The sequence below is a fragment of the Salmo salar genome, chromosome ssa10 (assembly GCF_905237065.1).
Source record: "Salmo salar chromosome ssa10, Ssal_v3.1, whole genome shotgun sequence".
NCBI classification, from domain to species: Eukaryota; Metazoa; Chordata; class Actinopteri; order Salmoniformes; family Salmonidae; genus Salmo; species Salmo salar.
This window is the reverse complement of record NC_059451.1, coordinates 73,748,284-73,820,372: the sequence shown is the minus strand read 5'-3', so window position 1 is coordinate 73,820,372 and position 72,089 is coordinate 73,748,284. Positions and strand designations below refer to the sequence as shown.

General features: G+C 43.2%; 1 protein-coding gene and 1 long non-coding RNA gene across 4 annotated transcripts in view; both read left to right on the top strand.

The window, feature by feature from the left end:
• Positions 1–21,196: 21,196 nt before the first annotated feature.
• LOC106561089 (uncharacterized) lies at positions 21,197–49,226 on the top strand. Of its 3 annotated transcripts, none has more exons than XR_001318721.2 (6): positions 21,197–21,385; positions 30,204–30,387; positions 35,875–35,980; positions 41,552–41,702; positions 43,284–43,376; positions 48,311–49,226. It is a non-coding gene; the product is annotated as an uncharacterized lncRNA (long non-coding RNA). The 3 variants fall into 3 exon arrangements; XR_001318716.2 differs by having other exon boundaries at positions 41,552–41,706; XR_001318719.2 differs by lacking the exon at positions 21,197–21,385 and adding an exon at positions 24,287–24,468 and having other exon boundaries at positions 41,552–41,706.
• Positions 49,227–50,535: 1,309 nt separating this feature from the next.
• The window catches only part of hsd17b12a (hydroxysteroid (17-beta) dehydrogenase 12a), a 26,196-nt gene continuing 4,642 nt past the window's right edge, over positions 50,536–72,089 (top strand). The window contains exons 1-8 of the mRNA XM_014124714.2: positions 50,536–50,830; positions 64,997–65,043; positions 65,659–65,734; positions 67,501–67,608; positions 68,829–68,893; positions 69,218–69,262; positions 70,007–70,041; positions 70,860–70,941. Coding sequence (XP_013980189.1) covers positions 50,653–50,830; positions 64,997–65,043; positions 65,659–65,734; positions 67,501–67,608; positions 68,829–68,893; positions 69,218–69,262; positions 70,007–70,041; positions 70,860–70,941 — 636 coding nt within the window. The 5' untranslated portion in view covers positions 50,536–50,652. The remainder of the gene's footprint in view (positions 50,831–64,996; positions 65,044–65,658; positions 65,735–67,500; positions 67,609–68,828; positions 68,894–69,217; positions 69,263–70,006; positions 70,042–70,859; positions 70,942–72,089) is intronic.

The following is a 72,089-nucleotide window of genomic DNA, read 5'->3' as shown; positions in this document are numbered from 1 at the left end:
TAATCATATTGCATAGGCTATATTACATGGACGTGTACACCTAAATGTAGGACTACAATATGCAATTTTACAATCACATGCTTGGTCACGTGTGTTATGTCTCGAGGATGAGCGTTACAAAGTGCATGGTAGTATTATAAGTTGCACTCCCATCATCCTACAGATGGCAGTATTGTAGTTATTTTTGAAAGAGTTTTATCGCAAATCGAATCGACAGTCTGAATGGTGGAAGACACTTGGCTGTATTCGTATCGGATGGTGAATTACTTCGTTGACAAAGTCATCTAACTCTGATCCTTTTCTGTAGGTTACTATAGGAACTCTAATCAACAATATAGCCATTCATTCACATCAGATAGTGTCCTCATTATGTTATAACCTGCTAATGCATATGGGACTTTTGTATGGTACACCTCAATGGACCCCCTTAATTTCATATGTTGCCTCGGCTTCCAGGCCGGGGAGGCGAAAGCATGGTGGAGACTACCCATAGGGTGATTCAAGTCAACCGCTTACATTTTTATTTAACTAGGCAAGTAAAGAACAAATTCTTATTTACAATGACGGCCTAGCGACAGTGCCTTGTTCACGGGCAGAGCGACAGATTTTTTGTAAGATTTTTTTTTACCTTGTCAGTTCGGGGATTCGATCTAGCAACCTTGCAGTTACTGACCCAACACTCTAACCACTAGGCTACCTGCCACCCCCCTGCCTTAGCAGTGTGCGCCACCTAGAATGATAATGGTAGCCCACATTACTGCTATTTGACTAATCCATAAGGTTCTGGGTTAAAAAATGTTTTGTAATGTTGTACGATTATCTTGCATGTTAAGACCTCATTCATATTTTTTCCATAAAACCACATGGATGTGAGTGAAACGGACACAAAATTGTGGGATTTTGTCATATATGCGAAAAACTTAAATGTCTAACGTTTGTAGTAGCTAGTAGCCAAGGCAGGTGTCTCATGACATGCGGCACTTTGGGGTGGACACCCACCTGTCTCAATGAGAGAAGACTTGAAAAAGACAAGATGGCGGTGTACACATTGAGCAAGAAAGGTATTTATTTTAATAAAGGAGCATTTTCTAAATTGAAATGGACCTTCTGCAACTGGACACAGGCATTTTATGAGACTATATTTTTCCACGAATCGAGGACGACAGTATCGCTAAGGTTAGTCTAAGATTCTGTGTTACACCAAACAGTACCTAACCTGGAACGCCCAGTAATGGATACCAAAAATCAATGGTTAAATCCCATCTGGTGTAACAATCTGTAGCTAACCTCCAAGTTCCTGGTATTTGCACCATTTTGGGAAAACATGGTGTTTGGTATGTACTGTTGTAAAATGTAGCAAAACATTTTTTTTCAACCAACTGAACAAACCCCTTATTTTCTTTTCTTCTGATGAGCTTCACTTGCTAGGATTCGTTTAGTGAATGAGTGAACCAAATGACTTTGCTGGCAAATGAGGATGAGGGTATCATGACCACTGTTTGCTGTAGATCTGAGAAGATTGAACAGATATTACTTGTTTTTAATTTTTTTTACTTTGACCCCTATTTTGCCCCAATTTTGTGATATATCCAATTGGTAGTTAGTCTTGTCCCATCACTGCAGCTCCGCTACGGACTCGGGAGAGGGGAAGGTCTAGAGCCATGCGTCCTCTGAAACACGACCCTGCCAAGCCACACTGCTCGCTTAACCCAGGAAGCCAGTCGCACCAATGTGTCGGAGGAAACACTGTCCAGCTGGCGGCCGAAGTCAGCTTGCAGGCGCCCAGTCTGCTACAAGGCGTTGTTAGAGCTCGATGAGACAAGAAATCCCGGCCGGCCAAACCCTTCCCTAACCCGGACGACACTGGGCCAATTGTGCGACGCCTCATGGGTTTCCTGTTCACAGCTGGCTGTGACACAGCCTGGGACCAAACCCGTGTCTGTAGTGATGCCTCAAGCACTGCGATTCAGTGCCTTAGACCGCTGCGCCACTCCGGAGCGAATAGACATTAACATTATGGTGATTCTTCATCCTGCCTTCGAATTCGCTGTGTGGAAATATTGCTTCCACCTAACCAATCCTCTCAGGTCTACAGCAAACAGTGGAATTCAGCAGTTATGAGGTGAAATTGTCCCTTACATCATCATAGCACCATGGCGAGGAATGGGTATACGTATAGTTTATATACAGAGATTAATAGTATTGTTCAGTTACATTCATTTAATTTCCTAGCTAAAATGCACTACATGACCAAAAATATGTGAACACCTGCTCGTCGAATATCTCCTTTTAAAATCATGTGCATTAATATGGAGTTGGTCCCCCCTTTGCTGCTACAATAGCCTCCACTCTTCTGGGATGCTTTCCACTAGATGTTGGAACAATGAGGCGGGGACTTGCTTCCATTCAGCCACAAGAGCATTAGTGAGGTTGGGCTCGCAGTCGGCTTTCCAATTCATCCCAAAGATGATTGATGGAGTTGAGGTCAGGGCTCTGTGCAGGCCAGTCAAGTTCTTCCACTCCGATAAACCATTTCTGTACCCAGACGCTTTGTCATGCTGAAACAAGAAAGGGCCTTCCCCAAACTGTTGCCACAAAGTTGGAAGGGCAGAATCATCTAGAATGTAATTGTATGCTGTAGCATTAAGATTTTCCTTCACTGGAACTAAGGGGTCTAGCCCGAACCATGAAAAACAGCCCCAGGCTGTTATTCCTCCTCCACCAAACTTTACAGTTGGCACTATGCATTCAGGCAGGTAGCGTTCTCCTGGCATCCGTCAAACCCAGATTTGTCCATCGGACTCCCAGATGGTGAAGCGTGATTTATCACTCTAGAAAACGCGTTTCCACTGCTCCAGTCCAATGACGGTAAGCTTTACACCACTACAGCCGTGCGCTTGACATTGCGCATGGCAATCTTAGGCTCGTGTGTGACTGCTCGGCCAAGGAAACCAATTTCATGAAGCTCCCGACTAACAGTTATTGTGCTGACGTTGCTTCCAGAGACTGTTTGGAACTGTTGCAACCGAGGACAAACGATTTTTACACGCTTCAGCACTCGGTGGTCCCGTTCTGTGAGCTTGTGTGGCCTGCCACTTCGCGGCTGAGCTGTTGTTGCTCCTAGACGTTTCCACTTCACAATAACAACACTTACAGTTGACCGGGGCAGCTTTAGCAGGGCAGAAATTTGACGAACTGACTTGTTGCAAAGGTGGTATCCTATGCTGGTACCATATTGAAAGTCCCTGAGCTCTTAAGTAATTTCGAGAATTTCAATAAGCATTTCTCTACGGCTAGACATGCTTTCCTCCTGGCTACCCCAACCCTGGCCAACAGCTCCGCACCCCCCGCAGCTACTTGTCCAAGCCTCCCCAGCTTCTCCTTCACCCAAATCCAGATAGCAGATGTTCTGAAAGAACTGCAAAACCTGGACCCGTACAAATCAGCTGGGCTAGACAATCTGGACCCTCTCTTTCTAAAATTATCCGCCTCCATTTTGCAATCCCTATTACTAGTCTGTGGTGATCGATGGTATCAAAAACATTCTTTTGGAGAGATTGGAAACCCAAATTGGTCTACACGGACAAGTTCTGGCCTGGTTTAGATCTTATCTGTCGGAAAGATATGTTTGTCTCTGTGGATGGTTTGTTCTCTGACAAATCAACTTTACATTTCGGTGTTCCTCAAGGCTCTATTTTTAGGACCACTATAGTTTTCACTGTATATTTTACCTGTTGGTAAAGCCAAGACCTCAGCCAAGACCTCAGAAAAAAAATTGTAGACCTCCACATGTCTGGTTCACCCTTGGGAGCAATTTCCAAATGCCTGAAGGTACCACGTTCATCTGTACAAACAATAGTACGCAAGTATAAACTCCATGGGACCACACAGCCATCATACCGCTTAGGAAGGAGACGCGTTCTGTCTCCTAGAGATGAACGTACTTTGGTTCCAAAAAGTGCAAATCAATCCCAGAACAACAGCAAAGGACCTTGTGAAGATGCTGGAGGAAACGGGTACAAAAGTATCTATATCCACAGTAAAACGAGTCCTATATCAACGTAGCCCGAAAGGCCGCTCAGCAAGCAAGAAGCCACTGCTCCAAAACCGCCATCAAAAAAGCCAGACTACAGTTTGCAACTGCACATGGGGACAAAGATTGTACTTTTTGGAGAAATATCCTCTGGTCTGATGAAACAAAAATAGAACTGTTTGGCCGTAATGACCATCGTTATGTTTGGAGGAAAAAGGGGGAGGCTTGCAAGCCAAAGAACACCATCCCAACTGTGAAGCACGGGGGATGGCAGCATCATGTTGTGGGGGTGCTTTGCTGCAGGAGGGACTGGTGCACTTCACAAAATAGATGGCATCATGAGGGTGGAAAATGATGTGGATATATTGAACCAACATCTCAAGACATCAGCCAGGAAGTTAAAGCTTAGTCGCAAATGGGTCTTCCAAATGGACAATGACCCCAAGCATACTTCCAAAGTTGTGGCAAAATGGCTTAAGGACAACAAAGTGAAGGTATTGGAGTGGCCATCACAAAGCCCTGACCTCAATCCTATAGAAAATTTGTGGGCAGAACTGAAAAAGTGTGTGCGAGCAAGGAGGCCTAAAAACCTGACTCAGTTACACCAGTTCTGTCAGGAGGAATGGGCCAAAATTCACCCAATTTATTGTGGGAAGCTTGTGGAAGGCTACCTGAAACGTTTGACCAAAGTTAAACAATTTAAAGGCAATGCTACCAAATACTAATTGAGTGTATGTACATTTCTGACCCACTGGGAATGTGGTGAAAGAAATCAAAGTTGAAATAAATCATTCCCTCTACTATTATTCTGACATTTCACATTCTTAAAATAAAGTGGTGATCCTAACTGACCTAAGACAGGGCATTTTTACTAGGATTAAATGTCAGGAATTGTGAAAAACTGAGTTTAAATGTAATTGGCTAAGGTGTATGTGAACTTCCGACTTCAACTGTACCTACACGTACGCTACGGTCTCAAGACGCAGGCCTCCATACTGTCCCTATAATTTCTAAGCAAACAGCTGGAGGCAGGGCTTCCTCCTATAGAGCTCAATTTTTATGGAATGGTCTGCCTATCCATGTGAGAGACGTAGACTTGGTCTCGACCTTTAGGTCTTTGTTGAAGACTCATCTCTTCAGTAGGTCCTATGATTGAGTGTAGTCTGGCCCAGGAGTGTGACGGTGAACAGAAAAGCACTGGAGCGACAAACTACCCTTGCTGTCTCTGCCTGGTCGGTTCCCCTCTCTCCACTGAGATTCTCTGCCTCTAACCCTATTACAGGGGCTGAGTCACTGGCTTACTGGAGCTCTTCCATGCCGTCACTAGGAGGGGTGTGTCACTTGAGTGGGTTTAGTCACTGACGTGATCTTCCTGTCCGGAATGTCACCCCCGCTTGGGTTGTGCTGTGGCGGAGATCTTTGTGGGCTATACTCGGCCTTGTCTCAGGATGGTAAGTTGGTGGTTGAAGATTTCCCTCACTGGTGTGGGGGCTGTGCTTTGGCAAAGTGGGAGGGGTTATATCCTGCCTGTTAGGCCCTGTCTGGGGGTATCGTCAGACTGGGCCACAGTGTCTCCCGACCCTTCCTGTCTCAGCCTCCAGTATTTATGCTGCAGTAGTTTATGTGTCGGGTGGCTGTTATATCTGGAGTATTTCTCCTGTCTTATCTGGTGTCCTGTGTTAATTTAAGTATGCACTCTCTAATTCTCTCTCTCTTTCTCTCTTTTCTCTCTTTCTTTCTCTTTCTCTCTTTCTTTCTCTCTCTCGGAGGACCTGAGTCCTAGGACCATGCCTCAGCACTACCTGGCCTGATGACTTCTTGCTGTCCCCAGTCCACCTGGCTGTGCTGCTGTTCCTGTTTCAACTGTTCTGCCTGCGCCTATGGAACCCTGACCTGTTCACCGGATGTGCTACCTGTCCCAGACCTGCTGTTTTCAACTCTCGCTGTTTTCAAGTCTCTAGAGTCAGCAGGAGCGGTAGAGATACTCTGAATGATCAGCTATGAAAAGCCTACAGACATTTACTCCTGAGGTGCTGACCTGTTGCACCCTGGACAACCACTGTGATTATTATTATTTGACCCTGCTGGTCATCTATGAACATTTGAACATCTTGGCCATGTTCTGTTATGATCTCCACCTGGCACAGCCAGAAGAGGACTGGCCACCCCTCATAGCCTGGTTCCTCTCTATGTTTCTTCCTAGGTTCTGGCCTTTCTAGGGAGTTTTTCTTAGCCACCGTGATTCTACACCTGTATTGCTTGCTGTTTGGGGTTTTAGGCTGGGTTTCTGTACAGCACTTTGTGACATCAGCTGATATAAGAAGGGCTTTATAAATACATTTAATTGATTCAACCTCTCTTTCGTGTCGTCCGAGATTACTAAGGATTGGAAAGCTGCCGTGGTCATCCCCCTCTTTGAAGGGGGTGACACTCTAGACCCAAACTGTTACAGACCTACATCCATCCTGCCCTGCCTCTCTAAAGTCTTCGAAAGCGAAGTTAACAAACAGATCACTGACCATTTAGAATCCCACTGTACCTTCTCCACTGTGCAATCCGGTTTCCGAGCTGGTCACGGGTGCACCTCAGCCACGTTCAAGGTACTAAACGATATCATAACCGCCATCGATAAAAGACAGTACTGTGCAGCCATCTTCATCGGCCTGGCCAAGGCTTTCGACTCTGTCAATCACCGTATTCTTATCGGCAGACTCAACAGCCTTTGTTTCTCAAATGAATACCTCACCTGGTTCACCAACTACTTCTCAGATCTCTATGGGGGTGCCACAGGGTTCAATTCTCGGGCTGACTCTTTTCTCTGTATATATCAATGATGATTCATCACTCCGGAAAACGTGTGTCTTGCTGCGGGTGATTCCTTGATCCACCTCTACGCAGACAACACTCCTGCCGTGGCCTCCAACTGCTCTTAAACGCTAGTAAAACTAAATGCATGCTCTTCAACCGATTGCTGCCCGCACCCACCTGCCCGACTAGCATCACTACTCTGAACGGTTCTGAATTAGAATATGTGGACAATTACAAATACCTAGGTGTCTGGCTAGACTGTAAACTCTCCTTCCAGACTGATATTAAACATCTCCAGTCCAAAATGAAATCTAGAATCGGCTTCCTATTTCGCTACAAAGCCTCCTTCCCTCACGCTGCCAAACATACCCTCGTAAAACTGACTATCCTACCGATCCTCGACTTTGGCGTTGTCATTTACAAAATAGCCTCCAACACTCTAATCAGCAAACTAGATGCAGTCTATCACAGTGCCATCCATTTTGTCACTCTAAAGCTCCATATACTACCCACCACTGCGACCTGTATGCTCTTGTTGGCTGGCCCTCGCTTCATATTCGTCGGCAGACTCACTGGCTCCAGGTCATCTATAAGTCTTTGCTATGTAAAGCCCCGCCTTATCTCTGCTCACTGGTCACCATAACAACACCAACCCGTAGCACGCGCTCCAGCAGGTACATCTCACTGGTCATCCCCAAAGCCAACTCCTCCTTTGGCCGCCTTCCCTTCCAATTCTCTGCTGCCAATGACTGGAACGAATTGCAAAAATCGCTGAAGTTGGAAACATATATCTCCCTCACTAACTTTAAGCATCAGCTATCTGAGCAGTTTACCGATCGCTGCAGATGTACACAGCTCGTCTATAAATAGCCCATCCAACTACCTACCTCGTCCCCATATGGTTTTTATTTACTTTTTTTTTCTTCTCTTTTGCACACCAGTATTTCTACTTGCACATCATCTGCACATCTATCACTCCAGTGTTCATTTGCTAAATTGTAATTACTTCGCTATTATGGGCTATTTATTGCCTTGCCTCCTTACTCCATTTGCACAAATTGTATATAGATTTTTCTATTTCGTTATTGACTGTACTTTTGTTTATCCCACGTGTAACTCAGTGTTGTTGTTTATTGTCGCAATGCTTTGCTTTATCTTGGCCAGGTCGCAGTTGTAAATGAGAACTTGTTCTCAACTGGCCTACATGGTTAAATAAAGGTGAAATAAAAAAAGTCCATTCTACTGCCAATGTATGTCTATGGAGATTGCATGGCTGTGTGCCCGATTTTATACACCTGTCGTCACCGGGTGTGGCTTAAATAGACAAATTCACTACTAAGAAGGGGTGTCCACTTACTTTTGTGCATATATAGTGTATTACTGTGACCCCTATTTAAAGGTGGAACAAACATTGTGCTTAGATTGCTGGTAATCGTGAAGACCTCAGCCTCACAAGCAGCCTTTAATCCTTATCTTCAGCACCTTGGACACTGGCTAGGAGGGAACGGACACTTGCGGAGGGCGAGATGAAACGGCTGTTGACAAGGACTCAACCGAACCACACCACATGGCAGGGCCTCTCCGAGGACTTGTTGAGTAGAGTGAACAGAATCATATGGTGTCACACACACTGGCAGAATGCATTACAGTTCAGTATTCAATGCCATGTCTTGTCCCACAGCGTGGGTGTTTCTAAACACAGGCAGGCAAGACTGCTAGATCGTAACTAAATGTATGCGTTTCGGTGTGTGGTTGGACAGAGAAATGTCTGTGTAAGATGTCTTTTGGAAACCCTAGGTGATTGAAGGACAAGTGGAAAAAGACCGCATAGACACCTGTGTGCTCCCGTCCTCGACACTCCCCCATCTCCCTCTCTGTCTGTCCCCTCCTCCCCTTTTCACCTTTACTAATTTCCTCTCCCTGTCACCCCCTCTTCTCTCTTTTCCCCTTACCTGCTGAGTCTGCTCCCAGGTTTGCTTGGACGCTCTTCTGTTTTTTTTCTTCTCCCTCCTCTTTGGGTGCCTCCCAAATGGCACCCTATTCCCTATATAGTGCACTACTTTGGACCAGAGCACTACTGGCCCATTCCTGTATCGCCCCTGCCTTAGGAACCCCTCCCATTCCTTCTCTCTCTCTTTCCCTCTTTTCTCCCTCCCTCCTTCCCTCCAGCTCCCCCAGCGTTAGGACTGGGGGTTGGGGGGGCTGCTTTGAAGTAGGGAGTGAAGAATCGGCACTCAATAATTGAAGGAGATAAAAATAGCACCTGCCTTGTTTAGAAAGCTTTTTATTTTACACCCAGATGGAGCACCAACTCACTCTCTCCCTCACTCACGCATCGCACACATGCTGGCTTGGCTCAACACACACACACACACACACACACACAGAGGCTCACAGTGGGAGCTACAGGTCTGCATGTAGGGACGTGTGTGTGTGTGTGTGTGTGTGTGTGTGTGTGTGTGTGTGTGTGTGTGTGAGAGAGAGAGGGTGGCGGCGGTTCTTGCTCTCCGTCTGTATCTGAATCGGATGGTAGTTTCACTTCACCTCTTTATATTAATAGATTGTTTGTTTTTCAGTGAAGAAAAAGACTGCTTGCGGAGGGCAAGCAGTATCATTAATAGTCTCCTGAATGAGACTATTAATGAAGAATTTAAGTTTTGGGCACAAGTACGAGTATAAGATGAGTAAACTACATTATTTAGGCATGAGTTAACAGAATATGAACTTTTAAAAGTGAGATTTTAGCTGGACAGTTTAAGCGTTTGGAATTTCTAGTCTGCGATTATTTCTTAGTGAGGAATCTTTAATAGCGAGACGAGACTGTGTCCCAAATTGCATCTTATTCCCTATTTAGTGCACTACTTTTGAGTAGATAATTGCACTATAAAGGGAATAGGGTGCCATTTGGGATGCTGGGGTGCAGCAAAGAACATCCTTTAAGCAATAAGGCATGAAGGGGTGTGGTATATGGCCAATATAACTGTTCTTATGCGCAACGCAGAGTGCCTGGATACAGACCTTAGCTGTGGTATATTGCCCATATACCACAAACCCTGAGGTGCCTTATTGCTATTATAAACTGGTTGCCAATGTAATTAGAATAGTAAATAGTATTTTTTATCTTATACCCACGGAATATGGTCTGATATACCATGGCTGTCAGCCAATCAGCATTCAGGGCTCAAACCACCCAGTTTATAATTGAGTTTGAACAATTGGGACGATATTCATAAAGCATCTGAAAGTAGGAGTGCTGATCCAGGATCAGGTCCCCCCTTATTATATCCATTATGACCTAAAATGACAAACTGAACCTATATCAGTACTACAGTACAAACTAGTCATTTAAGCTTCATGATGTCTTTCTGTTTCTCTTTGCGTTGCAGAACAGATTCCATCCCACTCTAGGACCGCTGTGATCTGGTAAAGAGAAGCTTTGAAACTCGGGCGCGTTCAGTTCGTGAAAAGTTTTGCTACATTTCGTAACAGTGTCAATTGAACAACACGTTTCCCCCCAAGCTGCGTACACTGTTCTCCAACACTGCTCCCATTTTGTGGGTGTAGCTGGGTGTGAACTGATCCATATCAGTGTGGCCATTTCAAATCCCAAAACGTGTGCAGCAGCTCACACAAGCAGTGCAATACACTGCACACAATCACCCTCTGAGCCACCATCATCACAACGCTCTTCAACTGGTCGTTCAGAACAACCCGATTAAATGTTGCGCAACGTTGTGCCCTGTTGAACACGGCCCTGGTAGTCTGGTAGAGAGAATCCCTGTTCGTCATGACCTTCTTGGCTGACATTGTCATGCATTGGTGTAGGTGTCAGTAAATGCAGATCTATGGCGGGGGAGACTCATCCTGAAGATTCACTTAAGGGCAATATGACTATGTCATGACATGGGTTGGACCAATACAAAGAAGAGTTATCTGATTGGATGTGTTCACTTAGTCTATTCGCCTCGGGCCGTTTGAGTTGCACCAGTTACCGCTGCCATACTCTTGGCAATACTGAGTTCACTAAATAGGGAATAGGGTGCTACTTTGGATGCAACCATTGTCTCCCAGATTCTCTTGTCTTACAAGCCTCTTTGACTTCATGGATTGTTTATGTGCCAAAGATTTAAGTGCCTTTGAACTGTATATGGTAGTAGGTGCCAGGTGCACCGGTTTGTGTCAAGAACTGCGACGCTGGTGAGTTTTTCATGCTTGTATCATAAATGGTCCACCCCGCAAAGGACGTCCAGCCAACTTGACACAACTTTGGGAAGCATTGGAGTCATCATGGGCCAGCATCTTGTGGAGTCCCTAACCCAACGAACTGAAGCTGTTCTGAGGGGGAAAAAAGGGGGTGTTTTGTATGTTGTGTGTGTCAGTGGAGGCTGCTGAGGGGGAGGACGGCTCATTATAATGGCTGGAACGGAGTGAATGGAATGGCACCAAACACCTGGAAACCATGGAAACCATGTGTCTGATGTATTTGACACCATTCCACTGATTCCCTTCCAGTCATTTAGCACGAGCCCGTCCTCCCCAATTAATAAGGAGCCACCAACCTCCTGCGATGTGTTTGCGTTGATGTACTGTATGCATCGACAAACTACCGTCTGTGTATGCATGCAATTCTCTTTTCTAGGCAGTAGGGGGAGACATGCTCTTAGCTAAACCTCCCCCTGATTGATCGTGACCAGGTATTTCCCAAATCAGCAATCCGGAGCCTGGTGCGCGCACGCGCACAAACACACAACCGAAAATAACCAGGAGGTGGGGAAGGAGTGGGTGGCAGCAACACCAGGAGTGGAAGACAAAAGCAGAGGATGAGAAAGACTGATACGGCTTCTCAGTAAGTAGTCAGCACGAGGAGAGAGCAGGAGAACCAGGTGAGTTCTAAAAACGTAGGGAAACTCAATGAGCATTCTCAAACGGTGACATGTATCTGGCCTCTATTGGTGGACTTGCCTGTATTGATGGCGGTAGACTATATGACGTAGAACCCCAATAGAGCTCAATTGCTCCCCAAAAACTCTATGTCGCGTATCTGGGGCCGTATGTATCCAGCGTCTCAGAGTAGGAGTGCTGATCTATGATCGGTTTTGTCTTTTAGATCACAATGAATACGATTAAATGGACAATGTGGATCTGATCCTAGATCAGCAGTCCTACTCTGGTAGGTTTTTATGGAAACGGCCCTGGAGTACCAACAGTACCTCCCTGCCTCTAAAGCCTCAGATCATAAAGGCATTCAATCCCAAAACGCAACTTCTTATCGATTCCCAGTCTTTATCCTTAGATGACCCGTGTGCAGCAAGGGTACCTCGAATATCCTTATGTTTGTAGGCTGCGTGACCTGTCCAGATAAATGCATTGTTTAGCAAGATCTCGCCATAGTTTTACAAGTTCTGAGAGGGGGCCTTGTACAGTTCACCACCATGGACAGATTCTAGTGATTGATGCGGAAGTGATTAACGTATCTCTGCAGCAGTTTGCAATGCAGACGAGACTCCAGGGCAGGGATGTACCAACACGCAGAAATAAATGCATCAATTGTGAACAAAAACTTTTTTTATTCTTCCCTTTCATAAAAGAACACTGCCCGCCCCCTCATGTACAATGCTGGGAATAGTAACAGCGCCGCGAGGCATGCTAAATATAGCAGCCAGTGAGTGTTAGCATGTCAACTTCCGCAGGAGTGCTGCTGCACGTGCGACTGTAGTGAATATACACAGCTCGCTATAAATATCAACCTCGCCATACATTGAACAAGATTCGTGGTTATCACCCCGTAGATATCCCATCGCATGTGAAAACATAAATGTTCTAATTATAACCGAGATTGAGCTCAAAACAAAAACACGCAACATTGCGTAAATACTGCGACCATATGGATTTATTCTATTTATGTTAAATATTTCTGACAAAGGTCTCGGTTAAATCATCAATGTTTTGTTGTAGTGTTGATGCTCTAGCTGATCAACGATGGATATAGGCTACTCTATGATATATATATATATATATACATATATACACATATATACACATATATACACATGTGTATATATGTGTATATGTATGTATGTATGTATGTATGTATGTATGTATGTATGTATGTATGTATGTATGTATGTATGTATGTATGTATGTGTATGTATATATATCTCACACAAAGGATTTGTGTTTGAAAGCTCTGTGGGGGTTCTAGTATATTTTTATTACCTGCCACATTGCAGAAATACAAAGTCAATAAAAATAGACTTCAGTTCTCAATCGAAGACGCTTGTGCAGTAAACCGTGACTTTATTTGTGATGGGAGGGAGACTTAAAGCCTCGTTATGTAATATAGCATGTGAACGGCGAGAGACGGAAACCGGTTGGAGGGGGTTAGGGGGAGTGATAAGAGAAGAAGCACCATGCTATGTGGTCTATGCATGAAGGGCTCCAAACACTCATAACGAGGGAACACTGTGTACTTTGTGTCCTCAAAGATTCGAGTGTCTGATTTTTTATTTAAACAGCGGTATACTGCAAATAATACTCACCAGAAGAACAAGTGCATTCCCAAATTCATTCATCTATTCATTCGGGGAACTCGGGGGGGAAATTCTGTGAATGACTGGGTGAAGGGATGAATGAATTAACCCAATGTGAGAGTGTGTGTGCATTCCCTGTCAATGAGTGCGAGTTGCAGGCAGCTAGCTAGCTACACGTTTGCGGGGGCGATATTGCACATAAAGGTTTCGGGTAAATGAAGAAAGAAGACACCCACCCACTCGCAAAAACACCCACGCACTTACAAAAAAAACAAAAAAAAACGGGTGTTGCGCAGCGGGTAAATGTGACAATGGCAGGGCACCCGTCCGTTGATAAATATCCACCGCCTCTATTCATGCAGACTCTTCTCTTGAGGTGGTTATTGTGCAGCAGCTCTGAACCATGTGATGTCGAGGGGGTGGGTGGGTGGGGGGAATTCTATAAATAGCTCCTATAGCTCAGCTTCCATTGACATCATTTAGGCAGGAGAGATGGAAAAATAAACAGGCAGGAATCGGGGAGGGGAGGAAAGGGATCCTTAATCTGAGCTTGAAATTCAAACAACCCCCCCCCCCCCCACATAGTAAAAAAAAAAACATTGTCCGTTTCCTAGAACGACTATGCGTCTCCCAATACGAGATGGAATGGAAACCCGAAGGCAGATGGGAGGGACAGCAAACAAATTAAAAGCAGCCGTGTATATACACAGTCACATGTGGGAGACGCGGGGGCCACCCATAAGGCAAATGTTTTGGATAGCTTTTTTTTTAATAATGGCAATGGAAACCATGTATTATTGACATACTTCAAAATCCAACCGTTTTTAGATGGCGGCCGTATTTAAATGTCTTTATCAAGTCATGCTTTTCCGTTATGATGGAGAGCGAGTTTAAACAGGAGGTGAGGTGACTGGTTTGTTTATGTTTTCATAGAGGAGGACGGCACTCTGTTTCCATGGTCGGTGGTTCTTAGTCACCTCCTGAATCGTTCTCTCCAGCCAGCCTTGGCTCTGAATCCTGAGTGCTGCTGCTGCTGCTTGGCTCCTGATGGTTCCCGATGACGTCTTATGATCCATCTCTGCTCGTTGGCCCCCTATCACACATCAAGTCTTCCCTCGAGCTCTGGAAAGGCAAGGATGACGACACATTTGCTTTACGCCAAAACACTCATATAGGCCTGTCACCCTTGGTCATTTGGTCGTAGATTTCATGATTATAGACCTATGCAAGTAAATAAAAACACTGCGTATCATATCTGAAATGTGTTGTTATTACATAATGTAATTCTCCATGTTTGACTGTTGACAGTCTATAGGCCTTGGCTATATAGCCTATTAGTTCGTCGTTTAATTGACAATGTCATGCAAGGAATCATTTGCTTTAGGCTAAGGAAAATCTCATTCACCCCAATGATTTCATCTCAACAAGTTAGTTCCACACACAAGTCTTTAAATCACGGAGCTATCATATTCCATTGAAATAGGCCAAGTCTACTCTACCCCTTAACGTTTCAGCACCGGACCGCGTCGCTCATAGCCTTTCCCCCAGACATACAGTAATGGGTAACCCATAGGCTATATCGAGACTTTTGAATATGCCGCACGATTCTCTTAGCAACTCTACGAAATATGATCCTGTAGGTCACGTCTAAAGGTTGATGTGAAACATTCTGCGGGATCTGAAATGTGTTTCTCTCAACTCCCTGCTGGCAGAGGATGAAATGATAAAAGAACGAAATAGGTGACACTTGGCGGGTACCTCACACTCCTGAGGTGAGGCGTATGATGACTATGTCACAATAGCATCATATTCCCTACGTAGTGCATTAGGTTTGACCTGGGCCCATAGGGCTCTGCTTAAAAGTAGTCCTCTGTAGAGGGAATAGGATGCCTTTTGGGACGTACAATGTGACTTTCCAATGTTCATATTTCGCTAATATCAGCCAATTTGTAGTTTGGTTAGATCATAATTATTTAGAGGTTGTTGTGTAGGGTATGGGTATAGTAACTGTACCCGATCCTGTAGGTTCATGCTCTACAACATTCGCAGAGTACGACCCTGCCTCACACAGGAAGCGGCGCAGGTCCTAATCCAGGCACTTGTCATCTCCCGTCTGGATTACTGCAACTCGCTGTTGGCTGGGCTCCCTGCCTGTGCCATTAAACCCCTACAACTCATCCAGAACGCCGCAGCCCGTCTGGTGTTCAACCTTCCCAAGTTCTCTCACGTCACCCCGCTCCTCCGCTCTCTCCACTGGCTTCCAGTTGAAGCTCGCATCCGCTACAAGACCATGGTGATTGCCTACGGAGCTGTGAAGGGAACGGCACCTCCATATCTTCAGGCTCTGATCAGGCCCTACACCCAAACAAGGGCACTGCGTTCATCCACCACTGGCCTACTGGCCCCCCTACCTCTGAGGAAGCACAGTTCCCGCTCAGCCCAGTCAAAACTGTTCGCTGCTCTGGCACCCCAATGGTGGAACAAGCTCCCTCACGACGCCAGGACAGCGGAGTCAATCACCACCTTCCGGAGACACCTGAAACCCCACCTCTTTAAGGAATACCTAGGATAGGATAAAGTAATCCTTCTAACCCCCCTATTGTAAAGTGGTTGTTCCACTGGATATCATAAGGTGAATGCACCATTTTGTAAGTCGCTCTGGATAAGAGCGTCTGCTAAATGACTTAAATGTAATGTAATGTAAATGTATGCTCATGTGGCGAATGGTTACGTATTAAAGTGATACTACAGTAGCCTTACTGGGGCCGGGATTTACCGTTTGTCTCAACACCCACCCGTTGGACAGCGCCACCTCGCCTTTCTAGGGCGCCACATCAATATCGACGTCTGTAACAAAACTGTTTAATAACAACATACTAATGGTGCTGTTTGGAAGATTCCTTGGAACTTGTCTGAATTTTGCAACCCTAGGGCAAACTAAGTCAGCATCGATGGCAGGTAGGGGGGGCTGGGGCTTCCAGGTTTGAGCTGCAGTCTAGATGAGATTAAGAACCCTGCCTCCCCCACACGATCTGAGAGAGAATCACACAATGACGCCAAATTAGTGAATGAATTGCAGCCAAGTAATATCTATAATGTATATATATGGCATATAAGCTCAATGAAAAGCTATATGTGAATGGATTTTGTAGTTTGTTTTTAGATTATACACCCCATCAACAACGGCTCCCCTACTTTATATACAGATGTGACGGCCCAGCTCAGCTCTCACAAAGGCAGCAGCAACCTGTAGTACGTCAGTCTTTGAAGCTACTTGTTCTTGTGTGTAGGCTGTAGTCCGGCTGGCTATACCGCATGCCCGCAGGCCTGCCTGCCTACCTGCCTACCTACCTGCCTGCCTACCTGCCTACCTACCTGCCTGGCTACCTGTCTCCTGGGTCTGAGTTGCCTTGCAGCACGAAGGGTTAAATGGGGAAACGTAGACCATCCTTTCTCTCCCCTTCACCCCTTGCCCCCCATTTCGCCCCTCTCCCCTTGCCAGCTGAATTCATTTGATACTTTTTTGTTGAAAGTCAGTCTTTTTCAGGGATATGCCTACCTAATGACGCAATGACGTCAATGCAGGTCAATAGCGCACTGGTGAAGCGGACTGGCGGGCTGAGGCTACGGTGTGGCTGTGGCTGCGCGTGAACTCATTTAGTTTGTCTCCGCGGTAAATCCGTTAGTTTGCCCATGGTACAGCCATTATAAGACAGATCACCTATTGATAGGCTATCATTCCCATCACACTAAACTTCGTTATTTGACTCAGTTGCTGTGAGAGCTGGTTGGACCTGGTCGTCTAACACTGTGAATGGAGCGGGAGAGATAAGTGATCCGCATCACTATATCACATGTTGCACGGATCATTCATACTTCCCTGCTCCCTCGTCATTCACATTTATCGCGGTGCGCATCGCATAGCGTATGATGATGATTTAAATTACCCGATTTTGGCGGGCTTCTTTCATCAGTTGGTTTTCGAGCATAACGCGGTGTTCTCGCCCGCGTTCTGTTCCTGAATAAGAACAACACCAAATATGTTCGCCCCAGGTAGAGAACTGAAACGACGCGCACGGCGTGACCCCCTTTCGCCGTCCTGCTTTGACTCCGACCTAGAACTCTTTCCCTTTTTCTCAAAAAGCATCACATTCAGACGAAGCCCTTTGTAGACTACTCGAGCGCAACCAGACAAGACTTCTCACACAGGTAAGTGCTTTCTTATGTACCGGAGGGAATCGTGACTACCCCAGAGGTGCGGAAAGTTGTCTCTTTTAACCCTGGCAACCAGGGCAGCCTACTAACACTCAGTTATGATGAGACTTTAGTTCAGCATAATCTTGAAGCATGCTATTTTATGTAGCCTTTGCACTGATATCCTACATGGGCAGATGTTTTAGCCTAGGCTACATAGCCTTATCTGAACACATGCATGTGCAAAAACGTTATTGTTCTCGTTTAGACTATGATAACTAACACTGCAGCTATATGGACAGTGGATATGTTGTTCAGAGTTACTGTGAGTTCTGCACTTTGGAAGAGATCCGCAATAAACACTCTGAGTCGTAGACAGTGCGGGCTGAGCTAACGCGTAGGCGTATTCACGTGCCGGGGTTCCTCCGTTTAGCCCGCTACTCTGCTGGGATGCCTAGTAACAGAGAGCATGGCACATAGCCTATAGCTGTCCGTGGCAGCTCCGCACACGGCGCGTAATAGACAAAGCTTTAAAGTTGATTCAGGAGGTAAGAGGTATAAACTTTTTGTAGTCTACGCTACTACACTTTGATAATACATTCAGAGGGCACTTGCGTCAGTGAGCACTTGTTGTATATCCCGCTGCTGCAAGTCATCCGAATTACATAGACGGAGTTATTTGACCGTTTAGCTCACTTTAGTAGTTGCGTAGGTCGGTCACAGATTATTTTGGTGACCCCCTTTGCCTTGTAGCGTGTGAAAGAAAAGTATTCGAGCAATTATTTCGCTAGACTGTATGCGTGTCCTAAAGGCAAATGAAAAGGACCTATATGTCTTGTTATGATGACAAAGAAACAACTAACTTGCAATTGGTCAATATAGGCTATCGATCTACTCGCTTATATGGACAAGCATGAGATAATGAGAAAGACATACGCAGTAAACTATATGGTGCAGGAGCTCCGTTCAACGCAAAGCCTTTGTGCGCCCCGGTTAACTTTTCAGAACCAGGTAAGAGGTAAGTGCTGTGCCGCCATTCTCACATCGGTTTTGATAAAGTGCTTTGTTTGCGCCGTTTTACCTTTTCAGGACCATGGACAGCGCCACGGTGCACGAAGTGCTGCCCCCTTAGCTTTTCAGCACCATGGACAGCGTCACCGTGCTAAGGGAGGTGAATTGAAATAGCTTATAAAACTCGTATAGGAACACAAATTGGAAAGTTGAACAACTTGTTAACTAGGCGTCACGTGGCTCCAACTGAAATGTACATTGAGTGTAGATAACTTCAGGAAGATGGCAGATAAAAAAAGGCCATATGAAATGTCTGGGATAACAATTTTCATAGGGCGTTTCCAAGATTTGAAGAAGAATAGCTAGGCTACTTGTCAACACACAAAAAATCTGAGCTTCCGCTATTTTAGGCAAACGTTTGGCTATACACCTGGGCTGGCGCATTGATAAGATCCTGTAAAAATAGATTTCTATGCAGTATACATAAATCAAATAGTACAGTTCCTTAAGGGAGGAGCTAGCCTTCCTTCAGGGCTTTGTACCATAACTTTGGTGTCAATTGTGTGAGGAGTAGGGGTGGGAGACTGTATTCTTACAGCTGTCTCAGGTAAGAAAAATGCCTGTGTGTGTGTGTGTGTGTGTGTGTGCTGTGGTCCGTCGTCAGCTGGTTGGTTTGGATAACCAACAAGCAGCACACGTCACGCTGTGTGTTTGGAGGGAGGTGCCCCCACCGTGCATTGTCTGGCATTTGGCGGGTGGCCGGGTCGGGCACTGCTCAGAGTCAGGGAAACACTGGTTCTTCAAAAACAAATTCTCCAGCTGACATTTTCATTAAACCGAGAGAAAGGTCCATTGAAACTAGCAGAAGTCCATTCTCCGGGGGAGGGAGGGGGGGGAGAATTGGAAGGAGAGGTCTCGGGCTGAGTGTGGCGACATCGTGCGGCGAACTCAGTGCGCTTCACTGATAGACCCGCTCATTGATATTTGTTGCTGGTTCACTGATTGAAAGATTGCAGCTGCAGCAAAGACGGCTGAAAGACAGACAGATGGAGGGATGGAAGAGATGAGGCAAGTGGGCAAGGGGGAAACTTCAAACAACATTATAGATGGCAATAGAGTACTGTTCAACAGTTTAGAGAACAAATGAGAACTGTAAGAGTCGTTTATGATCATAAGGTTTCTAGTTAGGAATTGCATTTCTACAGCTATCCAAAAGCCCCATCTCACCTCACCCCTCGCCCTTAGTGTCAGGGGCTGCCCTAACTTGCACTCCACATCGGGGTGAAACCTGCAGCAGCAAGCGGACATACAGTATTGGCTTGTATTATAATAATATTATAATAATACAAGCCAATAAGCGATATAAATAGCATCTACCGCTGCGACAGGCGCAACCTTTTTTTTCATCTGAGATGACTTTTCGAGGATAACCGCCAATCTCTGGGCAGACGCACACACACACACACACACACACACACACACACACACACACACTGGTCTCGTGACTTTCCACGCGGGATGCTGGCAGGACGTCAGGATGAACCCGGGAGAGGAGAGTAAGGGAAGGAATTATAGGGGATGTAGATTGTAGAGAGAGGTGGTGGGGGGGGGTGTAAGGATACGAGAGAGACTATTTAGAGCGAGAGTGACTATTTATGTCTAGGGTGTGTGTATAGGTTGTATCCATCGTATTGGTGTGCTTGTGCTTGCGCTGACAATGCAGTGGGTGAGCGAGTCTGGCGCGTGGGTACGGGCAGCGGCGAACAGAGGAGCCAGTTCACGTAGAGATCGCATTGTTATTCTCACTAGCTCGGCTAGAATGTTTGCCTAGAAAATACACGGATGGGAACCAAGCCTCAAGACTACAGTTCATACCAATCCAGTAGACGAGAAAAGCGCATGAGAAACAGTGGAGGGGGAGGTGGAGAGAAGGAGATTCCAGAATTGTTCATTCATACTAAGGAGCTATATGAGACGCATAGGCTGTTTCCCCTACCATTTTATTCTCCAAACCAAAAGCAGCGTCTTTAATCAGGCGCTGTAGGCCATATCTGTAAAGTGGGGAGAATCTAAACGTGACGTCAATGCCTAGTAACTGACGCAGCCCCTCACAAAAAATACGGCTTTTATTCTCTTTGGTCAGCAAGCTTTTAATTATTCGTTTATTGTTTTAATTCTTTTTTTTAAATCGAAAACCCCTGGGATAACGTGGGGTTATCCCTATTATGTGAAGGGACCTATTCCATTTCGTATGTAGGCTATTTTGTGAATTGCAAACCAACCAACAGCTGCGTAGTGAATTCTTCAGCGAAAGTTGCATGGAGACACACACGAGCGAGAAGGCTTCGAAGAGCTGCGCGAGAGCACGGCGCAGTCAAATGTCGATGATAAGAATATATGAAAAGAAGGAGTGAGAGGGATATTAGTGGAGTAAAGTACTGTGCTTTGAGATACGGGGAGGGGGGCTCTTGTGCAGAGTTGGAGAGGCAAAATAATGTACATTACATGCACTACACGTAACGTCCCTGAGCGATGCCTTTGTGAGTGTTTTTCCCCCTTACTGCCACCTAAAAATAGCAGCAGGGTTTGATCGTGCGCCAGAAATAGACGGAGGGTATCACTTGTATAAAAAGGAAGGCGACCCTGAGAAAACTTGGACGTGCCATGATTTAGGCTATATTAACCATGGACTGAATATTTGTTCATATCCAATTTAATTTGCCTCTGTTTCTGTAAAACATGTTCGTGTATAAATTCTAAATGCATTTGATTTCTCTTTCCCTCGTTTCAGCAAGTGGTCCCTGCTACGGTAAGTGATACTTTGCACGTGCAATGTTATTTTTTTAAAATTCAATGTAGTTTCTCTGTGTGTCATTTTTGCATGTTCCGGTGCGTGTCTACTGTCGTGTCTTGTCGTGCTTCCCATCATATTTAGCTCACAGTGTAGTAACAGAAAAATACCAGCATTCTTGTTCTTGACTTGGATACATCGGCATGTTTTTATAGTTTTTGACAACATTCAAATTAAACCATGCACCTTTCTCTAAAGAAAGGGAATCACCGCAATAGTAAATAAGTGAAAACTCCTTTGTCTGTTGGCGCTGTTGTCTCTTTTCACATCTCATTCCTCCCGCAAAAACCATACGCTTGCAAGGGAGAACCCTTCTCTAATGAGCGCTAAATGGACACTAATTTGTCCTTATTTTTTATTTTTTTTAAAAGAGGAGGCATAAAGACAGGAATGGAGAAGCAGGAGGAAGAGGGGGGGGAGGGGGGGGTTGAAGAGGAAGAGGAAGAAAACAAGCACATAGGAAAGGGGGAGCAGTATCCCGAAACGTTGCACGTACTTGGGGGAAACCCGGTAGCTGTCCAACAGTAATGGTGCTGAAAATACATCGAGTGGCACTGGGGAGCGTTCCGTGATTCACCAAACCATGGGCAAGCGCGTTTACAGAGCGAACCAATGTCATTTCAATGAATGATAGCCTGAAAACGTTTGCTCTTTCACGGAGCGTTTATCGGAGGCTGAGTCCTTTACTTCAGGGGTAATACCTGAAACTACCGATTTCCCGCCTGCGTCGTTTGAACAGTTTTACCAGATGATGTACAGGCAGAGACAGGGAGGCTATAGGCAGATAGACTTGGATTACCCTTCTGCCCACGTCATCCATTTCTATCGTCAGTGTATTTGGCTATACCGTATGCTATGATCGATTGTATTTATTTCAATGTAAAACCATCATCTGCATCATCCCCATTCATTTTGTTCCTTTGCATAAGCAATGTGAAAGTTTTCATACGGCTTAACTAACTACTGCAGGTCAAACCGCCAGTCACCATACGCGTTGCATTGCTGCTTTTGAATCGGATACGGATGACTTCTCTGCGTGTACAAAACATTAGGAACACCTTCCTAATATTGAGTGGCACCCCCTTTTGACCTCAGAACATCCTAAATTCGTCGGGGCATGGACTCTACAAGGTGTAGAAAGAGTTCCACAGGGATGCTGGCCCATGTCAACTACAATGTTTCCCACAGTTGTGTCAAGTTGGCTGGATGTCCTTTGGGTGGTTGACCATTCTTGATACACACGGGAAACTGTTCAGCGTGAAAAACCCAGCAGCGTTGCAATTCTTTGCACACTCAAATCAGCGCGCCTGGTACCTACTACCATACTCCTTTTAAAGGCACTTACATATTTTGTCTTGCCCATTCACCCTCTAAATGACACACATACACAATCCATGTCTCAGTTGTCTCAACGCTTAAAAAACATTATTTAACCTGTCTCCTCCCCTTCATCTACACTGATTGAAGTGGATTTAACAAGTGACATCAATAAGGGATCATAGCGTTCACCTGGATTCACCTGGTCAGACGGTCATGGAAAGAGCACGTGTCCTTATGTTTTGTACACTCAGTGTACTTAGTACGATTCCAGTGGTCATGGGCCATTGCCCATCCCGTCTAATTTCTATTTTGGTCGGATTTCTTTCCAGAGTAACTTTGCGTTGTACTGTATATGTGGTGGTGGGGGGGGGCTGCCAAATGGGCAAGGAATCACCTATTCAATTACTATAGTGTCATCCCTCTGAGCACAGACACCAGTTCAACGTCTAGTTTTGATTTACATTTGGTTGAGTTGTCAACTAACGTGAATTCAATGTCAAATCAACAAACAATTTCATCATGACATTGGATTTAGGTTAAAAGTTGGGTGAAAAAATACGAAATGCCCTTACATTGACGATTTATTGAAAATCCAATTCGTTTTCCACGTTAATTAAACGTCATCACATAGATTGTCTGGGTTGAAATGACATGGAATCAACGTTGATTCAACCAGTTTTTGCCCAGTGGGATGTCGAGGCAATCACAGCCAACTTAGTTATAATGTATGAAATAAAGTAAGCGACGACTCGCATGTCAAAATGTCGAATCGAATTCAAACAACGCTTGTATCTGCCTGCAGTTTCGTTCACGCCACACAAGAATCATGCTCACTCACTCATAGCTACAGTCTTCGCACGACTTTTGTCCACAAGCCTATATATAGCATTCTTTTCGCCGCGGGAGAAGAGTTGCAGTACACGACATCCACGTTGTCATGAAAAATAAATCTTCAATGGCTGGCTCGTGTTGTGATAGAGTGTGGAACCATTCACCTGCTATATTACCTCCACCTTTCAAAAACCTCCGCCTTTAGCCTTCCTTTTGCCAAACGAAGCAGCAGATAGGGCCAGATCTCCTTCCTTCAATAATTAAATGCCGGGCCGTGTAATTTCAGTGGAAACAACACGGATTCTTGAGTCGTGACTGCTAAAGTGAGTAATGCGCGCGTTGGCTGCGTCAGGAGAGGCAGTCACTGTGCAGACTGAAGGAGGGGAGGAGGGGGGGGGGGGGGTCGTGACTGACTGTAGAGACGGTCGCAAATGAAAAGACCACCCAATAAAAATCCACAACAGGGCGACAAAATGGGGATTGGGAAACGTTTATGGTACATTTGCATTGCTGTCCCCCTGAATACTACTTCGTTCCCTTACCTTGCTTTACTGATCCTGGCACCGCACCAACTTGAATGCAGGAGAAGAGTTACAAGGATAGGAGAAGGAGGAAGAGGAGAAGGAGGGAAAGAGGGGGGGGGGGGATTGGTTTGGGATAAAACGTGGAAGGAGGAAGAGGAGAAGGAGGGAAAGAGGGGGGGGATTGGTTTGGGATAAAACGAGACACATATTAAGGAGGGAGGATCCAGATATAGATCGTGAACCCGACCTCCTACTCGGTAGAGTTCGGTCTAGTTTCGAGGGGGGAGTAGGTATACCGGGGGCTCTTGTGGGATTTCTCTCTCCAAATTGATGGGGTCTAAAAACACTGAGAAAAAAACCTCAAGGGTAAGTACACTTCTACTATTCTGTAACTTTCCCGATTCATCTTAATTAAGTAAGTTTATTAAAGATTGTTTAACTATTGGTGTGTGCAGAGTTTGATAATTGGGCTGGGTGACTATTGTTGTCATTGACTTGTTATCACTATCATTCTAGTGTTTTGTTCCGACTACTGCTAATGCTACTATGTAGGTGCCTTTTATTGTCGTTCTGGGTTGCATGTATTACAATATATTGCGCTGTAATTCGGAATGTTTGACATGGGGTACTTTGACAACAAGTGTGTTTCGAGACCCCCGTGTCGTCACTACCAGTGGTATCCTCCAGTGAACTCTCTCTGGTCATGCAATAGAATCGCTTCAGATGCTTGTCATGTTGTTGTTATCGTGTGGAGGAGGCACCGCGCTTTCCCACGATTGGTTTACATGCGTTCAGGGGGTCATATTCATATTAGCGTTTCAAAATGGTTCATGTCTAGCCTATATACAATTGTATTTACATGCATTACGTGTAATGCAGTAAGGATTTAACTAACGAACCTGTTGTCGTTTATTTTTTCGTCATTTTAAACTCAATAAAATGCATTGTGATCCGATATGTGTATCTCCCACACACTAGCGGTTCTGGGGGGCAGTGCCCCTGTGACAACCATTTTGGACCCCCTTGTGGCCCCCCTAAATGTGGAGTATGAAATAATTTCTACATAACTAATTTTTGCTATCGTTCTTTTTTTTTTTACATCCGTTATTAGACAGTGACAACGCGGAACATTAATTTAACCCACACATTTTCTAGAGGGACGGCTTTAGGCGGAACACAACAGTATCGTACCACATGCAAGACGATATGACAACAATAACGTCTAATGTAACTGGCCCCTCTAACAGTACAACTGGCCCCAGCTTGGCCCCCCCAGTTGAAATGGTCAAGAACCGCCACTGCTCCCACATGCATAGCCGTAGCCAAGCTGCAATCCATCCACAACTCGAGAATCAATCAATCGATATAATAAATCCACCCAAATGTTCTGTGTACATAACCCTATTCGCTCGCATTTATCAAGTCACTTTCGCCAGCTAGAACACAATTTGGTTTCCCTTTTCTTTTTTTTCAAAAAAGGGGGGCCCCTATATGAGCAAGACACCGATTGGTCGATGACGAGTTTTCGTTTGCTCCAATAAGGTCCCTCGCTGCTCTATATTTATTGCTAGCAGATTACTGCTTGCTCCCGCCTTACCCAGACGGCTCGAGCGGCCAGAGCGAGCTAGTTCTCCAGGAGACTTCACGAACGAGGGGAATATATATTTATATATATATGTATACCTATCTATAGAACCATAATAACAACTAAAACAGTGCTGCTTCCGATGCTCGGAGCCTAAATGACCACATTGGCTTAAACATTTCTGCATTTAGACCAAATGATATTCGAAAGAGAGAGGGAGTAGGAAGAATTTCGAGATGGAGGTGGGGGAGAAATTCAACTACCGAGAAGCAATGCGATTTAGGACCATGGACAGCGGTAGAAAGCGGTAGCGTTGGCATTTGTATGTAGCTTCGATTGGAAACCCTATTTCTCGCCTCGTAGTGTGTGATTGAGTTGGAGACACAATTGCCTCGGGTTGCCGATGGCTGAATGGACCCACTCCGGGATTGGCGATGGAAGCGGTCTTTCTTGATGTCACTTTCTTAAGCCTCATGGACTCTCGACAGGACGTAGAGGCAGAAGCCGATCAGTCCTTCGCGAATCTTTTTGCGGTCTGGGCTTGCTGTACATAACTAACAAGCTGGGAAGCCCTTACCCCAAAAAGCATTTGCGGAGGGCGCATTCGCCGAGTCACATCGCAAGACGTCTTGCAAGCACGCTTCGTGGATTCAAAAAAAAATATTTTTCCTCATGCTTTTAAACATGATAATTTTTACTACAATTATTATTCATATTCTTTTCATACTTATTTTTATTCTGATTTTAGTTTTGATATAATTGTTAAGTGCTAATTGTAATTTATTTAGTATGTGTTTGTATCGTTAGGCTTAGGTCCCATTTCTAAACTTTGGTGTGCCTCCCAACCCGGGGATACCGGTTAAAAGATTTCTCAGCTCCAGAGTTTCCGAAAATGTTTTGGACTCAACTTGGAGTAATGTGATGCCAATCAGTCCATATAGCGCCACAACCCCCAGATCCACAAGACCGGTGCATAGTCCCCTCAGCATTAAACAGAACGCCCTGCTGACGAATAAATCTGGGACCCAAATGGTACCCTTTTCCCTATATAGTGTACTATTATTGCATTATATAGGTAATAGGATACCATTTGAGACGCAGCATAAGTCTAAACAAAGGGACACCCTCGGAATGAACAAGTTGCACGTGGGGAAACAGAGTGATTCCATTCAGAGACGGTGGGAGGATAGAAGGGGGGAATGAGGAGGAGGGGTGTGGGAACTTGGACCTCTCTGCCCTGCGTGCACTTGGGAAATACAACGTTTATTTAAATGTTCCAATCTCCAAATAGTTAAGTGTGGGGGGAATTGAACACACACGCACACACACACACACACTTGAATATATGAGACATGACCATGCAGTGAGAGCGTGTGAATGTGTGTGAGAGGGAACGAGCCGTACTGTGTGTGTGGCCGTTCTCTAAGACAAGCAGGGAGACTGAAATTTCTCTTCCTTTCTCTTTATCGCTCTTCCTTTCTCTTTATCGCTCTTCCTTTCTCTCTCTCTCTCACACACACACGCGCGCACACACGCACACGTTTTTCTCCCTATTGTTATGATATAGCCTATTCACCCTCGAGCATCGCCCACCATTACCCCTTTCATCAAACTTAAAGCATAGAGCACGTCCTTCTATATTTGGCCCATGTAAGAGAGAGAAAAAAGTTGATTGGGAACACCAATTTGATCAGTTGACGAACTCCGACATATTCCTCGAGTTTGTTTCCAAAAGCATGGAGTGTCTTTCGTGTCCATCACGCTTCTGCACATTTGCAAAACCATGAAAATAGAACTCCCAGTTTTTGACTCCTTGTCCAGTTCGATAGAATGAAATAGTGCAGTGATGACACAATTAGATTTACACCCGAAAAGCAAAGTTAAAAAGCATAGCTATACCGGTAGCTGAATTATACTACATTGCCCTATACCACAGTCAGTGAACAGTGGCACAGTGAAGCATTTTGTATTCTTCTGGCTATGAACTCCAGCACTTTTTATTGGAAGTGATACAATGACTATAATGATAAAGTATCAGCTATGATTTGAGGGAATTTCTATCCATAAACGGTGAACCGTTTAGAAATTACAGCACTTTTTGTGCATAGTCCCCCCATTTCAGTGGACCAAAAGTATTTGGACAAATTCACTTAGGCCTACATGTGTATTAAAGAATTCAAAAGTTTCGTATTTGGTCCAATATTTCTAGAACGCAATGATTACATCAAACTTGTTACTCTACCAATTTGTTGGATGCATTTGCAGTTTTTTTGATGTTTCAGATTATTTTGTGCCCAGTAGAAATGAATGGTAAATAATGTATTGTGTCATTTTGCAGTCATTTTTATTGTACATAAGAATAGAATATGTTTGTAAACACTATGATGCTACTATGATTACTGATAGTCCCGAATGAATAAAAGTGACTGCAAAATTACACAATACATTATTTACCATTCATTTCTATTAGGCACAAAATTATCTGAAACACTACCAAAACAAACAGCAAATGCATCTAACAAGTGTGTAGAGTCACAAGCTTGGTGTAATCATTACGTGCTAGGAATATGGGACCAAATACTAAACGTTTGACTACTTTAATACACATATAAGTGAATTTGTCCCAATACTTTTGGTGCCCTAAAATGGGGGGCTATGTTCAAAAAGTATTATAGTTTTTAAACTGTTCACCCCCCCAAATTTTTTTAAAATTAAAGCTGACAGTCTGCACTGTTTGATTTCAAATACAAACTTTTGGAGTATAGAGCCAAAATAAGAAAGAAATGCTTCACTGTCCCAATAATTACGGAGAGTACTGTATATTATCCCTGAGTTTAGGGTATACCCTGCCATTACGCATCAGTGCAACCGTTTCAGGGGCATTTACATGAATGTGGGAATAGTATTTGCTTCTTTAATTCAAAATATTTGACTACTAATCCCTAGTCAGGTGTTTGCTATAGCATTGCAATCCTGGGCATAACTGGTCACTTACGGTGACCGCTGGCGTAAATGTTGGTCACGTGGACATAGTTGCTATTCAAAGTGAGAAAAATCAATAATCAAAAGAATAAATCAAATAAAAACAAACGATTTAAACCACGATGAGGGCCCTGTTATAGGCTGCCAATAGAAATATAACGTATCAATGATTTTGCCAGAAAAGTAAATATATGTATGTGTGTGTGTGTGTGTGTGTGTGTGTGTGTGTTTTATTGCCACATACACGATTGTAAAGTGACTGTGGTAAAAATAGCGCGTGCAGTTCGCTTAGGCTAATGAACTCATGGCGGTCTACTTCTCCTCTCGAGGTGAATGACATATCTCCTTGGCTTTATCAATTGACAAGCATCTCTGACCTATAGCGACATACATACAAACTCAGCTGAAGCTTAGAGTGTAACTTTCCAATATATAAGATGTGGGGTTTCCCACCCTGTGATTATCTCTGGAGGTCAAAGCTTGTTTTACTATGACAAAAGAAACACATTTGCTAGGTCAATAAAGGCGGGTTAACTCAAAATAAGGATAAAGACAGCAGTATTGTGTCGTAGGGGAGCCCATACCTGCATAACCTTTACACCCGCGTAACTTTTAAGCACCATGGACAGTGTCATTTCGCTGCAATGGTCGCACAGTGCACTCCACTTTAGGACCATGGACAGCGTCATATTTTCACCAATCTGACCACGGTCTTGCGTCCCTTCAACTTTTCAGCACCACGGACAGCGTCACGGGCCTTTGTTATTGATCAGCCCGATTTCAATGGCGTCACACTCTGTCACTCTGCAGCTCAACTTAGTCAAGTCTCTAAATAATCGTCATAAATTAGGGTTCATGTCACCTTTAGGCACTCAGGTTGTTTTTTTGTTCTTATCGTGAAAATGACGAGACAGCTGACAATTCACTAATGCTGTAAAAACCCTCACCACACCGTGACGAAAGAGTAACAAGTAGTCATAGGCCTATAGTAGAAAGTAGCACACAATGGTTAACACTTGACAGTGGAGGCAAAACCACTGTTTTGCATGGTATTGTGTGGGTGCTGTAACGTGTATTTCCGATAAGTATAGCCCACCTATTGCGTGTTTTTGTATTTGGACACAACTGCATGCAATAAATGCCAATGCCATAGCCCAAAAATAGATCTCTTGTTTTGTAGTTTATTTTGTGTGGTGCAGTATGGATGGACAAAGCCTAGGCCTAACTATGCATACTTTTATTCTCTAAACAATTGTTAAAAAAGTGTCTAGGAAGAGATTCGAACTAGATGTGGGCAAACAACAAGGCTACGTTTACATGTTTTAAAACCTTTCGAGTCAGTCATTTGAATTGGTGTGATTTGAGGTGGGCGTCGTTGAGGAAGGGCCTTCATTCCCGCTCCGCGTCTTTTCGAAGACTTTATTTGTGCGCACGGGACGCCCCTCTTCCACCCAAGTATGCTGTACACTTTTAATGGCAATGCTCTATCAATCTTACAGAAATAATGATACCTCTGTCTTTTTGTTTTCTGCAGGTGAGGGAAGAAGTCTGCACGATAACTTGACCGTGAAGGGGTCGAGCGCCGTGTGACATCCTGGGCAGAAACGTCAACTCGATTGGGATTTCATCATCTCCATTGAGAAAGGGAGCCGGCCTATCACACGTGGACCATTAAAATCACCACCTCTTGGTCCTTCCTCTCTCGTGTTCAGCGCAAGGTAATTGTTAACCCGAGAGTGTTAACAGAGGCAACTGGAAAGATGACGTCAAACAAAAATCGCTTCCCTTTGAAATTGCATTTTTGTCGGGCATTTTCACCGCTGCACACGTGAGCAGAAGTTGACCGCCCATTAATTTGGCATCAATATGTCCAATCATTGCAGTCCTTTGTTAGAAACATACTTTATAGATTTTTCAGACGTCAATGCAACAAAGACAATTGTTTTGTCGAGGTTTGACCTCTTCCAGTGCATGTGTGAGGGGTAGGCAGTATATGCCTCATTTTACTGGTCTGTAGACGTGTAGGTTCTACATATAGTTCCCAAATAGGCCTGTCTGACCCTACTTTTTTAAAATAGTGTTTTGGTGGGTAATGTGTGTTTAGTACTGTGTTCTAAATCACGGAAACAAAACAAAACAAAACATATATTCTATATATCTCTCTGTCTACCACACAACGTTAAAGAGCAAATTGTGTTCCATTTTATGCAGTTAGTGAATATCACCGAAAATAAGAATGACATTTATTGAGTAATGAGAAGGAGGGCCAAGGAGGGATGCAGGAGAGGTGCAGGGTGAAGTTGCTCCTAGACACTGATCTTGGGGCAGTTTTGCATTTCCCTCACATGCCCAAAATCTTTACCTAGGGGAAACTTCAGTCTCGTAATGATATCTTGGCCCTATACACTTGATTGACATGTATGAAAACTGTCTTTTTGAAGAATTTGCTTTGCAATGTTTTTAGTGTGTTTCTCTGATGGCTTGCACCATTCCATAGCAGTGTAGTATGTCTGAACACAAAGATAACGTGAAGGAGAGGAGAGGTGTAGCTATGGACTTTGTTAAAGAATAGCAAGTCTATAGTGGAGCAACAGTTACACCAAAATGATAGTTGTGGGTTGCCTCCCAAATACCACCCTATTCCCTATTGCTTTTGACCAGGGCCCATAGGGCTCTGTGGGGAATAGTGCACCATTTGGGATACACAATTTGATACGTGGTTATGATGATAAATCCAGTTTGAAATCTGGTCAAAATGTTGGTCAATCAAGCACTTCTAGAGTCAGACTTATTGACCTGCACGGAGGACTAAATTCAGTAGAATATAGTGTAGTTCACCAAATACAGTACACGTGTAGTTATGTGTAAAGGTGTGAAAAATGGTGACCATGCAACTCCCGTCTTTGTTCAGACAAGCAGAACTCTTCAATGTTCAGACTTCTTTGGGGAATTCGTTTCATTTTGAACACTTGTCTCCAGATGTTTCCCAGAAAGCAAAACCGTTGTTATGACGTCTGTTATGGTCAGATTCTATGCTCGTTGTAAAATAATTTTGTAAGTGTATTTTTTAGCAACCAGAACAATATGTCTTCATCTGCCTGTATTCTGATTATCTGACCAGATATCAAACCAACATATGAAGTCTTTCCCATGAAGCCTGGATTTTGTCATGAAAAGTCTTTACCTGTTTGTTGAAATCTGGTTATATAACGTCTTCTCAACCAGACAACCAGTTTACAACAAGAAAACAACGTTATCAAGACGTCATGTGTCAAATTATGCCCACTGGGTTTGTTCATTTATGACTACTAAGGTTTAGGTCTCAAAGACTGTGAGTTCGTGGTAAAACCTCTGGGCTGGGCTTATCAAGGTGTGTCCCTCAAAATCTACCGGTTAATAGTGAGATTTGTATGACTAGTACAGTATTTGTCATTCAGGATGCATTTTCCTTTTGTCTCTGTGAGAGATATGTGAAGGTAGGAAGCAGTATGTATGGGTTTAGGAAAGTCAGGTTGAACAATGCCTTCTTGAGATTCCTGTTATTACGAAAAGCATGAACCTTTCGAGGATATTTAGAACGTTCAACCTTTGTCACTGATTCAGTGTGTTCATTGTGCAAGAGAGATGATTAGGGCCTACCAAATCCAACAAAAAACAAAAGAAATGAGCACACAATCAAAAACCTCCACTCACAAAAATGATGCCTCCATTTTTTTTAACCTAAACCACAACAGACCAGAACTTGTAACAAAACCAATTGCTAAAAATACTCTTGAATGAATCAGTCATTTGATATATTGTTGCATTTTCCATCTAGGACATAAAGGACCTCTTCCTATATTCAATACAACCGTATAGGTCACAACATCTAGAAATACCTGTTTTTGTCCTCCAGATGCCTGATTTGTTAGCCAAAAGGGGTGAGGCGACTGTCTAGCCATCTAAACAGAGATAAGAATGGGGACCTCTCCTCTTGAATGGAAGAACGTCATCACTCAGTTCTGTCGTGACTCGTATCATCACAAAGCTTTTTTTTTCTTTTTTCCCTCATTCCAAATGTCTTTGTTTATTTTTAGGGGAAACGTGTTCTGCTCACATGAACATAAGGTATGCATACGTACATGTAGGTACACACACACACACACACACACACACACACACACACACACACACACACACACACACACACTGTAGCTGGGCTTTATACACAAAGGACTACACAGCCTCTGTGCTGTGGGCCACACAGATATTTAGTAGATTCAAAGGCTTTAGGTCCTATTCTTTTCTATGTGGTTGTAATTATTGTAGTTTAATACCAGTCTCATTAATGAGAAGAACTCAACCCTTGTAAGATGATAGTCACTTGTGTCCATTTATTTGTAAAGGATGTTGTATTGTGTGTGTGTGTGTGTGTGTGTGTGTGTGTGTGTGTGTAGGGGAGGTGTCCAGAGGCCTAATAATGTCTAGCAAGTGAATGCTTTTTTTGTCAGGAGATGGTTACATATTGCATACTTGTGAAGCCAATCAGCGTTTGAATGGAATGGACCACGTTTGGACAGGAGAGAACAGTGGGGATTCCTCTTAACACATGATGGAGACCGGTTAACTTCTCAGTTAATCTACAGTTAAAGTTCCCTTGACACTTATGAAGAGTGATCAGATGAATTGCAATTAATTGCAAAGTCCCTCTTTGCCATGCAAATTAACTGAATCCCCCAAAAACATTTCCACTGCATTTCAGCCCTGCCACAAAAGGACCAGCTGACATCATGTCAGTTATTCTCTCATTAACACAGGTGTGAGTGTTGACGAGGACAAGGCTGGAGATACTCTGTCATGCTGATTGAGTTCGAATAACAGACTGGAAGCTTCAAAAGGAGGGTGGTGCTTGGAATCATTGTTCTTCCTCTGTCAACCATGGTTACCTGCAAGGAAACAAGTGCCGTCATCATTGCTTTGCACAAAAAGGGCTTCACAGGCAAGGATATTACTGCCAGTAAGGTTGCACCTAAATCAACCATTTATCTGGTCTCCAAGAACTTCAAGGAGAGCGGTTCAATTGTTGTGAAGAAGGCTTCAGGGCGCCCAAGAAAGTCCAGCAAGCGCCAGGACCGTCTCCTAAAGTTGATTCAGCTGCGGGATCGGGGCACCACCAGTACAGAGCTTTCTCAGGAATGGCAGCAGGCAGGTGTGAGTGCATCTGCACGTGCAGTGAGGCGAAGACTTTTGGAGGATGACCTGGTGTCAAGAAGGGCAGCAAAGAAGCCACTTCTCTCCAGGAAAAACATCAGGGACAGACTGATATTCTGCAAAAGGTACAGGGATTGGACTGCTGAGGACTGGGTTAAAGTCATTTTCTCTGATGAATCCCCTTTCCTATTGTTTGGGGCATCCAGAAAAAAGTCCAGTGTCATGCCAACAGTAAAGCATCCTGAGACCATTCATGTGTGGGGTTGCTTCTCAGCCAAGGGAGTGGGCTCACTCACAATTTTGCCTAAGAACACAGCCATGAATAAAGAATGGTACCAACACATCCTCCGAGAGCAACTTCTCCCAACCATCCAGGAACAGTTTGGTGACAAACAATGCCTTTTCCAGCATGATGGAGCACCTTGCCATAAGGCAAAAGTGATAACTTAGTGGCTCGGGGAACAAAACATCGATATTTTGGGTCCATGACCAGGAAACTCCTCAGACCTTAATCCCATTGAGAACTTGTGGTCAATCCTCAAGAGGCGGGTGGACAAACAAAAACCCACAAACTCCAAGCATTTATTATGCAAGAATTGGCTGCCATCAGTCAGGATGTGGCCCAGAAGTTAATTGACAGCATGCCAGGGCGGATTGCAGAGGTCTTGAAAAAGAAGGGTCAACTTCATGTAACTGTCAATAAAAGCCTTTGACACTTACAAAATGCTTGTAATTATACTTCAGTATTCCATAGTAACATCTGACAAAAAATATCTAAAGACACTGAAGCAGCAAACTTTGTGGAAATTCATATTTGGGTCATTCTCAAAACTTTTGGCCACGACTGTACGGGATACATCTGGTGTACACCGTCCAACAGAATGCTTTCATACAGGTTCCTTTCCAACAATGCAACAATAATAATAAATAATAAAAGATAAGACTACGAACATAAAGTTAATGGCTCAGTAGAACAGAATAAACATTTTAGCATAAGTATAATACAGGAAGACACAATTTATAGTACAATAATTACACATGTATCAGGGAAGGAGGGATTGAGGGGCAAGTGTTTAAATTGTGCAGTATTAGCAATAGTAAATAAGAGTCTTGTAGCAGCAGTTGTGATGTTTGTGTGTGTGTGTGGGCGTGAGTGAATGAGTGAGTGCATGTGTGCTAAGATGCGGAGAACCAGAGCAGGAGGTCAGTCCAGTTCAAGTGTTCAGCAGTCTGGTGGCTTGTAGGTAGAAACTGTCTCTGAACCTGCTGGTATTCTGTCTCTCTTTTCTTCCCCTCTCTCCCCCTTTCTTTCTCCTTCTCATTCTGTCTCTCTTTTCTTCCCCTCTCTCCCCCTTTCTTTCTCCTTCTCATTCTGTCTCTCTTTTCTTCCCCTCTCTCCCCCTTTCTTTCTCCTTCTCATTCTGTCTCTCTTTTCTTCCCCTCTCTCCCCCCTTTCTTTCTCCTTCTCATTCTGTCTCTCTTTTCTTCCCCTCTCTCCCCCTTTCTTTCTCCTTCTCATTCTGTCTCTCTTTTCTTCCCCTCTCTCCCCCTTTCTTTCTCCTCATTCTGTCTCCCTTTTCTTCCCCTCTCCCCCTTTCTTTCTCCTTCTCATTCTGTCTCCCTTTTCTTCCCCTCTCTCCCCCTTTCTTTCTCCTCATTCTGTCTCTCTTTTCTTCCCCTCTCCCCCTTTCTTTCTCCTTCTCATTCTGTCTCTCTTTTCTTCCCCTCTCTCCCCCTTTCTTTCTCCTTCTCATTCTGTCTCTCTTTTCTTCCCCTCTCTCCCCCTTTCTTTCTCCTTCTCATTCTGTCTCTTTTTTCTTCCCCTCTCTCCCCCTTTCTTTCTCCTCATTCTGTCTCCCTTTTCTTCCCCTCTCTCCCCCTTTCTTTCTCCTTCTCATTCTGTCTCCCCTTTCTTCCCCTCTCTCCCCCTTTCTTTCTCCTTCTCATTCTGTCTCCCATTCTCTCTTTCTCTTTCACACTTTAACCCTCTGTCTCTTTTTCTTTCCTATTGTCAGGGCCTTCCTGGCTGTGTGACAGAGGGAATCATGAGGGACGCCGTGAATGACTCTACGATGCCTTACTTCCCCCCCCACCACCTCTTTCCGGCTGCTTCTGCGTAAGGTATGATCACTATAGCCGCACACACACATTTCAAAGACTTACAAAAAGTACCAAATAGATGAAGCACTTTCCCCTCAAATGTTGCTGTTCTGAAACGGACAAATAGGAGGGGATGTATTTTGCAGAAGGAGCGTTATTTGTACTGTTCCATACCTTGGAACGTAATGTATCTTAGATGATGCCCCAGTGTAGGTTCCAATCATTTAGCAATGCGACTGTGCTCGCTGCTATCAGTGAAAAGGTTCCACACAACAACAAAAAAACGATCCCTGTTTCTAGTGCTCTTAGTAGTACTCAGCACGGCGGCTCCGACTATTACTGTTACACTTGCGGTGTTGGGGAAGCTACTCTGAAAATATAGTTCACCAAGCTACCGATTATTTCACACTGACAGAAGTTAAGATACACTGAAGCTACCCTTTAAGAAAAAATACATTTTACTTAACTAAAGTTACTTTGGGAAAAATAGTTCACGACATCCAAACGGCTTCTTGAAAAATGATCATATTTGAATCTGAAACGTCATAGAGTACAAATTGCAAGCACAGATGACTTTGAGGTCATACATTAACAGAATGTGCCTATTAAACACAAGAACGATGTTTCAAGGGAGAACTGGGAAGGTCTGATGCTGAAAAAGAAAGGAAATTCTTTCCTATTTTCTTTTCTTTTTGCAAAAGAAAATGTGGTGTGTAGTTCCAGTCGTTCGCTACACTGCTACGTGGCAACAACGAAAAGTTATTAACTATTGAAAACAATACCAAAAGTTGAATTGAGTTAATAAACTACCACCAAGCTACTGCAACATGCAGTTAAATTACTAGTTCACTACTCCACACTGTACACTTGTCACCTGGTTGAGTGAGTGTGAAAGGACTCAATCATGATCCACTTCCTGTGTGTGCCCAGCCTATACTGAACCTGTGTTCATTTGGCACCAAAGGGAAGACAATAGACTGAAAGATGGGAGGGACTACCTGAGGTGTATTAATTAGTCCTACACCGTAGCAAAACGTTTTGCAACGGAAACTTTTTTTTTTTGCAATAAAAACAAACGTTTTCAACTTAGGTTCCATTTGGTTCCTTGTGAATACACCCTTGGATTCTTCCAAATAGCAAAAGCTCATTTTTGCTGTCTGTCGCAGACAGTTAGGAGCTAAAAGGAATACTTCACGTCGTTTCACATTATCCATGCATATGCTAGGGTGGTTGATAGGTAGTTTAGTGGAAAGTGAGTTCTAGGTCAAACTGAAACACGGGGCGCTTTTCTGTCCCAGGCTGGCAGCTGCCATACACCCGGCCTTCCCCTCCATCTCTCCCCTTCCCTCCCATCTCTGACGGAAGGAGAGGTGCCCGTCGTTGTAAGGCGGTGGTGGAAAAATGGGGCAGGCTGAGGGATGACTCAGCCTACTGGAGGGGGAAGGGCGGTACTTTGGGAGGGGGGTTAGGGGTTAACTCTAACCCTCTATGGAGCCTCTGACATAGATGGATCTGACACACACACACACACACACACACACACACACGTGGACACAGAAGGGAACGTCTTGACTTTCACATACACACACGCACGCTGGCTCAGAAACATACATATGTCGTGCATACGCACATTCATTTGTAAGTTCTCAGTTATGACGACGTCCCTCATGTTCGCACACGATGACTCACTCTATCACTCACACACTTTCTCTCTCTTGGACACGCGCACACACACACACACACACACACACACACACACACACACACACACACACACACACACACACACACACACACACACACACACACTATGAGGTTCAAAACAGAATGTATTTTTCCATTTTGATTTGAGTATAGTTTAAGTATTCATTGCTGTAGAAATACATTTTTAGCAAAACAAATAACTAAATTATATCTAATCTACAGAGTAATATATCTGACATGACGACCCTATTGAAAGTAAGCATTTAAGAGAGTGCTTAATTGAAAGAATTACATTGTTCTGTCACTTATTGGGGGAATTTCACTTCAACATAAACAATGTTAGTTATGAATTTGACCAGTGCAACAGAAGATATTGGCCAAAAATCTTTTGAAAGTATCTTGATTTATGCTGTAGGTGTGTATTTTTCGAGTTTGGAATATTCTATTTTCATTTTTCCAAAACAGAAAGAAAATGACTCATGCCAGTGGACTTACTTTTATCACACAAAGGGTTTTGTTGTATTAAAATACAGTTATGTAGCCTCGGTTGGGAAGTAATGTGTACCCCATTACAGTAAATTGAGACCACAAAATGGTATGATATGGACTCGTTCAAATCACAGGAAAAGGAGCAACCAGCTGATTCTTGTACTCTTATAAGGAAATGTGTCATAATAAAAAGCGACATGAAAATAAACACTTATTTCTAAAAGGTTTGAGAGCTTTTATTTAAGTACATCATTTCATTGGATGCAATAAATGTACAATTGAATTACAGATTAAATCCTTTTTTTTTTGTTGCTAAATTGTAAACGGGATCAAATTCAAGACTGACCATTGAAGCTGAAATGAGAAATATGTCTAATATCTATCGAGACAATTGTTCTGACAGAAAATAATACATTGTAGAAGTTTAGAAGTGTATTTAATCATTGTAGCGATTGTCGAAATTGATTTCCATTGTATCTTTGTGCTCAACCAATATCAAGAGTTTCTCTCTTTATCGCTAGCCTGTATATACAGTATGATAACACAAAGAAATGTGGTCAACATTGTTGCAGTAATAGTAATGTGCAAAATACTGTAGATACAGCATTATTCAACCTGCAATTAGTCCATAGTTGAAGCTAACAAAGCAAACTGTCCTTTTCTCTCCCCCACCAAAAAACATGTCACTTTTTCTGCTTCATTGTGTTTGACAAGTTCTGTTGTAGCCAATAGGAAGAATCCATTTACTGGGGAGGTTTGTACACTTGTCCAAACAAGTAGTCGTACTTACTCCTGGATTCTCTGTGTGTGTGTGTTAGGCCTGTACAGTACATATGAAACCCAAAAGATGAATCACTTAGAGTGAGTGTATGTGTCTGTCTGTGAAGGTGGGTCAAAGCAGTATATTGATGCTCTTATCATTCCACCACTGAAGAATCAACATAGTTTTGTTCAAACATTGAGTAAACGTCTATTTCTACAAACCAGCATGTACAGAGATGCAAATAAATACGATGAAAATAGAGGAAAATATAGAAAATATAGAAAATATAGAAAATATAGAAAATATAGAAAGGGCAAAACAAAAAGGAAAGCAAGCAAAAGGAGAAACAAATGAGTCGAGGAAGATTTTAGATTCGGAGAGGTAAAGAAAGAAAAGACAATTGGATGTAAAGGAAGGTTTGTAAAGAAAAAAACAGTTCATTGGGATCTATTTGAATGATTTGAACCATTCCAAATCATTTATTTGCCTACACATTTTGAAAAGGGGTTTTTCTATTTTATCCGTTGGTAGTAATTGCCGTGCCTGCTGGCTTTCTACTGGTTTTCAACTATTTCAACCACTCTCATTAATCGGGTTGTAAAGATAAGATGACTTTATAATCCATGTGGGGACATTTTGGTTGTGGCTCTGTGCATACGTGGAAAAAACACACCGAATCGTCATTTTGAGTTGACGTGCCTTTGAAAAAACGTCCCTGTAACTCGTTCAAGTGGACCCATCGACTTCTCTGATTCTGGTTGTGCTGTAGGTGATGCGGTTAGCTGTTGGTCATTATGGCCGTCTTACACAGAATCAAGCATAGACACGGACATGTACGTCTGTATAATTCAAACACTGTACACAACGGTACACTCTCTTAATTACAATGTCAACTGTATATTACTTTCCCACAGGTTTTCAGGTATTTGAACCATTTCAAATAGTTACTCTGTAGGTCTGTACCAGATCGCTGTAAGGTTTTTAACGATTTGAACTATTCTAAGGATTTACAGTTCACGCTGGGTTGATAAAGGTTTTAAATGCGAAGACATTCTCCAGCAGCGACGACCTGGGGAAGGGTTACAGGGGGGTAGGGGTGGGGGAGGATAAATATTTGACTAAGGTAAACCACCAATGAAACAAATGATCGCTGTTAGTTTTGTTTTCCCTTCTAAAAAGAAAACGGTATAGATGCAAAATCTTAGGGCCCGGTTTCCCGGACTGATTAAGCCTAGTCCTGGACTAAACGATATCAATATTTGAATTATCCAGGAATAGGCTTAATCTCAGTCAGGGAAATAGTTTAGTCTCCAGAAACAGAGAAAGAAACCTTGAATGTCAAAGTCCTGTTTTTTTTGTTGTTGTACTTTTTTAACAAAGACACAGACATGTGTGACAGGTATTCTGACTGGAAGCTGTTTCTGGATAGTAGCTTGTAAACTAAAAACAAAAGGGGCCGTACATTTTTAGGAGGTCAAAGGTAAATTGGAGCTGTAAACAATTTCAATGAACGGTGTGTGTGTGATGTGTGGGGGGGGGGGGGGTCCTCTGCTCTCACCAGACGGATGTGGTCGCCCGTAAACAATACCAGAGTACGTCTGTGCAGTCACTGGGTTATTTTTGACTCAGTGGATTCTACACTTGCGAACTTGTTAGAGGAACTAATCACAGCCACCTGGTCAGGTTAGCATAGGGCTAAATGTGCCAGGTTACGTAATAGTAATCGCTAACATGTAGTGTTTTATCACGTCCAACTATGTCAACAAACAATAATACTTTTGACAAACTTAAAGCCTTGTTACTTTGGTTTGAAAGTATAGTGTGTTAAAAAGAGGGTCATTACTTTTTAAAGCTGTTGGTATAGTGAAACAAATAGCAATAATTTCACTGATATAGGAGGTTTTATCCAGTCTTGCTGTACCTTATATTGTGGTATGGTGACTCCTTTCAACAGCACCCTTCGTGATGGAACATGGCAGCCATTTTGTCTGATTGTGTGTGCGTGTGCTTGTGTTTATACATTTCAGTGTGTGTGTGTGTCCTCCCCCACCGAAGTAACAAAGCCGATCTTGCCAACACATTCAGGAACAGTAAACAGTCTGTCCAGAGATGCCTGGGGGCTGTGACACCCACAGTCAGAGTCCTGCCCCGAAAAGGAGCACCACTCCTCCTACCTGGACACAAACAGAATGGTGCTCCGTTAATTACTGTACCCCCGTGTAACATATGCTCCGCTCGGGGCGATGACACGGTTCCTTGTAAGTAATGTCAAACGGATTGTGACACAGCACCACATGTGGGACCTTTCTAGGGTTGCAAAACTCCGGTAACTTTCCTAAAATTCCCAGGTTTTCCAGAAATCCTGATTGGATGATTCCGGGATTCCTGCTTATTGCCTCCTGATTCCGGAAATCTTCCCAACTGGGATTGGAGGGCCAGACGCACACGCTTGTGTGTGGATTCTTTTGACACGTGTGTGTGTGTGTGTGTGTGTTTGTGTGTCTGTGTATGTGCACACAATATAATGTGCTGCACATGTGACCTTTTGCACTGTATTTGTCAAAAATAAAAAGGTGCATTACTCCCATTTGTTATGAGTAGAGTCTTATGCTCTGTGTCTTTTTCTCTTCTGTTAGTAGGAGATTTGTAAAAGACAGGATTTGGTAAATGGGGGAAGTGGTGAAACAGCGGGATGTGTCTGTCCTGGGAGAAGAAGAAAAGGATGAAAGTAGCCAGGGGATCGAATAGAAGGAGAAGAGTCCCGAAAGTTACAGAGGGGAGGTATAAGTAGGTAACAACCGCCACCATCTATGTGTGTGTATATATATATATATATATATATATGAGAGAGAGCGACTGGTTGTACTAGATATTGTGTTATTTATTATGGCCTTCTTATTGTACTCAACCTGAAATTACTTTTCAAACTGATCAGCAATTATATTCTCCAGTGTTACTTGACATTGTTCGATGCAGAGGTTTCTGGGTGGTAAGGGTGGTGACACAGTATGGTTTCGGTGTGTATGCCGAAGAGGACAGTGGGTACGGAGAGATGGGTAGTGGGGTGTTAGAATGAGGTTCATACACACACACACACACACACAGGTCTGGCAGAGAGCATTCATCTCAGGGGTACGCCTGAAAAACAGGGAAGGGATTCTTATGATATGTGAACATTCATTATATATTTACATAAACAGTAAATATGATACGGTTAATGTTTATTTTGTCACCGAGTTGATGTGTTAAAAATGTTCCATTTTTTACCTTTCATATATGCTGGGTGTGTGTCGGTGTAAACCAGGGTGTTATAAAACATGGGATCTAAAACATGGCAAAAAGGAGCGTCTTTCCCAACATGCTTTGTAATGAAACTGACTAAAATGACCATGGTTAAGATAATGGTTATAATGGAGTCCAGGCAGACAGGTGTAATGTGCCTCCTTTTGATTTTGACCCAGCACCCCGTAACGGTACGACGCACATTTCTACCGTTTTGCAGACATTTTGACGTCAGATTCCGTCATTTCCTGCTGCTACTGTTGTCATAAAACCATGCTGTGTGTCAACAAGCAAATCACGCAGGTATTGGTGGTCCTGACGTTACGTCGGGAAAATCGGTTTATATTTCAAATGCTTCGTTTGATAAGTTACTGTAAGTAGAAGTTCAGATATGAAGCCACACGTGTATAACTAATTATACATCATATATGTTCTTAACAGAAAATGCACAAATTTGTCCAAACACTGTATTACAGTAGGTAGCTATAGTGAATTGTTAATTGATTTAAAGCTCTTGTTCCTCCATGTCCCTCTAAAACATATCACATTTTGATCAAGAGATTATAACAGAAAGCATTCTTAGAGCAGAAAATAATAACTAAGAGTAGTCAAGCTTCCTGTCCCATTTGTAAAGTATCCCATTGTTCATTTGATGTGAGAGGGAAAAAAACAGTTTTTTATTTTCTTTGTTTCCCGAGAGACACAAGTTAGCACACATTAAATATCTATAGGACTAGCTTTTGGATGCTTATATTGCTATTGTTGAGGTGGACATTTTTTTTTACTCCAACATGTAAAGAGAATTTTGTGTGTGTGTGTGTGTGTGTGTGTGTGTGTGTATGTGTGTGTAAGAGGAGCGTGTATACAAGGTTTATGAAGTGTGTGAAAGGGAGAGAGGCTGTGAGTGTGTTGGAAAGGATGTATGTCTTTACCGCGAGTAAATGGCTGTTGATCTGTTTTGTCTTTCGGGTGAGAGACGGAAAGAAACAGAGAATACAACACGTTATTGTAGCAACATCCATTTTGTCAGACAACCTCGGTGTTCTTGAGGGGCTGAAATACAATGTGTGTTTGTTTGCATTACAGGAGAAGTGTGTGTGTCCTTTCACCTGGCCATTCCAATGAACCTGGACCAAATCAGATACACACCTGTCACTCCCCCAACAGAAGAAAACACAGGTAATAATCCACGCTGTACATCCCATGGGGCTCTGGTTAAAAAGTCATTCACAAATCAAGGGAATGGGGGGTGCCATTTGGGACACGGTCCTTGTCTATGCTATAGCCATGGGATGAAACTAAAAATTGTACAATTTGATTGTCCATAAACATACAGACAACATTCTGTTAATACTGTAACTCCATGTCTTTTGACTGCAATCCCGTGGGGGGTTTCTGTCAAAGAAACACTGAAAAGGTTCAAACAATTTCAAAACGAGAGAAACAATTTATGTCTATGTTTAATGAGTATACTTTTTAAAATATAAAGTACCAGTCAAACGTTTGGACACGCCTACTCATTCAAGGGTTTTTCTTTATTTGTACAATTTTCTACATTGTAGAATAATAGTGAGACATCAAAACTATGAAATAACACATATGGAATCATGTAGTAATCAAAAAAAGTGTTAAACGAATCAAAATATATGTAATATTTGAGATTCTTCAAAGTACCCACCCTTGATGGCAGCTTTGCACACTCTTTGCATTCTCTCAACCAGCTTCATGAGGTAGTCACCTGGAATGCATTTCAATTAACAGTTGTGCCTTGTTAAAAGTGGAATTTCTTTCCTTCTTAATGTGTTTGAGCCAATCAGTTGTGTTGTGACAAGGTAGGGGTGGTATACAGAAGATAGCCCTATTTGGTAAAAGACCAAGTCCATATTATGGCAAGAACAGCTCAAATAAGCAAAGAGAAACGACAGTCCATCATTACTTTAAGACATGAAGGTCAGTCAATGCGGAAAATGTCAAGAACTTTGAACCTTTCTTCAAAAACCATCAAGTCCTATGATGAGACTGGCTCTCATGAGGACCGCCACAGGAAAGGAAGACCCAGAGTTACCTCTGCTGCATAGGAAAAGTTCATTAAGTACCAGCTTCAGAAATTGCAGCCCAAATAAATGCTTCACAGAGCTCAAGTAGGAGACACATCTCAACATCAACTGTTCAGAGGAGACTGTGTGAATCAGGCCTTCATGGTCGAATTTCTGCAAAGAAACCACTACTAAAGGACACCAATAATAAGAAGAGACTTGCTTGGGCCAAGAAACACGAGCCATGGACATTAGACTGGTGGAAATCTGTCCTTTGCTGGTGACACTGTCTGTGATTTATTTAGAATTCAAGGCACACTTCACCAGCATAGCTACCACAGCATTCTGCAGCAATACGCCATCCCATCTGGTTTGTGTTTTTCAACAGGACAATGACCCATCTCACATTCCAGGCTGTCTAAGGGCTATTTGACCAAGGAGAGTGATGGAGTGCTGCATCAGATGACCTGGCCTCCACAATCACCTGAACTCAACCCAATTGAGATGGTTTGGGATGAGTTGGACCGCAGAGTGAAGGAAAAGCAGCCAACAAGTGCTCAGCATATGTGGGAACTCCTTCAAGACTGTTGGAAAAGCATTCCAGGTGAAGCTGGTTGAGAGAATGCCAAGAGTGTGCATAGCTGTCATTAAGGCAAAGGGTGGCTTCTTTGAAGAATCTAAAATATTAAATATGTTTAGATTTGTTTAACACTTTTTTGGTTATTGCATGATTCCATATGTGTTATTTCATAGTTTTGACATCTTCACTATTATTCTACAATGTGGAAAATAGTAAAAATAAAGAAAATCCTTCAATGAGTAGGTGTGTCCAAACTTTTGACTGGTACTGTATGTTAGGCTATTAAAATATAGGTTATGTCCAGCACATATTAGGAAGTACATTTTGATGCAGATGATTTATGATTTGATTACTAGAATACACAAATGGCTTTTGAACTCCCAAATAATATTCAGTGTGAGAGAAAAGAGTGTGTGTGTGTGTGTGTGTTTCAAGAGTGTGTGTGACAGTATACAGTGTGTAAGAGGAGTGTGTGTGTGTGTTTGAAGAGTGTGTGTGTGACAGTATACAGTGTGTAAGAGGAGTCTGTGAAAGGGAGTGTGTGTGTGTGTGACAGTATACAGTGTGTAAGAGGAGTCTGTGAAAGGGAGTGTGTGTGTGTGTGACAGTATACAGTGTGTAAGAGGAGTGTGTGTGTGTTTGAAGAGTGTGTGTGTGACAGTATACAGTGTGTAAGAGGAGTCTGTGAAAGGGAGTGTGTGTGTGTGTGACAGTATACAGTGTGTAAGAGGAGTGTGTGTGTGTGTTTGAAGAGTGTGTGTGTGACAGTATACAGTGTGTAAGAGGAGTGTGTGAAAGGGAGTGTGTGTGTGTGTTTGAAGAGAGTGTGTGTGTGTGTGTTTGAAGAGTGTGTGTCAATTTTGATGCAGATGATTTATGATTTGATTACTAGAATACACAAATGGCTTTTGAACTCCCAAATAATATTCAGTGTGAGAGAAAAGAGTGTGTGTGTGTGTGTGTGTTTCAAGAGTGTGTGTGTGTGACAGTATACAGTGTGTAAGAGGAGTGTGTGTGTGTGTGTTTGAAGAGTGTGTGTGTGACAGTATACAGTGTATAAGAGGAGTCTGTGAAAGAGTGTGTGTGTGTTTGAGAGTGTGTGTGTGTGTGTGTTTGAAGAGTGTGTGTATGACAGTATACAGTGTGTAAGAGGAGTCTGTGAAAGGGAGTGTGTGTGTGTAAAAGGGTGTGCATGAATATCTTGCTAGAAAAAGATTTGAAGAAATGTAATCCATTTTAGTAGTATACAGTTAGACTTTATTTTTGCTAGCAAAATCATGTAGCCTATATGTACGACCTTGTGTAGTGATTTGATTTGACCACACAAATATTATCATTGTACTGTAATTTTTCAGACTGACTTTAATTATGTAGTAAAACTAAAACAATAGAAAATTGCTGGTTAGTTTGTTTGGGATTGTTTTATAAAGTTAGAACTGAAATGTGTGTGTGTGTGTGTGTGTGTGTGAGAGAGAATTGGGTTTGTGTTTTAAGAGTGTGTGTATGCAGTGTGTAAGACGATTGTGTGAAAGGGTGTGCATATGTACATTGAATATCTTTATTGAAACGTTTTGAAGTACTCTCTCTTAGAAATGTAATGCATTTTAGCAGTATACAGCAATTTCTTTTGTTAGCAAAATCATGTAGCCTATATTGACGACCTTGTGTAGTGATTTGATTTGACCACGCAGATATTATCACCATACTGTAATTTTTAACTGGATAAAAATACGTTAATTTTACATAAAATGTCATTTGTTCTGTGCAGTAATAGTATGACAATAGTAAATTGCTTCCCACTTGGCACAGACTTCAATTCAACGTCTATTCCACGTTGGTTAAACTTCATTTCATTGAAATTACGTGCAAACGACGTTGATTCAACCAGTGTTTGCCCAGTAGATTGTTAGTTTAAGAAGTGTTTGATAAAGTTAGAACTGAAATGATTGATACATGCAGCAACCTACATGGTAAGAAGACTATGATTGGGATCTGTAGAGTATTGCTATTCTTCTCAGTGTGAATACGGTTTACTCGTTTGTGAAGGAGCAGGCGATTTTGAGGTAGCCTATTTGATAACCCTGCAACCCTGTGACAGATATGAAACCAGTCTTTTGTTCATTACTCCTACATAAATGACGGTGTACAACTAGCACTTCAATATTTTGTAGGCCTGTTTCAAAAGTTGTGAAATATTAGAGCAATTCGGTAGCCTAAACATGGCCGTTTCAGTTTGTGTGACCAGGTTAGAATTGATCCGATACATGAAATGCAGGTCTGTAAATTCAAATTTAATTTTGAAGCACATACAGCACGTGGGAGCAGTGAAGAGCTCGAAAAATGCAGGCCCAGTGCATTTTTGTGCATACCGGTCTTTGGAACCCCCCCAAAAAAGTTACAGAAAAATCATAAACAACTGCATTGATATCGAGGAAACGTTAGAAATCTGGGAACGTGTGAGTGGCCGAGGTGGGGACTGTAGATGAGTGTCGCTGTCCAATGAACGGTGGTGCTGAACTGTAGCTCTCTTCGTATGACTCTTAGAAGCCATTTTAAACACATACACATCAAGGAAATTATTGATTGGCATATAACAAATGTCAAATGTGGACTTTTAGTGCAAAACAGAGATAAACATGCACGTTATTTTTTATTTTTTTAATGGGTGCAAAGTTATATGCACTGGACAAAAATGAGGGAAAGTAGCATCCTAGTTTTCATTGTCAGACACTTAGAGTCAAGCAATCGTGTGGATGGGCTATGGGCATTCTTGAATGTATCGATACTAGGGGAGTGGCTGTGTGTTTCAGGGGAAATGTATGCAACACCCAGGAGTTTCAGAATATTGTCAAGATGAGAGTCCATATAGTTTCTATAATTCTGAATGAGTTTGTCCCATTCCAACTGCACACGACTCTTTTGTTTATATTTCCCCTCAAAGGGGCTATCGCAATTTCAGTAACTGCCATATTTTGTATGTGTTACTGGGAACACTTTCTGTTGATGTATAATCGATGTGTGTGTTTGCGTAAAGGCATGTGTGAATACATGCTTGTCTCTAATTTCAGACGTGATGATTCATTGAAAAATGACATGTGCCAACATGTTCTCCAAAAGAGAATATGTTTTTGTGTTGTTGCAGGGCATGATAATATAAAATTGTACCAAAAGAAGCTGTCGTGCAGAATATTTCCAGTTTGCTGCTGTTTTTATTTGATCTATGTATTGTCATATTAAAAATCATGGCAGATAATGACAGCTGTGAGTTATGTTGTGTTATGGCTGGGTGAATATGTGTATTTGTTTTGCTGGAGATGAGAAGCTCTCGAATATTTTCATCATTGAGGTTATTGCTGTTTTAAATCATTCAGAATATGCGTGTCTGAATGGGAACGTGATGAATTGTTGATTTCACTTCTATTTTGTATTTATTTTTTTAAATCCTCTATTTTTGGCTGCAGTGTCATTAAGTATTACTTTGAATGACTGTTTTTCAGATGTTCATGGTGGGATCTGAGAGCAATGTGAACAACTACAGGTGCAACTCGTACAGATGGACGTAACGTATGAAATGTGCTGAGTATATCCATGTATTTATATCCTAATTTGTACACGTGGAATTGCTGTATTCATTTGATCCTTATAGAACGTCTCTTCATAAAATCTCAAATGCTAAAAGATCCTGTTAAAATACATGCTTGGTGTGTTTATTTGGCTCTTTGCTGTCTTTCATTTATAGATGAATTCTGAAGGCGCTTTATAACATAACACTATAGTTGGCCACGTTAAATGACATCCTATTCATACGCCTGGTCATCTACACAGGATGAAAAGAATAGGTTACGTCTTAATGAACTACCAATTTTGGAGTAATAGCCTATCATGTTAAGAGATATGCATGTAAAAAGATATGTTTGGTGATATGTCAAATAGGCTACGAAAGGGATTTGGCTATAAACTGCTGAAAAGCCAGTTCACCCAATCCCATCGGCTCCACAAGTCACGTATACCTTCAAGTATATTCACTTCTGTCAAAGAATGCAAATGACGGCATGACGATTTCTACAAGTCAATTGATTTTCCCGACAAGCACATTTTGATGAGTACACTACACCTGTCAGTTATACTCAGGCAGTTCTGGTTGGCCCATACTTTATGTTTAGTTACATGTCGGTGTAAGCATACAGCTAGTATGGCGATAGTGGGGGGAGGGGGGGTCTTGAAGACAAAAGCAGCCTAGGCTACACTGTTATGAGACTTTCTGTCTGGATTACAAGCTAATGCATTTAACATGAAAATGCCCAACTCTCCCGAGTCGTGACATCCCGTCAAGGGAGACGCATATTCTCTCAACAATCCTGTTCGAGTTGTGTGGTTCACAAATGTACAGTGCGATGGAAATAAAGTGTTAAGACCTCCACTGACTGTCTCTGTGTTTATGTAAGGTGAAACACTTTTTTCCCCCGTTAATCACACATCCTCCCATCTCTTCCGTGTTTGGGAAATGTACTATGGCAAAGAATTTCTATTATATTGACAAGATAATCGAGTGACCGCTCTAACGATGGAGATACATGTCCTGAAAGATGGAAGGCAAGCTGGAGGCGAGATCATGTGGGACCATTCCAACCATTGAGAGGGCAGATATCGCGTGTGATATAAAGGCTTTCCCAAAGTTGCTTAAGTGCCACGTGTGTTCACTTATATCAGTGCATTCGTAACAACCTGACCCTTACAAAACTTCTATTCAATCAAATAAACCTCATGCAGCAAATTAACAGATATATTTTTTGTTGACCAAATTCGGCACTCTCTCATTGACCTCCATACAAAAGTTCCTCACTTCGTGGTCTTATTTTCGTGTACAGATTTTGGATGGAGTAAACAATCTCGCTTCGTCTCGTCTTCTCTGACTAGGGTAAACGGTCTCGCGAATCGTGAGAATAGAATGAAATAGCCATATGGGGTTTGTAGTTTTTTGGGGGGACAGGTGCTCTTGTGCTCATAAAATGTAAGCGACAAAAAAAAAAACGGGCGCATGTGTTTGTTCTGTTTTAGGGCGCATATAAGCTTTATCACTGTAGTGTGTCCCATCACTTGTTGTAATTGTCAATATAATGGTACCAGGGTGCTTAAAATAGGTGAATGAGTCATGTTTAGAAGGGTGCAAGCTGATTTCATAATCGAATGACGTCTTTCCCAAAACTCTCCGGGAGGCGGGTGGATAGATTATTGTTCCACCAATCGGAGCATCCTTCCATTCATAAAGTGGTGTGAGCAGTTTTTTTGTTGGAACGCGTGGGTTTGGAGGGTTTCATAATCCTGACTAAACCTGAAAAACCCGTTTCAACAAGAACCAATGAACGGCTCGGAAGAGAAGTTGCCGTATTGTACACCCAATCGCTCCTCACCTAGGACCACATTTGAGCCACCCTGCTTCATAAAGAACACTGGGCACGTTTGTTTTGCATGGCCCGGTGCCTCAGGGGAATGGAGACCAATGGAATGGTCTATAATGTACATACTCCGTTTACCCGGAGCACCGGGACATGCAAAACGAATGCGCCCAATGCATGAATGGGAATGGAGTCTTCGGGATTGACGTGTAAATTCACCAAAGGGTGGGCAGTTTCTATTGATAGACAGCTGTTGTAACCAATCACGAGCAGAGGTGGGTTTGCAGGCAGGCTATAGAGTAGGTGGTGGGCGTGTGTTTAAATCAGGATAGACTAGTGTGATGCTACAACCTCCTTATAAAGGGATTCGCACGTTGTGTCTTGAAATTAGAGCACATTGCCTAAATTTGAGGTCTCCACAGAGTAACTGAAAAACAGCTGTCATGTATTCGTTGAACGTGGAGGACATGCTTCCTGTGGCCGAGATGCCACTCTTCTGGGTCGGAGCATTCACCGTGGCCTCACTGTCTTTGTGGGTGCTCCACCGACTCCTCCAAGGTTTTCGGATTTGGGTCTGGGGAAATGGACAGTTGCTCTCGCCGAAACTGGGCAAATGGGCAGGTGAGTTGGTCACATGGATTCCTTACGAAAAAAAAAAACAAGTCACGAAGGCTGCTCAAGAAGCCTTGAGCTCGACAAGAAAATGTAAAAATTAAGATATTTACGCCAACTTTATTATACATCAAGAAAATACTGCATTCTCATCATATTTGACGTATCACCGACTTTAGAAAGTTTAAGTTGTGTATCAGGACTATCGCGTAAACGCACTAACAGGTTAACAAGATCACGCTTATTGGCTTTCCAGTGTGCAACAGCCGCACTTCAGCACCCATGACTGAAGTTCCAGACCCCAAACCAGCATTGTTTTTCGCCATCCATTCGAAAGGATGAAGATGTCCAGTATAGATAAACCACAAACCAAATTCCGCAGGTTGTGCGCTCATTTAGAGATGGGTAATGTGTGGGTGAGAATTTATCCAGCGGCACAGTGAACGACATTAGCCCATCCACATGAGATATATATATGCCCAATTAAGACGTGACCTATATTTGGATTTACCCCAAATGTAGATTGGTCTCTGTAATGTTAACATTTCATACGTTATTCAACAGTTTATAATATACCCCGGGCTATAGTTTGGTCATGCGTTCATTGTTGCCATATGTTTTTTGTTTAAGCAATTAATAGGCTACCTAAAATGGGTTATCAAATGGATTGATCTTAGTTTTTCGATATTGTTATCTGATTAGCTTGAAATTGATTTGAGTTTGACCTCATTCTAAGCATCCAGCTGTATTTGGTCTAACTCGTATCCTGTGTTTTTCAAGTTTTATTTTAGTGTTCAAACTAGGGGCTTCTGTCGCCGTCCTGGTCAAATAAGAGTATATTCGCTGTTAAGACATTTTTAGGATCGTGTCTTTGCATAATGTGGAGCCTAGTCTCGTTGAAATAGCCTTGGCCTAGCTTGACCCAGTTATCCAGTCTTCTCTTTCGAGAATACTACTGCGTCTGGGAGCAAAGGCGCGTTCTCGTCTTGCTGCGCAATTTGCCGAGCGCCCCCATACCATCCTCTACGTTCTCTTATCCAAAACGATGACGGTGTGTTTTTTTTTTTTAAGCTACATCTTTATCCCTGCATCATGACGTACGTTTGTCTAAAGTTGTTTCTGGGTTTGGATGGCTTCGTTTATTTGGTTCCAAATGAATGTCATGTGCGTTAGATGAAGGAATCCAACATGTGTCGCATTGGTGGAATGCTTATTGAATGCGTAATGGCATAGTTTGATGTTCTCTTGGTTTATATGCTTCGGGGTACCAGTGTACATCGGCGCTCTAGCTATGTGATCGGTCATTGCCTTGTCATAGATTGCGACACATTTCCAAAATCATGTCATGCGCTCACGTTGAATGGTCGCTTGACTGTAACCATTATATAACCCTTGCAGCCCATCTCCGAATTTATTGATGCACATTCTGAGGTTTGGCATGCTGCTAACCTACATCACTATATACTAATGGAAAAACTAATATTATAATTCATAATTGCTGACTGATAATTTGATTTATTTCATGTTTTTTGTGTGGGTGCTATTTTTTGGTTTAAAGTGCTACCTTGGAATTTCTAGATACATTTTTTTTTTGTGTGTGTGAAATATGCATGCCTCACCCAGAAACCAACAGTCATAGGAGTACCAGTCTGACTAGTCTCTTCTCACATTAATTTCCAATGTCAGTCCCTAGAGTATGCACAGCAGTTGGCGGTGACAAGGGTATGGAGAAACGGGTTCCTGATCCTGAAGCACAGGTCTAGCAGCCAGGTTGCACCACGCATGCATGCTCATTCACTCTCAAGTCACTTTACAGCCTCTTCTCTGTAGCCTGATCCCAGATCTGTTTGTGCCCGTCTTGCCAACTCCTATGGTCATTGTTTAAACCACACAAACAGATCTGGGACCAGGCTACCTGTTCATGGATGTCATACCAAATGTTTTTGTAGGCCCATCTGTCTGTTGGCATCTTCAAAGTATAAAGTTACGTAATTGCAATGTGTGTACCATAAGGCCTTTCTTAGAAAAAGATGCAAAGTTTGCTGACTTGCATGTAGCTCAGGTTTCAATGCACAGTTCCCATTGCAACACCCATGGCCTGGCTATTAACACGAGTGACAGATCTCGCCTGACGAGTTCTACTTGCCCAAAGCCACTGTCAGAACAGTGTGACCCTGTAGTGGTAGGTAAAAGTAGCCCCAAACCACTAATGCAGTCTCGGTTAAGTTTTCTCCCCCTATGGCTAAGGTTTGGATTAAAGGTTGAAAATCTGACTCTAGACCTGTCAAGCGCAACTTCTACCTCAAGGGCTGGTTTCTCGGACTAAAAAGCAGTGTGCATACACTTTTGTAAATGATGTATTCATACTTAGGTCAATTATGTGGACACCCCTTCAAATTAGTGGATTTGGCTATTTCAGCCACACCCTTTTCTGACAGGTGTATGAAATCGAGCACACAGCCATGCAATCTCCATAGACAAACATTGACAGTAGAATGGCCTTACTAAAAAGCTCAGTGACTTTCAACATAGCACTGTCATAGGATGCCACCTTTCCAACAAGTCAGTTCGTCACATTTCTGCCCTGCTAGAGCTGCCCCGGTCAACTGTTAGTGCTGTTAATGTGAAGTGGAAACGTCTAGGAGCAACAACTCAGCCGCGACATGGTAGGCCACAGAGCAACAACGGCTCAGCTGCGAAGTGGTAGGCCACACAAGCTCACAGAACGGGACCATCACATTTTGGATATGCCATGTCTTGCAATATGCAGACAGATGGCTTAAAAGTACATTTTATAAAAACACAATTTTCAATTGCACACTTGTTGTCCAGGACTAGGTTTAATCTGGTTCTGGGATACAGGCCTGAGAGTATTACTAAAAGGACACCAGTGAAGAAATTCATGATAGAAAGGAGACGTTCTCAAATCTCCATTATGTTTTATGCCCCCTTTTTCAACCTTCATGTGTCTTGCTGTAGCCTGCCAGTACATTGGCCACATCTCTTGCGCACATACTTGATTTACGAGCTACACAAGTGTTTCACTGGCATTCCTTTGGATGCTCCAGCGAGGCTGGCGTGTTCCCTGAGTGGAGGGGACCCCTGGTGGTAGGTTTGGAGTCATACACCCTGCCAGACTCAAGGAGGCATCCCCTCTTGTTCTCCTGCCTTATCCATCTCTGTAAAAGCTCTTGCGTAACTATAGCATCTTATGTGCTATGCACTGTCCTCCAGTAGTTATGAAATTCAAGTGATCTACGCATATATAAGTAACAGATTTATATCCAAAAATGTGACGTTTTTGTTTAGGGGGAAATGAATAGTTGACGCTGTTTTAGAAATTACATTCTGTAGGGTGAATATACTTTTCATAGAGCTCAGCGATCCCTGTCTTGTTTTTAATGTGAGACGTGTAAAGAAGTTATTTCTAGACTCGACCGGTCTGTCTTGTAGAAGTTCTCCCTCTCTCTCCCCACCTCTTCATTAGCTCACAGAGCAGCACATCTTACATAAGGATACCAGTGTGCTGCAGCTGATATACATTGCATGGGGGGGGGGGACAGAAGCTTCTATTTCCTTTTTAGAGGTGTGGATCAAACCAAGGAGTAAGATTTTAGAGGGGTGTTTTTGCCTCTGTAAATCTATTAACAGAATGGATGACGCTATGGTGTTGGAGACTTTGAAAGGTTATTCCTATGATGTAGCTCATGAAAAGGTCATTGAAATTGGATTCAACATTAGGGAGACTAGGTTCTATGCGGTGTATTTCATCCATTGACGTTGATGGGCAGAGACTTCCACAGGGCATTTGACATGCACCTTGTCTCACAACCTCAAACTCTTCTTATGCCTTTTTCTCCCCCTCCTTGACATTAGTTTATTCAGCGATTGGAACAGTTACATATTATAAGGGATGGGTGTAGCCATTCAGGAGTTAGTGTAGGGGTGACATGGAAGACTGGTCAGTTCTTATGAAATGTAAAGGACCTTTTTATTTGGTAATGACTGTCATGGCAACAGCATAAAGGATGTGCGGAAATTCATCTTTTTGATAAAGGGAAAGTTGTTTAAAGGTGACATGCAAAGGTTTTCAGTTGGTGTACTTGTCATGAATAGGTGCTGTGTTTAATTCCTTGTAAGGAACATGCACAGCCAGTCAAAAGTTTGGACACCTACTCATTCAAGGGTTTTTCTTACCTAAATTGTAGAATAATAGTGAAGACATCAAAACTATGAAATAACACATGGAATCATGTAGTAACCAAAAGTGTTACACAAATCAAAATATATTTGAGATTCTTCAATGTAGCCACCCTTTGCCTTGACAGCTTTACACACTCTTGGCATTCTCTCAACCAGATTCACCTGGAATGCTTTTCCAACAGTCTTGAAGGAGTTCCCACATATGCTGAGCCCTTGTTGGTGGATTTTTCTTTACGCTGCAGTCCAACTCATCCCAAACGATCTCAATTGGGTTGAGGTCGGGTGATTGTGGAGGCCAGGTCATCTGATGCAGCACTCCATCACTCTCCTTGGTCAAATAGCCCTTAGACAGCCTGGAGGTGTTGGGTCACTGTCCTATAGTCCCACTAAGCGTAAACCAGATGGGATGGTGTATTGCTGCAGAATGCTGTGGTAGCCATGCTGGTTAAGACTGCCTTGAATTCTAAATGAATCACTGACAGTTTCACCAGCAAAGCACCATCACACCCCCTCCATGCTTCACGGTGGGAACCACACATGTGGAGATCATTTGTTCACCTACTCTGCGTCTTACAAAGCCATGGCGGTTGGAACCAAAAATCTCAAATTTAGACTAATCAGACCAAAGGATGTATTTCCACCAGTCTAATGTCCATTGCTCGTGTTTCTTGGCCCAAGCAAGTCTCCTTCTTGGTGTCTTTTAGTGGTAGGTTCTTTGCAGCAATTCGACCATAAATTTGACCATTTGGGGGCGGCAGATAGCCTAGTGGATAGTGTTGGACTAGTAACCAAAAGGTTGCAAGATCGAATCCCCGAGCTGACAAGGTAAAAATCTGTCTTTCTGCCCCTGAGCAAGGCAGTTAACCCACTGTTCCTAGGCCATCATTGAAGAACAAATTCTTATTTTAATTGACTTGCCTAGTTAAAAAAATAAATGAAGGCCTGATTCATGCCTCTGAACAGTTTGTCTGTTACTTGAACTCTGTAAAGCATTTATTTGGGCTGCAATTTCTGAGTCTGGTAACTCTAATGAACTTATCCCCTGCAGCAGAAGTAACTCTGGGTCTTCCTTTCCTGTGGCGGTCCTCATGAGAGCCTGTTTCATCAAAGTGCTTGATTGTTTTTGCGACTGCACATGAGGAAACGTTCAAAGTTCTTGTAATTTTCCGAATTGACTAACCTTAACGTCTTGAAGTAATGATGGACTGTCGTTTTCTCTTTGCTTATTTGAGCTGTTCATGCCATAATATGGACTTGGGTATTTTACCAAATAGGGCTATCGTCTGTATACCACCCCTACCTTGTCACGACACAACTGATTGGCTCAAACACATTAAGAAGGAAAAATTCCAGGGTGCGAAGCTGACACCAAGGCAAAGGGTGGCTACTTTTGAAGAAAATAAAATATATTTTGAGGTGTCTTACACTTTTTCCATATGTTTTGTTGTGCTCACTATTCTATAATGTAAAAACCCTTAATGAGTAGGTGTCAACTTTTGGCTGGTACTGTATGTGACTGAAATGTGCCGGTCACTGAGGAAGGGTCAGCAGCTCCATTTATGCTTGTGAATGTGCTTCCCCCTAGTGTTGTAAATGGAGGTGGGGATTTGAAAAAGTGAGGGTGGCTGGTTGGAGACGGCGGGAGAGTTGCGTTTCATGTGACGAACACGCGCTGTGACACGTGCTGCAGCCGGGGCTGCTGGGTAGAGAAAGCTGTAGCTCTTAATTTCAAGCCCCCGCCACTCCTTCCCATCTCCTCTCTTGCTCTATCCCTCTCTTCCTATCAATTTCTCATTCATTTCTTGCCCTCTGTGAGCCCCTCCCCCCTTTCTCGCTCCACTGTCACGACTCGTGTTTCTTTATTAGAAAAGGAAGTTCCATCGGGTTCTTTCTTTTTTTAAATAGCCCATGTTGCACTTAGTCTCAAAAAATGAATGCAATAAAATAAATACTGCTATTCCACTTTACTTGTTCAGACTAGTCGGTACGTGTATGAATGAGACTGGTTTAAACCTGCTCTTTTAAAATTACGTTTTGTTAATGTCAGTTTATTCGGCAGGTAGCCAAGTGGTTAGAGCGTTGGACTAGTAACCGGAAGGTTGCAAGATCGAATCCCCGAGCTGACAAGGTTCAGGGGCAGAACAACAGATTTTTACAAGGCAGTTAACCCACTGTTCCTAGGCCGTCGTTGAAAGTAAGAATTTGTTCTTAACTGACTTGCCTAGTTAAATAAGGGTAAAATAAATTCCACTTTTTTTTAGTAATGGATGGTGTTAGTCCTGAGGCACACAGGCTCATGAAGTACATTTCCACCAAGTTAGGAGAGCCCACCTTAGGAGTATAGTTGTAATGGGGTGAATTGAATAGTATTCACGGCATAGAACTGCACAAGTATCTTGTTGCGTTTGGTAGGCCAACATGCACAGAACCAGAGTCCATCAGTGCATTTGGCGGCAAGTCCGTGCATGCACAACACAATGTGGTGACACCAGTGACTGTATTGCATCATAAATCAACTTAAGGCCTATGTTCTGTTTCAGTTGAGTTCTTGGGTTTTGGAATAGGTACATCCCTAGGCAATCATTCTGAACCCTAACCCAATTCTCCTCTTGCAGACTTCCTATCATGTCTTGGTTGTCTGAGAACCTTGTGGAGAAGATTTGCACAACGTTGACGGTGAACGACTAAAGACCTGCATTGACTTTGTGTGAAGCTGTACAGTCCAGAGTTTGGGTTATTGATTACCTCCTTGGCAAAAGCGCTTAACTGCAGAGCTTTGCACACTGTCGACGAGGCGTGTGGCTCCACTATGTTTGATAACCAAGACCTTATTGGAAGAGTATGTAAGATGGGGAATTGGGTTAGGGTTCAACTGAAGCACTGGTTGTCCCAAATGGCACCCTATGTAGTGCACTACATGGGCTCTGTTCTCTCGGACTCTGTCTGAGCATCATAACGCTGCCCTACTGGGTTTTCCTGCTGTCTCCTGTTGAGGCGTCTGAAATCTCTCTAGTGCACTTTAGTACCCCTCTGCAGAAAAATCTGCTAAATCTAAACTTTTTAAAGTTGTCATTTCTCTTGCAAATAAGGTTAGGTAACATTAATGTAGTGATCGATAATATACTTTCATCTGAATCTGAACTACAATTTCAAGTCTAGACTTTCATGCAACATTACAATAATCTAGACTTTCGTGCAATGTGCCGCCATAGTGATCTACAACTGTACAGTTCTACGGTAATACTACTGAAATGGTAAGTTAGATTACTGCGCTGTTGGAGCTATGAACATAAGCATTTTGCTACACCCGCATTAACATCTGCTAAATATTTGTTTGATTGGCAGGTGCCACAGGAGGTTATGTGACGTTGCAGATAGCAATTTAATGACCACAACATGGCTTTCATTTGGAATGGTGAAACTAGGGATTCATCATGGAGGCTCAGAGGGAGGACCATCCTCAGTGAATTTCATAAACATGGAAACGCATTGAAGAAGTTATCCTTTTTATATTCACATGTGACCAAATTGATTAAAGCACACTGTTTTGCAATGGTCTACAGTTGCCTCAACAGCACTCTGTAGGGTAGCACCATGGTGTAGCCTGAGGACAGCTAGCATCCGTCCTCCTCTGGGTACATTGACTAAAATACAAAATGTAGGAGGCTCTTGGTTCTCACCCCCTTCCGTAGACTTACAGTAATTATGACAGGATGGAGGATGTCCTCTGGAAGTTCAGAGCTCTTGCAGCATGAACTGACATGTCCTCCACCCAATCGAAGGATCAGTGAATTAATCAACTACTGAAAGCATAAGCTACAGCTAGCTAGCACTGCATTGCATGAAATGTGGTGAGTAGGTGACTCAAAGACAATAGTTCAACAAATACATTTCTTAAATGGAGATGCAAGTTTATTTTTTCAGTTTCACTTAGCTAGCAAATGCAGTTGGCTAGTTTAGTGCCTCAGCGGCATGTTAGCTAGCTGACTGACTATCCAACACAATACTGGAACTCTTCCAAGTCAAGGTAAGCTTTTGGTTGTATTAATTTGTTGCCACCTGGGCGTGCCAGTGTAACTGCATGATTGTAGCGCGTTTGCTAATGCATTAGTTCTACAAGCTATGTTGACTAGGATGTTACTTTAGCTAAAATGGGGACAACGATGTAGGCTGTGTGTAGCGGTTATGATATGGTTTTGCTTGGAAAGGCTTTTTCGCCTGGTCACATACAGCTGATGTGTTGTACATTGAAGTCCACAAGCGATGGGAAAATGTGAGGAGGAGAATGCATAGAGGCTAGAATGAATACAACGTAGCTGCTATGATCAGGGATGTGTTCATTCCGCTGATTCTGTTTAAACTTTTCTTAAACGTAAGCAAACGCAACGGGGATAAAAATACCTCAATTTGTCCAGTAGAAACTCTTGTTTGCCACTGGACTAATGATTACACCCTAGATAAGATAGATGCAGGCAAGAGTGTGAAAAGCAGTATTGAATGTGTCAGTCTCGCACAAAAGGTTAATCTCGACCTGTGTGCACCTACGTTGTAAACTTTCATTAATAGGCTAGGTTATAGGAACCTCATTTGAATATCATATAGTAGCCTAAACCTATCGATGTTACATTGAACTGGGTGACTGGAATATGAATGACAGTCATCCAACATGCTGTAATAGAAATAAGGCCATGCTCATGGAAAAAGGAATCGTCCTCCCTCATCCTAAACGGCACTGACCGCCACTGGGATTCATAGTTCCACTGCTGTAAAGGAAAGCCTGTTCTGGTCATCAAATTTAGATCTGCAACAGTTTATTGTCCATTGAAATTAATTCCTTCCATTTTTTTAAAAATAAGTTATCCCCCGGTAGGGAAGTTGCGATATGAAGGAAAATAACAAGCCTGTGGGAGGCTATTTTTGCACACTGTAATCAAATATAGATGCTATATTTGGTCGTGGGCGGCTCGAAGTAGACTTATTTTTGCTCTCGGCTCATCAAGCATTAGTTGTCGACTTGTTGTTTTTTTTTGCCCATGTGACTTGCTGCTTTTTCTGCTATTTAAAGCAATGTGTTTGAGATGGGTGAATGCAGGGATGGTGGTCGCGTTGGGTTTTCTACTGCAGCCCGCCTCCCTACCACACCTTTCTCTGGCAGGGGAGGGCTGGCTCGTTGATAGGAGGGACAGGGGTACGACAAGTGACTTAACAGCTCCTGAGGAAAGGGGCAACACGAGGACCGCATCCTCTCCACGAATGTTAATTGGGGTTTTAGTGAGGGATGGGGATTCACTTTTTTTTTTTTTTTTGCACCCATTTTGATTTGCAGTTTTTTTTTCGGGAGCTACAACGCTATATTATATACAGTCATGAACGGTGATGCAACAGGATGCTAAAAATAAGTATGATTGCTCCAATGCCGTTCTGTATTTTCTTTTGGGCTGCACTGCAGAGTGTAGACCCCGTTTTTAGCCATAACAGGGTTTATTTCTCCCCCCCCCGTGTCCATTCCTCCCTTGTTGGTATTCAGGTGCTGCGGCAGGCAGGCGAGATCCAGACGAGGCTGCGTTCGGCTCCTCGCTGCTATTTTTAACTCGTGCTGCTTTTTTTAGCCCTCAATATGAATATTGAGCAGGCGCACTAGCGGTTCGGGGGGGGGGGGCAGTGCCCCTGTGACAATTTTGGATCCCCTTGTGGCCCCCCTAAATTTGGAGTATGAAATTATTTTTACATTTTTGCTATTGTTCTTTTTTTACATCCGTTATTAGACAGTGGCAACGATGATGATTATGAACATGGTCTTTTGCCTGCTAATGCCTGCAATGCAGTGAAGAAAACAATATGACTACAATAACGTCTAATGTAACTGGCCCCTCTAACAGTACATCTGGCCCCAGCTTGGCCCCCCCAGTTGAAATGGTCTAGAACCGCCACTGAGCAGGCGACAGGCAGGGTCAGCTCCACTGTGCCTCTGAGGAGGGAACGTCGATATGCAGCAACTACCTTGTTTACGTCATGTGTAGCACTGAGCGCCGAGTGCAATTTAAGCCCCCCCCCCACCAGGGGATAACTTAACCAAAATGGCATTGAAAATGTGTTGTCTTAAATATATTCATATAGAGGAGATGGGAGTAACACATCTGAGCCTCAGACATTCTACACTGAACACAAAATATCAACGCAACATGTAAAGGGTTGGTTCCATGTTTTTAATGAGCTGAAATAAATTTAAAAAATCCCAGAAATGTCCCATATGCACAAAGTGCTGATTAAACAGCATGATCATTACTCAGGTACACCTTGTGCTGGGGAAAATAAAATGGCACTCTAAAATGTGTAGTTTTGTTGCACAAAGTGTGCAGTTGGTACGCTGACTGCAGGAATGTCCACCAGAACTGTTGCCAGAGGATTTAATGGTTAATTCTCTACCATAAGTTGCCTTCGACCTTGTTTTTAAAGAATTTGGCAGCATGTCCAACCGGCCTCAACAGCAGACCAAGTGTAACCGAGCCAGCCCAAGGACCTGAACATCCGGTGGCTTCACTTGTGGGGGGGTGCTGAGGACTATTTCTGTCTGTAATAAAGCCCTTTTGTGGGTAGAAACTAATTCTGATTGGCTGGGCTTGGCTCCCAAGTGGTCTGCAGCCCTGCCCAGTCATGTGAAATCCATAGATTAGTGCCTAAATTTTAAGTTGCCTGATTTCCTTTTTATATGAACTAACAGTAAAAAGGTGTCCATGGACACACAGTAACCGCTCGTCTTCCCCCCCCCTGTTAGGGGCGCCAGTCGCTGTGGTGTCACTTCTGTGCCTGCTTGCGTAGCTCCTTCCTCCTTCCTTCCCGTAATGCTCCACTCACGTGAGGGGAATTTTAAAATCCTGCTCTGTGAATTTAACAATGGGAAATTTGGACACAATGTTCCTTTCTGGGTCCAATGGGTGGAAATGTTGACTGAATGGGTGCTGTTATATATTTATCTATCTATATCAGGATCTTACCAACAGATTTGTGTTGAATCTGTTTCATTCCGTTTGTTACGTGTCATTGGCTTTTGGTTGAATGAGTAAATGCAAGTCTTTATTAACATTGGTTGTCATTGTAGCGCACAACACAATGGGGGCGATGGGATGGTAAGTCAAGCCTATTCCCTATATAGTACACTACTTTTGAGTCCTATTTGTGCCCTGATCGAAAAGTAGTGCACTTCATAGGGAATAATGGTACGTCTGGAATGGCACACTGTGCCACCTATACAGTGAGGGTGCCATGAAATGCAATATCCACTTGCCACAAATGTTATTTGTCATTCTCTCATCCTTGCCAAAATGAGTTTGAGGGCATGGTTCTTTTCTATAATATGAGGGAGCGGTGTAGCCATTCAGGAGGGAGGAGCGAATAGAACATTCTGAGCTGCAAAACCATCGGACTAACTTGAATCTGCAATGGTCTCTTATTTTTTTTTGCGTGGATTCAGGGTTCAAAACCCAGTTTATATTCCCTTTGCCCCTTCGTCTCCTCTCTCCTATTCACCGTCTTGTAGGCAGATGGCGTGGTATGCGAACATGGCGCTTCCTCCTCCCTTCCACTCACCCTGTGTCTTGTGAATACCCCTCTCCCATCCCTTAGTCTCCCGCCTTCTATTCCCACATAAATGCATACCCTTTGTTCCACATGTGTTAATATCTCTGTGGAATGCGGTCGGTACAGATTCAGAACCTCTCCTACCAACCCCCTCGGCCCATTCCGTTCGCTTGTTTCAGTCCATCTTGTTTTGTTGGTTCACCCAGCCAATCCATGGGACTATATGGTCATTGTTCCCTGAAAGAGAATGTGTTTCTGAGTTGGCTGTACGTGCTCTGAACTTTGGGTCAAGTCTCGGGTGAAGCAGGGCGGGGGAGGAAGTTAAAGGATTTCTTGAGTGCAGGAACTTCCAGTCCTGACAAGACTGCCCTTGTCATAATGAACCTATGCGGTTGTGTTCACGAAACGACGTGCAACTTTTATTTTTTTTAAACAAACTATAGATGAATTTACATGTGCAATTTGTCGGCATCATGCACTCTCCTGGTGTATTCCTAATCGGGCATATATCTCACGACCAACTGCGTGGCTCACTATCTAGCATTCAGCTCCTCTGTTGCTCATGTACAGTAGCTCACTATGGCATTTCTCTTTTTGAGGGATGTGTTGGTATACTGTCATCTTTAGCCTGGTCATACTCTGCATGTAGCCCCTTGTGCAGGGGAGTGTACTGTCTCCTCTCTCGTCTCAGCCTGATTCTGCAGATAGCCTGATGCGACGCAGTCAGTTGCCCATTGAGGCTTTTCTGCCAAGGAGCGTTTCATTCTTAAGATGGGCGGGGGGGGGGGAAAAAAAAAACAATCTGCTTCTCTCTTCACTTTTGACTGTGCTCGCTCCCTCTCTTCTCCCTCCTTTCACTCGCTTGTTATTTTCCTCTCTCTCTGTTTCTATTTTTAGCCGCCCCTAGGATCCCTGTCCTCCCTCCCTCCACACATTTCTCTCGTGCTCCTTGTTCGTCATCATTCCACCCCTCCCTCTCCTTGTTTCCCTCTCCAGCTTGGTGCCAGAGAGTGGCTTCTGCCTGTCTGAATCTTCCTCAGCCCTGGGTTGGTTCCTCTGTGCTAGTGCACAATGGTTTGTGCTGGGGAATAGAACATATTGGTGCCCACTTAGCTTCCCACCCTAAAAATCCTGCATGGGGGGGGGGGTGGCTTGGTTAGTGTTAGCATGAGGTGTGTGACTGTGACTATCAGTCAGGCATGGAATAGGGGTGAAGGGCAGAAGCTGGCTAAAAATAGCTGTACGCTGTCCTGACAAAGCGAGCCGAGAATGACACGAACATCCGTCCGGACTCCTTGTACCTCTAGCCATCCTGCTTTACCTCCACTGTCTTTAGTCTCTTGCAACCACTTGGAATGGAACTCTCTTCAGCCAACTGTAAAAGAGCATTGTCGGGAGGCCTTGTTTTAAAATGTAGTTTTAGCTAAATGGTAACATTTTAGACTCATTTTTATTCAGTACCGCATGATAATGGACAAACAAGATTGTTGGGCGCGTCTCAGCTGATTTGCTTTTGTCCTAGTTTTTTTATTTTACCGTTTGCTATCCAGTCACCCGTGAAGGCTACAGTACTATGTTAACTCTGTTGCTGTTTGGATCCCCCAAAGAAGCAGTCTGACCAGAAATGAAGGCGTGTCATGATTTCGGCTAAGACAAGAATTTTCTCTGCAATTAGTTTCTTTGAAAGCCTTGACAGAAATTACATGAGGTCACTTGTGTTACTGTATTTGGACCCCCAATATATTGTATATTCCCCACTACATGTTAGAGGTATACACTGTTTCAGGTATGGTGTATAGTGACTTGGAGCCAGGCTGCAAAAAAATGTCAACGGAACCGATTCCTAGGTTGCACGTCTGTCACTCGGTTGCATCATGCCGTTATGAACGTTCTCAAGCTGCCCTCGATGGCACCAAAGTGGTGATCGCCTCTGTCCAGAATGACTGGGCTTAATAACTACTGTTTAGTCTGAATTCCACTATAGTGCCTGGAAATACGATGATGTTGCTAAAGTGGTCAAATATTTAGTAGGCAACGACTTTGCCAGCAGCATGTCAAGTTTACGTTAGACAGATGGCAATGTTGTCATTAGCTAGCAAAGTTGGTCAAAAAAAAAATAGCTAGCAATGCTAACATTAGCTAGCTAAAATCTGGTGGCCTCCCCTCAATCATAGCTAGCTAACGTCATCTGGTGGCATCAAAAGGTTTTCCTACTAATTTTGTTTTCCTCCTTTTTTGAATGGCATTGTATTTCCAAGCCACTGTAATGCACTTTGGATAATTTCCATCAGCTCTCATTGACGATGCATTGAGTTGAATGCTCAACCGAGGCATCGGTCCAAAACGAATGTATGACCATGAGTACTGACTTTTTTTATTTTTCTTTCTCTCCAGTTGTGACGGGAGCCACAGACGGCATCGGTAAAGTCTATGTGGAGGAGGTAAGTTTCCTGCATGACCCCTTTATTTAATTTCCTCCATTGGAAAAGCTTAGTGATGCACAGGCCATGGTAGGGAGGGCTCTTCCAGGTCTATTGTGGAAAAGGATTCTTGCACACACCCACACTTGTTTTTCTGTCCTTGGTGGGGGACCTAAAATTTCCATTCCAAATCCTATTTTCCCTTACGCCTGACCTTAATTGTAACCCTAAACCTAACCCCTAAGCTAAAAATAGCCTTTGTCCTTGTGGGAAATGTTCCCACCTGGGAGAATTTCTTGTTTTTCTATCCTTGTGGGGATGTTGGGGGATTTCCAGTCTCCACCAGGATAGAAGAACAAGAGCGACGGTAACAAGGCTAGCACTCAGCTCCTCACGCAGTTCCATGTTGAGTTGGAGCACCCTTGTCAAATGGGCCACGCATGCGTTTAGAGCAGTAGCGAAGGCTTAGTCAAGACCGTAGTTGGCCGAGGCAACCGTGACAAATGGTTCAATGGGAATCTAGTAAGTCTCTACGCTTCTTTTAAAATGGAGAGTTCCCTGGTTCAATGTAGTCTTCAGTGATTGTGGTGTGCTGTTCTAGCCTACTCATCCCGTCTTTCTTGCTCCCTTTCTCAGCTCGCTCGTAAAGGGTTCGCCGTGATTCTCATCAGTCGCTCCCAGGATAAGCTGGATGACGTCGCCAGGCAGCTTGGTAAGTGGGGCGGCAGGTAGTCTAGTGGTTAGAGCGTGGGACTAGTAACCGAAAGGTTGCTAGGTGGAAATCCCCGAGCTGACAAGGTAAAAAAAAAAAATAACGATTGTTCTGCCTTTGAACAGTTAACCCACTGTTCCTAGGCAGTCATTGAAAATAAGAATTTGTTCTTAACTGACTTGCCAAGTTAAATAAAGGTGTTAAGAAAAGTGTCGGACATGCTAATTGGTGGAGTATAGTGTGTGCCTTGTCAGCCAACTCTGTCTGCTGATGTACATAATATGGCCACTGTGTAAACCTTCCCCAGCCCTCTCTAAAAGGCTAGCCTGTGTACGTTATTACAGGACACTGGGACGCACACACGCACCTCCGTGAAAGCCTGGAAGATGGGGATGTCCATATGGGCAGGCCTGCCTTGACGCATGTCTCTGTCCTCTTTCCCTCAGCCCTTCAATCATCCATCAAATGTATTTATAAAGCCCTTCTTACATCGGCTGATGTCAAAGTGCTATACAGAAACCCAGCTTAAAACCCCAAACAGCAAGCAATGCAGGTGTAGAAGCACAGTGGCTAGGGAAAACTCCCAAGAAAGGCCAGAACCTAGGAAGAAACCTAGAGAGGAATCAGGCTGAGGGGTGGTCAGTCCTCTTCTGGCTGTGCCGGGTGGAGCCCTCATCTTCCCTTTTGGGGTGTAGAGTTGGCTGTATATTAGTTGATCTGAAAACCCTCATTCTCAGTGCTGTGTAATTTTGTTCTCAGGTGCCGTATATTAAATGCATAAAGGATACTGGCACACTGACTAAAGGGGATTTTTTATTTATTTTAAATGACCAAAATCGTTTGTTTGGTTGCATAAGTCAGTGGTCAGGTTTCCTCACTGCGTTTTGAATGACTGGTCCTTTATTTTCGGAAATGGCACCATAATCTTAGACGTTCTGGCCTTCCAATAATGCCACCGTAAAAGCGACTGGGTTCTGGTCTCCTAAGCCGTCACCTTGGGTGCAATGTCCCCTGTCGTGCTGACGATTCAGAGTGGGGTGATGGGTAGTCACGAGCAGGGCTCAAGGTTCCAGACCGCTGGCACTCCTCCACCTCGAACAATCAGCCTGGCAACTTAACACCCTCCCCTCAATCTGGCATCCCCAATCACTGTGCCAACAAACGATCCCTTTTCTCTACCTCATATAGTCACCTTTACTTTTTTCTTCAATTGGCTCACAATGAACCTGGTAACCCAAACCTACTTAATCTGGAAACCCCAATCTCCATACAAACCCTGTGACCAACTCCAACTCTTTTCCCCCTCAGTCTTGGACCCTTTGAGGATTTAAAAAAAAAATCAATGTCACTAGCTAAATATAGCTTCATGAATGGGGTGTGTCGGTTCATGGGGATATTCCAGCCTTGTATCTCTCCACTAGACTTCTCTACTCTCTTGTGGAAATTTCATCCCTATCCAGCAGTGCTAACTCCTGCCTGTGTATCCCTCTGAGTGGCACATCCTGGGATTTTTCCTCTTAGAATTTACCGGTTTGCCCATCAGACATGCTAATTGCAGCAGGCATATCAATGGAAGGAGAGGGTCAGGAGTTTTCAGGTTTTTATTAGTGGGTACATGGCGCCCTCTCCTGTTTGAGAAGGGGAAAGTTGTCTATATTTTTACTGCTCATTTTCAATGGAATTTTTGTTGAAAGGGGTACCACCTGTTTGATGGGGGTGACTGCAGAGTGTGTGATTTATCTTCTCTATTTGCCTCCTGTCCACAGAGGAGCAGTACAAGGTGGAGACCAAGACCATCGCCGTGGACTTTGGCCTGTCGGACATCTACCCCAAGATCGAGGCTGGACTGGCTGGACTGGAGATCGGAGTCCTGGGTAGGTGTTCCTTTGGTCTGGCCTTCGTCACCGTGTGTCTCTGTATACCACTTGTCCCCACACTACATTATCCTCTCTTTACACTGAGTACAAAACATTAGGAACACCTTCCTAATATTGAGTTGCACCCTGTTTTGCCCTCAGAACAGCCTCAATTTGTTGGGGCATGGACTCTACAAGGTGTCGCAAGCTTTCCGTAGGTATGCTGGCCCATGTTGACTCCAATGCTTCCGGCAGTTGGCTGGTCGTCTTTGGGTGGTGGTCTGTTCTTGACACACAGGAAACTGAGTGGAAAAACCCAGCAGAGTTCTAGTTCTTGACACACTCAAACCAGTGCGCATGACACCGACTACCATACCTTATTGAAATCCTTCTTTAACCTGTCTCCTCCCCTTCATCTACACTGAAGTGGATTTAACAGGTGACATCAATAAGGGATCATATCTTTCACCTGGTCAGTTTGTCATGGAAAGAGCAGGTGTTCCAAATGTTTTGTACATTGCCCCCACAAACAACTTTTATTTAACTAGACAAGTCAGTTAAGAACATTCTTATTTACAATGACAGCCTTCCAAGGCCATCCTGTCATCGGTCTCGTAATCAACACTGATAAACTACTCTTGCGTGCACACACTATTGCCATTGAGCTTTTATTTGTCCATAGTCGTGCAGAAGTGTGTGTAAAATTCTGTCATTGTTTAAAAGTGTGTATGTGTGTATTTCCAGAACAGACTGACAATGTGTTGTGGAATGCATGTTAGCATTTTGCTTATGACACCGCAACGCATCAGTCAGTCTTGAGTTCAAACCCTGGAGTTACCTGGGCGACACTAAGCCATAGCAATATGAGTGGTTTTGGGGCAGTGTCGTCATTTTATAATTAGCCGCCTACTAGTGATTTCTATTTTAAGTACCTCAGGTGTTTTTATTAGGATGTGTTGGTACAGAAAGTGATGTCTGTCCACATTCTTGGTGTGTGACTGTCACATTCAGGTAATTCTTTGTGAGGGCATATAAATTCACGTGCTGCTTGGCTTGCTCTTCCAGTTTAAGGTGCGGTTATATGCCTTTAAAAAAAAATTAAAAAATGTTTTAAGGAATGTCTGGCTCTCTTGTGAGGTCCTGTTGCCTCCTGGTGGTTCGGAAGTGTAATGCCATCAGTTACATTGTTCTTATTTGCAGTAACAATGGTCTCGTTGGCTTCTATTTTTATTCAACAGTGAATAATGTGGGAATATCCTATCCCTACCCTGAGTACTTCCTGCATATTCCTGACCTGGACAACGTGAGTTTTTCTGGAGTTAATTCTGTTTGGTTGGTAATGCGTTACCCGAGACTTCTTCGAAACCAATTGAGTGGCAATTAGGCTGCGTTTTACACAGGCAGCCAAATTCAGTAAGAAATACAAAATAATTGTTCTTTTGACCAATCAGATCAGCTTTTAACTTTTTTTTTTTTTAACCAGTAATTGGGTAAAATATCAATATTGAACAGAGCCAAAGTTCCTAGCTGTACTGTACTCTGTAGCAAATAGCAAGCACTCATTTGCATTTGGAGTTAAGAGGGGAGAGTAGGTGTCAAAGCTCCTTGTTCTTTTTCTTCATTCTAGTTCATCACCAACATGATCAATGTCAACATGACCTCTGTTTGCCAGGTAAGAGTTCTCTTGCTTCTGTAGCAGTTCTGTGTGTATAAATCTATACCATGGGGCAGCTATGCATGTCTATACCATAGATATTCATCTAGTTTTTCAGTAATTTAAAAAAAAACATGACTTTTTTTTATTGCACAGGTTGTGTGCACTTTGTCGGTCTGCGGCAAAGCTCAGGGGGTTTAGTGTTACAATGTGTCGACCGTACAGTGGCACAGGTGGCATGTCGATGGGCGTCCATCTTTCACGCTTCCTCTTCATCCTCTTTCCTCTCCTCCACTGTTGCTGCCACACTACCTGTGGTTCCCAGAGCAACGGTGAACTACACCAACGCTGTCTGTTTGCCACCCACGCACTACCATTTCTTCCCCCGCTTTCTCTCGTTCCTTCTCTCGTTCGCCCTTGCCTCCCACGCGGCTGAAATGTACCGGTGTGCTATACATCTCCCATAATGCCGCTGGGGTAAATCTGTAGCGGTAATGTAAACTTCCTCGCTGGTCCTGTATGACTTCATTCCCTTGCCATTTCAGTATTTTATAAAAAAAAAATGTATAGGTCGTGTTAGCATCCATCGAAATGGAAATTTGTCTTTAAGTTGAATATTTGCATAAAATGTAACGTATAATGGCGTCCCATATGACTTGTTTCATGTGTGATGTGTATTGGCACAGCCAGTGTGATTCCTGACCATGCTGTTTTGCCAGGTAATCGAACTGTTTGCTCAGGAGTTCACCTTTCTCTTTTCAGATGACTCGTCTAGTTCTGCCCAGAATGGTAGAGAGGTGAGTTCGTTTTCTTTAAGTGCTATTGCCACATTATAAATGAACATTAACTTTTTATTTGATGCTATTGATAGTCTGTTAAAGTGTGTCTGACTGGTCAAACGAGGTTGTCTCGGATGTAATTCTATAAAAACAAAAAAAGGGTTTTACACACTCATCCACATGACAAAGCTGTGCTGCACTGTAAAACTACAAACACTAAATCAAATCCTTTGTAGACCTAATATTATTTTGGTTACCAGTCTGTTCAGCTATCATCTCGCTGCTTGCTGTTCCTTTTTTCATAAAGGAACAGGCCGGCGCCAAGGCTGTCCTAACGATGGAACCTACATCAGAAAAGCCTAAATGTTCTCCCTTTTTTTTAGAATGACCATGAAATGAAGACATGGGCTTCAAATGTTCAGGACATGAGTTCAACAGTGTTAAACAGAGGATGCTTTTCTACCCTGCCTCTTTCTATCCCTTTGTTCCCCGTTCTGACCAGCTGCTTTTCAATTCACACAAAGTGCACCCTCTTCCGATTGGCTCTGACGAATCACATGGGATCTCTGCGCCAATGGGAAGGCGGGGCACATTTAGTGCCGTGAGGGGCTAACCAACCCCGTTTTTCACTACATCACTGCAGCAACCGGAGTGCTAAATGCGTAAGCAAGCCGCTGCCATGGCAACCCGCACAGCGACTATGATTAGTGTGTGTATGGCAGTCTACAGTGGCACTAGGCTGCTTGTGCTCTTTTGTGACGGACAGGAGGCTCTTTTGGCACTCCATGGCAGGGGGAAAAAAACTTCTAATTCCCTTTTGGTTTTTGTGTTTTCAGGTCCAAAGGTGTGGTCCTCAACATCTCCTCTGCCAGTGGCATGTACCCCGTCCCTCTTCTGACTGTATACTCCTCTTCCAAGGCAAGTGCCAGTCATAGACCTCCACACACACACGTTTATACCTTAAATACACACACTTTATATACATTGCATCATTTAACTCCAACTGCTAGTCAATTTCTGAGTGTGCTTTTCTGTCCCCTACCGCTGATTTCAGTTTGTCTTCACACTGATTTGGTGGAACAGTTTCAGTAACATGTCTGCTGACTTCAGACTCTGTGGCAGCAGATATGGTACAGCACTGATGAAGGCATAAAGCTGAAACTCACTTTGCTCTTTCGAATGGATTCAATTCCTGTTTTTGCATCTCAGCCTCCTTTAGGTTATTCCTTTTTTTTAATGGTTTTGAGGCCAGTACTTTTTGAACTCTACAGATTCTCTCTCCCACGTGCCGGCTGCCTTTCATTCTAGCCTGACCTCAAACCCTAATACTGGCTATCTAGGCACCAGATGTAACCCCCCCCAAAAAAAATAGTCTGCTGTCGGTGTCTCACCCTGGTTAAATGGCCACGCTCGTGCTTTAAAGTAACACAGAAACGCTGAACGTAAATGGAAGACCTGCCAACTTCAAGTATTCTGCGTTTTTAATGAAGGATCTGAGAAGTTACATTGTCGCTGTTGAAGATGCGAGAGTGACGTACTTTCACTCTACCCTTATCCGAGTACTTCCACAATCCAATTCTGTGGAAGACGATTGTGTCTTACACACAACAATGACACGCCTGCATCCCCTGATCTCTTCAAACTGTTTTTGAGTCTTTTACAGAAAATATCAGATCCCAGGTTGACAGTAGCTGGGGCCCCATACAGCTTTTCTGCTCAGGAGGCACTTCAGACAACTACTCTGAGACTGTCTACTGCTTCCTTTTTGCTCCTTTGCTCATATCCTTTGAGTTCCTCCTTGATACTGAAGACCTGCCCCTTGGGTGTGATCACTACTAGACCACTAAAAGAGGTTATGACTTTTGGCCCCAGCATTCTGTCTATTGTAAATAGCTCCCTGACTTCTGGCTCCTTTCCAGACTACTTTAAAACTGCTCTGGTCCAACATCTTCTGAATTAAAAAGCCCAGTCTAGACCCCCTCCTCCCTGAATAATTATAGACTCCTCTCTTAGCTTCCTTATTTATCCAAGATGTTAGTTGTTTTCAAGCAATTTGAGTATGAAGT